Source organism: Aotus nancymaae, unplaced genomic scaffold (genome assembly GCF_030222135.1).
Source record: "Aotus nancymaae isolate 86718 unplaced genomic scaffold, 86718_ANA_hifiasm-v0.15.2.pri h1tg000059l, whole genome shotgun sequence".
NCBI classification, from domain to species: Eukaryota; Metazoa; Chordata; class Mammalia; order Primates; family Aotidae; genus Aotus; species Aotus nancymaae.
This window is the reverse complement of record NW_026988473.1, coordinates 75,054,095-75,126,183: the sequence shown is the minus strand read 5'-3', so window position 1 is coordinate 75,126,183 and position 72,089 is coordinate 75,054,095. Positions and strand designations below refer to the sequence as shown.

Below are 72,089 nucleotides of genomic sequence, written 5' to 3'. Positions count from 1 at the left end.
AAGGACATTAGGTAAGAAAGAAAGAAACCTGAATAAAACATAGACGTTAGTTAACGATGCGTCAATATTGGTTCATCAGTTGTGACATTTGTGTCAAAGTAATGCAAGATGGTAACAGTGAGGAAATTAGAGGGTGGGACAATGGGAACCTTTAGTATTCTTGCAACGTTTCTGTAAATCTAAAACTTTGGAAATAGGAGGTTTATTCAATGTTAGGAAATAGTATAAGCTTGCTCCCTGAAACAAAACAGAGACAAGAACTTGACTCAGACGTCACACAGATTTGGCCTGCGAGCCTTAGCTAGCTGTCCCCTGCGCTATATGCTACTCTGTCTCCCCTACCTTATTGAGTCATTCAAAGGAGATCATGTACATAAAAGTACTTTGTAAGATGCAAGCTATTATACACATTACGGCTTTATTCATATGCTTATTTATGTTTATTTATCTAACCAACATATACTGTGTGACTACCATGTACCAGGCACTTTGCTAAAGTTTGATCAGTAAAGGTAAGGACACAAGCCCTGCCTTTGAGGAGCTGGAAATTCACAGGATTTAGGCATTTATGTTACTTGCCACAATGACACTAGACAAAATTAGTCCATATATATGCATGCCAGCTACAAGATATTTGCAAAGGAAAGGGTGATGAACTCTTTCATCATGAGTAGAGAATACCATTTCAGAGAAGGAAGTAATATTTGAACTCAGTCTTAAATGGTAAATATGAGCTAAGTGGGAGTATAAAGGTTGAGACAGAATGGTAGGGGATGAAGGGCTCAGGGGACAATCGAGGCAGAGGGAAGAGCCTGAATAAAGTGCTGGACATATGAGAGAATGTGGCATGTTTTGAAATCTGCATGAGGTTTATTACGCCTGGGGCACTGTGGGATTATGGTACTTACTGAGCACTCGCTCTATACCAAACACAGTGCTAATGCTTTACACAGGCAACCTCTGCAGTCCTTATTGTCTGGGAGGCTCTAAAGTGCATCTCTGTTATAAACTGAATTGTGTCCCCCAAAAATTCATATTAAAGTTCTAACTCCCAGTTCCACAGAATGTGAGAGCGTTTAGAGATGCGTTCTTTAAAGAGGTAATTAAATTAAAATTATGTCATTAGGGAAGGCACTAATTCAGTATTACTGCTGCCCTTCTAAGAGAGGAAATTGGGACACTGACAGATACAGAAGAAACTAACCCTGTCAATACTTTGATCTCAGACTTCTAGCCTCCAGAGTAGTGAGAAAATAATTTTCTGTTGTTTAAGCCACCCAATCTGGAACACTTTGTTATGGGCAGCCCCAGAAGAGGAATGAATTGCCTGATCTATAGAGAGGTTCTATTGGAAGTTGATGAATTCAGCTTTGAATCGACTAAGTCTTGCATCTTCTGGGACACCCCAGACATTTCATCACTGATTTTGGAAGACAGAAGTGAGGTGGAAAAACGTATTTGCAAGTCATCAGTTTTTGGGTGGTGGTAGACACCCTGAGAATGGATGAAATTATTTAAAGAGAGACATAGCATAAGAGAAAGAAGGCCAAGGATGGTATCTGGGGACATGCCACAGATCTGAATAAATGTGCATGTTTGCTCACAGACATGTTTATACATATTAGCTGCAGTTAGTCAGCAGAGAGAACTCATTTACAGAGATACAAATTTTGGAGAGAAAATCATTTGTAAATGAAAAATGCCCTGTAATTATTCTCAAAATGAACAATTTTCTTATTTGAGGCAATTTATCCCTGTGATCCATCTGAAAAACACTTAACTTTAAAAACTGGAGACAACCAGATGCTGTGGCTCACGCCTGTAATCCCAGCACTTCAGGAAGCAGAGGAGGGCAGATCACAAGGTCAGGAGTTTGAGACCAGACTGACCAACACAGTGACACCCCGTCTCTACTCAAAATACAAAAAATTAGCCAGGTGTGGTGGTGCATGCCTGTAATCCAGATATTTAGGAGGCTGGAGCAGGAGAATTGCTTGAACCCAGGAGGCTGGGGGTGTGGTGAGCAGAGATCGCGCCATTGTACTCCAGCCTGGGCAACAAGAGTGAAACTGCAAAAAAAAACTGGATAGAAATAGTTTGAACTATTTCTTTCAAAGGAACTATATAGCTGGCAAAATATAGCTCTTGTTGAAGTGTAAGGTGAACTGAACATTTAGGCTCCTGAAATCTGAGGTCTTTATGGGCTGAAAGTGCCCTGCTTTGAATATCTCAGAATGCTGTGATTTTCATTGGTAAGCTAAGAAATAGGAATATCTATGAAAAGCTAGTTTGAAGAAAGAATAGAAAGGCTTTAGTGAGAAAGAATAAAATTTTAGTCACATTTGAAATAATAAAATATCACAGGTCATTTTCAAGTTTAAAGTTAGCTCACTGTGTGTGTGTGTGTGTCTCCTGTGGCTCAACCTGAGGCTACCAGGTGATACCATATTTAACACCCACAGAACTGCTTTCTGAGGGTAATCGGTAGTATGATGTAAGCTTTGTAAGCATCATCAGCACATTGAGGAAATTCCTGCAACGTCGCCATGTAGAACAACTCCTACAAATGTTCTGGCATAACAAAAAAAAAAGAAAGCTTGCATTCAATTTGTATTTTCTCCTAGGTTTCTCTCTCTCCCTCTTATGTTTTCCCATCCCTTATTGTGCTGAAACTGCCTTTGCAAAAATCATAACTGAGAAAATTATGATAGTGAGAGAAATCTGATCTGAAAGATTCCATCTTGCTTCTGATCTCCCTCCAAGCTGACCTTATTCATTCCCGGGCACAGGCTGAACTAACTTTGGGAGGACCCTAGTTTATAGTTTAACTTTGAAGCAAAGAGGATAATACCCCTTTCCCCAAACAAACCCCCTTTTTGCCTGGGGACCAGATTTCCTTTGTAGGACTAATAAATTAGCCATGAAGAATAGAAGTTATGTCTTAGGTGTTATGCAGCTAGAGGCCACAAAATTTAAAACCTCCCCAATTGCTCATGGAGATATCATCACTACTGTAAAACCTAAGATTGCTGCTTGACAGATTTTTCAGACCCTGAATTCAATGGATGAGTTGATGTCATCCAGATGGATAAACTGGCTCATCTGATCTTGTGACACCCACCCAGTAAATGACTCAGTGCAAGAGGACAGCTTCTACACCCTGTGATTTCATCCTGACCTGACCAATCAACGCTCCCCACTCCCTGGATCCTACCCGCCAAATCATCCTCAAAAAAACTCAGTTTCTGAGTTTGTTCTTCTCATTTGTTCTTCCTGGACTGCCTGTTTTTCAACTTCTCCAGAGAGAACTGGCTTGCGCAAAAAAAAAAAAAAAACCTTAATTTTATCCAGAAAGCTTTGCTGAAATGCTGTCACCTTTATTTATTCCTCTGTGGAGCTTTCATGAGTTCTGCTCTATTGAATTTTCTGATATCTTTTGTCTGTTACCTCCTCCACTCTAATATAGTACTGTTCCATCTATATTAGAGATCTACCTGAGAAATAACTCTGTCTCCAGTGTGGCGTGGCCGGCCTTGCATCAATTAAACTCTTTCTTTACTGTGGTCTTTGTGCAGCTTGCGGGAAGAACCTGTCACGTGGTTACAGTAGTTTGCCTCATCTCCTTATCTTCCCACTGGCAGTAGAGCCTCTTTCCTTTGCCCCTGGATTCTCTATTTCTTTGCTAACTAACCCTCAGCTGTGGGCCACAATACACTGATAGCTTGAAGGAACTTTAGAGCTGTATTAAACAAATTTCTTCATTTTACGTCTGATGAGTTTTGTGAGAGGCCATATAACCATTTAAGATGTGACCTGGAACAAACGTCCAGGCTTTTTTCTTCTCTAAGCCGCCCTCATACAGATGTTCTCTCATTCCACCCACATTACCTACCCTGCAACCCATAAATGTGTATACTCTCTGAGCTCAAAGTTTCTCTGCTTCTTCCGTAATTATATCTATCTTGCTTCCCAGCTGTAATTTTCCCAATGTGGCCAATTCTACCTAACTTTACTCAGTTCCTATCTCTCAGCTTGGGCTTGGTGCAAAAGTAGTATAGTGTAACAATAATGAAATAACATTTACTGAGTAATCACAAGGTGTCCTCCATTAGATATTTTATATCCATAACCTCCTTTAATTTTCACATAGCTGCATAAAAGGTAGATACTATTGTTTTCCTTCTTTTATAAATGAGGTTTAGAGAAGTACTCTGTCTTAAGTCATATTGTTAGTAATTAATGGAAATATGATTGAATGCGGTCCATCTGATTCCAAAGTTTCAGGTTTTATCTGCAATTGCCTGCCATACTGATGTTTCCACATCTTGAACCATAGTATCATGTGGCTGACAATTTGTCCAGTCTAAAGGCTAAGAAAGTCTAAATGGCAAATGAAATGTTTGCCTTCATATAAGGACTCAAATAAGTTATTCTCTGCTTTCATCTCATCTTTGCAATTCTAGTCTTAATTGGAGTACTCAGCTCGGAATGTTAATTTCAACCTCAGTGCTGAAATTGGTGAAGGAAAGAAAGGAACCATATGGCAGACTGTAGTGAAAAAAATAGATGAATAGGGAACAAGGATAATTGGGATGTGGGAATCCAGAGTACAGGTGAGAAGTAGAATGACTGTAAAAAGAAACAAAAATTTGAACCTGACTTTCCTAGCATTTGTGACCCAACTGACTCTCTTTGTGCCACATCACCCTTTTGCTTGTGTTTTCCATTTTCTTACTACTCCGGGATCTTGGTAATATAATAAAATAAAATCCACTTGTCCAACGTAAAATATAGCTTACGTTTGGGGAAAAAGATCTGGGTCATCATAAAACCTCACCAGATCCCCGTAACAGATATTGCAGGCGGCTGGCAGGCAAGACAGAAAGACCCTGAAATGCAACTAAGTTCAGGCCAATAGGAAGTATTTGTAGTTTGAACTCACGATTTACATAAAGAGAAAATATACTGGCTATAAGCAGCAGAAGCATGTAATAACCCAGTCCCAATACATTCAAAGTTGCTTTTATTGAACTCCAGTCATCTGTAATATGCTCTCCAGGGCATTCTCAGACAGTGATATATATATATATATATATGTGTGTGTGTGTATGTGTATATATGTATATATGTGTGTATATATATTTTTTGAAAAGTTGACTATTTTCAACAGTTTAGACTTAATTTTTTTCTCATTCTATTAGGTATATTAAGTCATGGTATTTTAAGATATAATAGACAAATGCTTTCAGTAGATAAATTAAAAATAGAATATTTAATGACTGCAACAGCGTAACTAAAAGCAGAGATGGAACAGTACTATATTAGAGTGGAGGAGGTAACAGACAAAAGATATCAGAAAATTCAATAGAGCAGAACTCATGAAAGCTCCACAGAGGAATAAATAAAGGTGACAGCATTTCAGCAAAGCTTTCTGGATAAAATTAAGGTTTTTTTTTTTTTTTTTGCGCAAGCCAGTTCTCTCTGGAGAAGTTGAAAAACAGGCAGTCCAGGAAGAACAAATGAGAAATGAAATGTCTTCACCCACGTTCCTTCTCCCACTTTGCTCTTGGGTGGAGACCACTTTCTTAGGATGCTCTGCTGTAGCAGTTTTGTAGAGTTGGGTAGAGCAGGGTGCTGTACTTCCCAGGCTTCAAGAAGAAGTAGTGGATACCTGTGGTGATGAGAACTTTCTCGAAGCTCTCCCACTTGTGTGACCTTGGTCAAGTTATCCAACTACTTGAAGCTCAGTGTCTTCATTCATAAAAATAAGGATAATATTAACACTTATCTCTAGATCTGTACACAAAGCCAATCCAATACTTACCCTAGGGTACAAAAATGTAAATAATGATATACAAAAGATTATCACTTTAAAATTAGGTTTACATGCTCATAGCACATTTACCCATTCACAGGACAGCTGGGTCTACCACCTAGTCGTCAAGAATAATCTCTAAGAGTACGGTGTCACCGGAGGGCAAACAGTATTATGAATATATGTCTGTGAGCCGTATCATCTGTTAGAAAATTGGCCTTATGGCATATTTCACGTGTGTTGTTTGCTTGGAATACCTACATAGTTTCAGCTTTGCCTCCTTTGCTAAGTTTAAATGAAAGGAGAATTTCTTTTTCAGAGCAACAGAATATAATTCTAAAAAATTTAGTAACATTAAAAAAAAGACTTGCTTCAACCCATGAAATTGATTTTAAGCTTCACTAATGGTTCATGACCCACTGTTCAAAAACCTTGATACTGGTAATAATATCCAATTACTCAAGGAAAACTCAGTCTCTGTGCACGCGACAGTTTCTGTACTTGCCTTCCTGGTATAAAAAGACTTTGATAATTCTGGACAGAACATGGTGATCCAGTAGAGGATTTAGTTGATGCGGCTGTTCTGCGTGTGCTTTCTGCTCATAAAAGGACACTGGTCTTTCAAGTGCGCTGGCTTTAGTGACCTCCTGTGGGACTGACCCCTCAGGAAGGGGAATGGCTAGCTACTTTACAAAGGATAAGCAGGGAAATGGAAGTGGTTTGGGCACTGCTTTCTTTCTCCTTTTGCTGGAATTCTGGCCTAGATGAGGGAGTGGGGGATGGAGGGTGGGTGGAGAGAAATCATGGAGAACGGCTGGAACCATTGGAAGGTAAATTAAGAGAGCTTCAAGGCCCAGTTACTCCAATTATTTGTAGTTAAAACATCGTTATGAGCAGTTAATGAGCAGCCATATGGCACATTTCTAAAAGTCTAAGCAAAGCAATAACTAGATATTATTCAGTAAGGCTACTCTCTCCACATCCAGGTGGTTGTAAGCAATACAGTCCCACCTGGATGACATTAAAAAGTGAAAACAACAAAATGCAAAGCAACCACTTTCCCCACAACACACACACACACACACACACACACACACAGCCTCCCCTCAACAATGACATGGATGATTTCACTTATTATATAGAGTTATGAGACTGATAATTCAAGATACAACCCTTATTTCCATTAAGATCCGTGATACAAACCACATATGCTAATTCTGGCTCATTTGAACAACAAAAGTGTCATTAAAAGGCTATGAAGGTAGCTGCTGACTAAAGAAAAGGCTTAAAATAACAGTTGTCCGAAAGAGTAGCTTCCGGAGTAGCTCTGAGGGATCCCTCTGTATGAAAAACTCCAATTCTGTGTGTGTGTATGTGCTCTGTTAAAATTATGTATTTGTATCTGGATTGAATAACAGTGGTAACAATACTAATTCAATTAAACTTCTATTTAACTGAGTGACCATTTATTTTGCCAGGAAGTGTTCTAGGGGCTTGAGATACATCAGTAAATAAAATGAACAAAGTTCTCTGCTCTTATGGGCTTATATTCAGTATTTTCATAACCCATCCTAAAGTATAGTCCTAAGCAATGCCAACTAAAATGGTCAACTTTTTTCAATAATATTTTTTTGATAAATTTACTTACCTAAAATTTAAGATTATCTACAAATATTTTATACAGAGGTATGTATTTTTTCACTTTTAGAATGTGAGAAAGGTTACTAAAGTGTCCTAATTATTGAAAAATACACAATAAACATATACCAGTACTTATATTTTGCTAGATGTTACACAAAATAACTCAATAAACTGTAATCCTACCAACAGCATATTTATGACTTAAGGTTGAGATGTTACATAATGAATTCAGTTTACATAAAACTTCTCTCTCTTCTCTCTCTCAAACATTAAACAAACCAAAGCAACTCCCCAGAGTAAATGCTTAGGACAAGAATAGCCAGAGTATACTTCAATGTCTAATTATCACAATAACCTGGACACAGGATCTTTTATAAGTACTTTGGGAAGCTAAAAAAAAAAAAGTATGATTAACTTCAACTGCAAAAGTTATCTTAAGAGAGATAATTGCAATTTAAAGGATAGCTTTTATGTAGAAACTCATCTTCATTAAAACCAAAAAGAAGGATATAGCAAGGTAACAGAAATTGACATAAGGCAGCTTGTGAATTCACAGTAAGTAGTTCCGGTAAGACAAAATGGTATTACAAATACTGAATTTAATTTAAATAAAAGAATACACTTTCTTCCAGTGAATCATCAAAGACGTTAATTTGCAGGACAATTGTATTTTGAAAAGTTAATTTTGTGTCTTCCTCTTTCCCACTTGCCCCTGTGAAGAGCTGAATATAGGAAAACAAGACAGTGTCCTACATTTGGAAGCCTGTTCTCTTTCCTTTCTTTCTTTAGAATAAAAAAGAAGGATTCCCTGTTTATTTCTTCATCATGCATCACACATGGCTGTGCACAGGGTATGGCGGTACACCACTGTTACCGTTAATGCCACAGTGCCCACTCCTGCTGTTTAGCTGCCAGAAGAGCTCTTTAACGAACCCAAGAAAGCCAGAGCCCATGCTGTTTTTAGCTAGTCCAAAGGCATTGTTTAATATAACCTTGGGATTTCATTGCCTTCAACTAAATCTTTTTCTTAGTCAAAGGCAAATAATGATGAATGTTATAATTAAACGTTGAAGTAGGTCACAGTGTGCTTTTTGATAAATAACCTGGTTATTTTTTGTTTTAATTACATAGGATGATAAGGAAATACCTCTTTAGAAGTAGAAATATACTTCCTAGCCACCTTGATTTTGTGAGTGTCATATCTTTGCTGCCTAATAAGAAACTTTGGTCAAGTGGAATACATGCTGTGAATTACTGGAAAGCCTGCACAGCCCCAAGGACGTCCAGTGACTCCATCTATCTCATGGACCATGGAAGTCAACCCATGAGTTCAGAACAGACATATATCTCTACAAAGGGAAAGAGGAGGAGTATATTTTATATTGTTGCAATTTTTCTACCACTTCCAAACCATGTCCTTAGACTGTAAATTTCCCCTCAGGGAGTGGCAGTTCTTTCTGCCTGTTTGCTGCAGGAGGAATAGGCCCAAATAGTAAGCCCAACTCCCTCTCACTCTTGTATAAGTAATACTTTGACATTGACCATTTTTCTCATGAAAGATGATTTGAGACAAGGTCACAAAAGTCTCAAAGGGCCTGAGTCAGGATTTTTAGCTAGAGGAACCCGTACTTACCAGCTGCCATTGACCAAGTCACTTCACTTTGATACATACACACCCAAGAGAATACCTCATTTGGCACTTTGCAACCACACTGGGGAAATTCATTTGTGTGGAATTTTTTGAGTTAAGAATTTTGAACCAGCTGTGCTTCCTGAAGCTAAGAAAGTAAAACGGATGGGGCAAGCCTGGTAGCAATAGCCTGGGATCAGTAGTCAGAAGCCTGAATCTGACCCTAGACTTACATGCTGAGAAATAATCTTGGAAATTACTCAGAGATTGATTTTCTTGTACATAACAATACTGAACTTAGAGTTTTCAGTGCATTGCGATTCAAAACATGGTGCTTATATTAGAGCTGCATTTTCTGAAAATTATTACCTGTGTGGCTAGTTACCTACCCTCTTTAAACTTTATTTTCTTCTAAGGAAAAATGATACTTACCATTAGGAATTTTTGAATTAATAAGTGAGATAATCCAAATAAAATTTTAAGATAATGTTCTACACATTGCCATTGTTGTCGTTGCTGTTTTCATTATGATTATTATGTGAAAGTTAAATGAAATAATGGATGAAAAATGTCCTGTAAAGGGTAGAGTTCTATATGTACTGTAATTATTGCAAAACAATTTCATAGTAATAAAGCAATCTAATCCATTGTCATTTCAGCCTCATAGCAACTTGCTAGGAATATAAAATTTAAATTTCTAATGAATGGGCTCCCACACTGCGTTCCTTGGTATATATTTTACTTACCGTCTCTGCGGAGCTTATTACTAGTAAGATCGCCTTTTATAAATGTTTGGTTTGTGCCTAGGGAAATCTTATTATTTTCAAAATAATACCCAAACAGAATTTTGCCAAGGTATAAGCAATCAATCATTATTTTGTTTAATAAAAAAAATAAGTTACAATTCATAAATTTAGTCACCCAAATCAGATACTGTGACACTTTATTATGTGGAATTTTGGATCATAGAAGTGAAGCTTTTATTTTCAATTGTTTTTGAAAGAACTCTTTATACATTGTATAATTACTTGCTTTCTTAAAAATGTGGATGTAATGTGCCACTTTCTCAGTGACTCCAAAGAGCATGATGGCAATTGCATTAAGTTCTATTCCGGTAGGTTTTCTTTTTCTCTTTTTCATTGTCCACCCGTCAACTATCCCTTCCAGCGTTCATGCACTTGCTTCTTATGGCCATCTGTCTCCAAATTTATTGTTTCTAATCAGCTGAGCTATGAGAATTCAGGCGACTCAGAGATTTATTCTTGTGTGTAAATGAAGAGACTATTTTCTTGTTCCACAAAATATGAAACTTTTAGTACAAGGGAATTGAGCAGTTATTTTAGGAGTTAAGGGCTTTTCTTTCCTTTATTTCTGGGTTCTCAACTGTTCTGGCAGTAATTAAAATTTCCAGAAAAAAAATCACTTCTGGGAACAGAAAGAACCAGAATGCAAAGGATTCGGGGGTACCCGCATGCTTCGTTAATATGGTCTGACTCTGAGTCCCCACACAAATCTCATTTCAAATTGTGATCCCCACATGTCAAGGGAGGGACCTGGTGGGAGGCGATTGGATCATGGGGGTGGTTTTCCCCATGCTGTTCTCATGATAGTGAGGGAATTTATTAGGGAGAATTGACTCACATGATCACAAGATGAAATCCCATGATAGGCCCTCTTCAAGCTGAGGAGAAAGGAAGACATTAGTGGCTCAGTTCCAGTCTCAAAGCCTCAAAAATAGGGAAGCTGATAGTGCAGCCTACAGTCTGTGGCCAAAGGCCCTAGAGCCCCTGGCAAACCACCAGTTTAAGTCCAAGAGTCCAAAGGCTGAAGAACCTGGAGTCTGATGTGCAAAGGCAGGAAGCATCTAGCATGGGAGAGAGATGAAAGCCAGAAGATTTAGCAAGCCAGTTTATCCCACCTTCTTCCACCTGCTTTTCCTAGCCACGCTTGCAGCAGATTGGATGGTGCCTACCCACACTGAGGATGGGTCTTCCTTTCCCAGTCTGCTGACTCAAGTGTTTATGTCCTCTGGCAATGCCCTTACAGACACACCTAGAAACAACACTTAGAATCCTTTAATCCAATCAAATTGACACTTAATATTAACTATCGCAGAAGATAATTGTATATTTCCTGATGACCTATAGTTGATAATATTTCCCAAATTTTCTAATGTAATAATAGTAACATTGTTGAATGGTTAATGTATGCCATTTTAAAACTTTACATAGTTTGTTTGCTTATTTATCTTATTTAACAAATTCTGATGTAGTGCTTATATACATACCAGATACTCCACTAAGCCATATACAAATATTAACTTATTAAATGACATAAATTTTTACCTGTAAGTACTTGCTTCTTAAAAGTCTCATTATTCTTGCTTTATACATGGGGAAACTGAGCTTCTGAGAAGTCCTATAGTGTTCTCAAGGTCTCAGAGCTATTGACTGGAACGGCCAGTACCAAAGACAGGATCCTATGTTTCTAAGAATATGATCTTACACCATAACACCCCAGCAGACAGCTAACCATGACAATAGAAGCATTCATTCTGAGAATCTGAATCCAGTAGTATTTAATGGTTCAGGAAAAAAGTGAGATAATTATCAAACTGGCAAAAAACAGATGGGGTAACCGACCATTTAAGATGAAGGAGAAGCAGGTTTGGGAGTTATTGTTAGGAACGTAAAGCATCCACTTTCCCCCTCTGATTTGTCTTCATCCAATTCCTAACCTAGACTATGGAGGACACGATGCATCAGTTCTCCCCTTATTTCATTACTTACGTGGATCAAGAGCACAGGCTCTGAATTCAGGTTACTTGGTTCAAATACAGATACTGCTATTTGAGTGTGGGGAATTTACAGTTCCTGAGAGGTTTCCTCATTTGTGAATTGGTGCTAGAATAGTATCTGCCTCATAAGGTTATTCTGAAAGTCAACTAAAAGTTCTTAGCAGAGAGCATAGCATATATTATATGCTTGTTTTTAATATCATTTTGAAAATGTGTTCCATAGAAAGCTGTTACAACAAGCAGCTCACTGAAAAAAGACTACCTCTATTAATGAATTTGGGAAATGTCACTTTCTTTAGTTTCTTCATAGAGTCACAATGTAAATTGTCATAGTAAACGTGCTTTAAAAATAAGTGATAGGAAAAGTGTTAACTTTATTTAGCTCAGTATCTCTCAAAGTTGTTTGTCCAAGGAACCTACGTATGTGTGGCATTTGCGTACATGTGTATGTAAGCCATTCAGTCCATAAAACTAGTTTTTCATGGAACACGTTGCTGGGAAATTCTGTCCCTCGCTAAAATATCCGAAATTGGAGTGATGAGAAATGTGTGGAGTGGTGACTAATATGATAATTCCAAATCTGGATCATATCAGTAAGCTTCAAATATTAGCATGTCTATTCATGGGACTAAAGCACTTGCAACTTAGATTTTCTGAAGGTAACTTCACGGGTTTCTAGGAGAAACTTGGTTTGGCCCTCTGAATTTTAATCATTACTGCCACCATCGTCGTCATTGTATCATCGTCATCCCTGCCTGCATGTATTTAGTGGTTGAATATATGCCAAGAACAGTGCCAAGTGTTTTATTTGCATTAGTTCTAATGGCCCCCCTGTGAGGTGGGCATTCAACTCTAATTTTTATATAGTGGGACACGGGCCTAAAGAGGTTATGTGCCCAAGATAAAAGGGTTAAATATAGATTACTCTCTTGTGTATCTAACTCTCCTGAAAAGTGGCTTGACATATTACTGGTGAGAATAATTTCTAATGAAAAAGTTGTAACAGTAGCTCACCTGGGGGTGTGCTAGTATCTGTGACTGGGCATTTCAGAAGTGTGCCCTCTTAGGAGGCAAGTTTCCTCAAAAGCTCTACCATCGCTGTGTGTGTCAGACAAATGTGCCCTCAAAGCCCCAGACTATAGAAAGCCTAAAAGTAGCGAAGCAGCAGGAGGGAGTGTGGCCTATTTAGTGTTGGGAATGAGTGTGCTTCATCACAGAACAGTCTCTTTCTTTTTAATTTTGGAATAGTGAAGCTGAACGCCATCATGCTGCTCGCATTAAGGTCTGTTACAGGTTTTCATGGTGTGGTGAAACAGTCAGGCTTATACCTGGAGACCGTCACTTAGTACCTATAGATGATAGGAACAGAATTATGTAGGACACGGGTCGGCAAACTATGCCTGTACAGCCTATCTGGCTTGTCCCCTACTTTTGCATGTTTGTGAGCTGGGAGTGGTTTAAACATTTTAAAATGATTGCACAGTATCTACGCAATATCCTCAGTTGTGTTTCTTGGCTCAAAGCTGAAAGTATTTACCAACTGGCCTTTAAAAAAAAAATTTGCTGATCCCCAATTCAGTATATTAATTTCATGAACTGTCCAGTGTTCATGGTTAAAAAATAAATAAATACATAAATAAAAATCAAGCACCAACTTAGTTTAACCATTTCTCTTAAGAGAGAGGTTAACATTTGCTGCAGAAGGAATCCCAGAGAATGGTCAATTAGTGTTTTACTGCAGATTTAATTTATATTTTAATAAATATAGATATAATATAAATATTTCAAAAGCTGGTAGCCATAATGGTTATACCTCTTCTTGCCTTTCCTTCACCATAGTTGATAGAAGCTGGGGGTGAACACTCAACAAGTTATGTCAATCAGACTCTTTTTCCTGATGGACCAGGAAATAGGATTACAGTTAGCATCTGAGTGTGGGTTGATTTTAGGCACAGTTAGATACTCTTGCTGTGTGAGTTAGCCATTTTAAGCATACCCACAGAGATCAGAGAAAGTTGGTTTACAAAGGAATAAGAATATGAGTAGGGAGCAGAAGAGAATTAGGCAGAGAAACGGCTATCTGATTACAGACAGCTTTCTAGTTTTTGGTTTCAGGAAGCTCCAGAGCTGCTTTCCAACATGGTAGTCACCTGTGGTTACTGAGCCCTTGAAATGTGGCCAGTCCATGTTAAGTTGTCTGTACATGTAAAATATACATTAGATTTCAGAAACTTGGTGCAAAAAATAATTTTAAAATGTACTAACATTTTATGCTTATTCCAAGTTGAAATGACAATATTTTGGATATATTGGGTTAATATCAATTTAACTTTATCCTCTTTTACTTTAAATTTTAAAGTGGCTACTAGGAAATCTAACCTTATTAGTATGTTTCCTATTATGCTTCTATTAGATAGTGGTGCTCTAGAGATTCAGCGACTTTGATCCTAAGAAATAATGCTACCTATAAATTGCACTCCTCTATTCTATCTTATTTTACTTTTGCTGAACCTAGATCAAGTTGGTTTTAGTTAATGCAAAAAGACTTTTGATAAAACAATGAGCCTTTTCAACATGCCTAACAAAGTATATCATGCACTGGAAAATATTTGCTCAGTATGACAATTTGCCAGAGCTAAAGACCTTACCCTTCAGACTTTTGATTCTAAAATGGCAGTGTAGAAGAAAGTTGGCTTCATTCCTACCTCAAAGAAAATCAAAAACAAATATATAGTGCTGAGGTTATCATGAGCAATATCCAATAAGTCAAATATGAGAATGAGATAGTTTCTAGGGCCACAGAGAAGTGAAGCACATCTGATCAGCTGGTAAGAGAATTGGATTTTCATATTTGTGGATTTTCATATTTGTGGTGGCCCTTTTCCCAGTATGTCTGGCACAGAATGCACAGAAATCTTCCCCCTGACTAATAGTTTCCAAACTGGAAAAAATGAGATCAAGGTGGACAGGCAGTTTCCTACTATCTAGAATTTCTTGCCAGTGGACCAGTCCCTACTTCAACCCACAGGAAGCATTGTGAGTGACTAAAGGGAGAAATATCCCTGAGCATAGCCAGAGACAAAGTGGGAAGTAGATGTACCATCCAGAGACCTGGAAATTCTGCCCTGTAACTAGGCCGTAACCAAATCCGAGTGGCTCTTTGGCAGCACTGTACTATAAGATGTTTTATCCACAGTTCCCACGGACAGAAACCTCAAGCCAGCCTTCCACACTATCAAGATACCTCCTTTGGGACCTCTCCCATTTGGGATGGGCAGCCCTCTGTTTACTAAAACTAAGGCCAATGTGGGCTTAAGGTGCCAGTGCCATCTAGTGGTCAAAAGGAGGCAGAAACCTAGCAGGAAAAAAAAAATGGAAAGAAAACCAACAGGTAAATTACAAAGACTCTCTAAGCAAAGCTATTCAATAAAAGGTAAAACAGGTCCGATAGAGAAAAGTAGAACAAATAACTCATCCTGTAATACAAAGAAACAGATATACATCCCCAAAAATCAATAGCAAACAGGGACCATGACCTTCTCAGATAAACAAAGCAGGGAACCAGTAACTGGCTCCAATGAGAGAGCAATGTGTGGACTTTCTGACCAAGAGTTCAAAACAGCAGTTTTAAGAAAATTCATTGTTCTTCAAAATTACACAGAAAACAATTCAGAAATTTATCAGAGAAATTTAACAGATATTAAAATAATTTTAAAAATCAAACAAATCTTGCAACTGAGAAATGCATTTGCTGAACTTAAAAATTTGTAAGAAGACATCAATAGCAGGATGAATCAAGCAGAAGTAATCTGTGAGCTTGAAGATAGGCTACTTGAATATAAACATTCAGAAAAGAAAAAAGAGTAAAAAGTAATGAAGATCACATACAAGATAGAGGGTTACTTTAAAGACTGAATCTAAGAATCTTGGTGTTCAAGAGGTAGTTAAGCAGAAGCAAAGAGTAGAAAGCATATTCAAAGAAATAATAGCATAAAACTTTCTAAAATTTGAGAAAGAGACAAACATCCAGGTACAGGAATATCAGAGAACACCAAACAGATTCAAAAGAAATAGGACAACCCCAAGACTATAACAATCAAATTCTCAAAGGGCAAGGACAAAGGGAGGATTCTAAAAGCAGGAGCACCAGAACAAAAGAAGCAAATAACACATAAAGGAGCTCCAATTATCAGGCAACAGCATTCTCAGTGGAAACTACAGGGGCCAGGAGGGAGTGAAACAACATTTCAAAGTGCTCAAAGAAAAAAACCTGACATCTAAGAATAGTGTATCCAACAAAGCTATCCAAATATAAAGGTGAGAAAAGGTTTTTTTTAGACAAAACCTGAGAGAATTCGCCACCACCAGACTTGTCTTATAAGAAATGCCAAAGGGAGTTCTTAAATTTGAAGGAAAAATTACCAATGTGCCAAAAGAAAACATTTGAAGTTACAAAACCCACACTAGTAAAATTAAGTACATGAGCAGATGCAAAATGTTGTAATACCATAATTGAGATGTGTAATCCACTCATAACTCTAGTGTGGAACCCAAAAGACAAATGTATCCAAAAAGTAAAAATAAGACTTACAACAACCTGTTAAAAAATAAGTAATATAGAAATATGTAAACTAAGACAAAATAAAGTCAAAATGGGGGTGATGGAGTTAAACTATGGAAGGTTTTTCTTTATGTTTATTTTGTTTTTATTCTTTTCTTTGTGATCTAAGTTGTCACCTTTTAAAAATAACTTGTTATATTCATAAGATGTGTTTTGAAACCTCACAGTAACCACAATATAAAAAAAAAACGTATAATAGACTCATTAAAAATAAAAAGTGCTGAATTCTAGTGTTATACCAGAGGAAACTGCTTACACAAAGGAAGGAAGTGTCAAAGGAAGGAAGAAAGAAAAGATTACAAGCCACCAGTAAACAAACAACAAAATGTCAGTAGTAAATCTCTACTCATCAATAACACTGAATGTAAATGGATTGAATTCTCCAATTAAAAAGTCTACAGGAAACCCACTTTACCTATAAAGACACATAGAGACTGGAAGTGAAAGAGGTGAAAAAGATATTCCATGCAACTGGAAACCAAAAGAGAGCAGGAGTAACTATACTTATATCAGATAAAATAGACTATAAATCAAATACTGTAAGAAGAGACAAGTTTACTATATAATGAAAAAGAGGTCACCTCAACAAAAGGATATAACAATTATAAATATCTCTGCACCCAACACCAGTGTTCTCAAGTATATAAAGCAAACTTTAATAGATCGAAAGAGAGAGAGAGACTGAAATAAAATAATAGTAGGGTACTTTAACTCCTCATGCTTGATAATAGACATCATCCAGACAGAAAACCAACAAAGAAATATAGGTGTTCACTACTCAGTAGACCAAATAGTTCTAAGTGACATTTATAGAATGTTACCTCCAACTGCTGTGGAAGACACACTCTTTTCATCAGCAATTGGAACATTCTCCAGAACAGACCACATCTTAGGCCACAGAACAAGTCTTAAGAAATTTGAAAGAGTAGAAATCATATAAAGTATCTTTTCTGACCCCAGTGGAATAAAATTAGAAATCAGTAACAAGAGGAACCTCAAAAAATACCCCAACACAGGAAACTTAAACAGCATGCTCCTAAATGACCAAGTGGTCAGTGAAGAAATTACAAAGGAAATCAACTTCTTAAATGAAAACGGCAATACAACATATCAAATCTATGAGATCCGATAAAAGCACTACTAAGAGGGAAGTTTAAAGAAAGAAACAGCAGAAAGACTTCAAATAAATTACATAAGGATGTATCTCAGGGAGCAAAAAAGAAAAGAAGAAGAAGAAACAAAACCAAATCCCCAAATTAGTAGAAGAAGGAAATAATGAAGAACAGAGCAGAAACAAATAAAATTGAGACTAGAAAAACAATACAGAAGATGAATTAAACAAAAAGTTGGCTTTTTGAGAAAAGAAACAGAATCAACAAACCTTTAGCTAGACTAAAAAAAAAACAAAAAAAAAACCAAATAAGTAAAATCAGAAGTGAAAAAAGAGACAAGACAACTGAGACCACAGAAGTACGAAGAATCATTAGAGACTATTATTAATATAAACAAATGCCAACAAATTCGAAAACCTAGAATAAATACATAAATTCCTGGACACATACAATCTATACCAAGATAGAACCTTGAAAAATAGAAAGTCTTAGCAAGTCAATAATAAGCAATAAAACTGAAGCTGTAATAAAAAGTCTCCCCCCAAAGAAAAGCCTAGGACCTGATTTTTTCACTACTGTATTCTACCAAACATTTAAAAAATGCTAATACTAGTCCTAATTAAACTCTTCAAAAAAATTGAAGAGGAAGAAATACTTCCAAACTCATTCTACAAGTTGAGCATTATCGTAATTCCAAACCAGACAAGAGCAGAACAGCAACAATAAAAAACTACAAGTTAATATCCCTGATTAACAAAGATGCAAAATCCCCAATAAAATACTAGCAAACTGAATTCAACAACACATTAAAGAAATTATTCACCGTGACTGATTGAGATTTACCCCAGGAATGCAGAAATGATTCAACATATGTAAATAAATAAGCATGATACATAACATTAACAGAACCAAGAACAAAAAAAATACGATAATTTCAATAGATGGCGAAAGAACATTTGATGATAAAATTCAACAGCCTTTCATAATAACATTTTCTTATCAAACTGCATGTAAAAGGAACTGATCTCAACAAAATAAAGACCATATATGACAATCTCACAGCTATCACTGTACTAAATCGGGAAAAACTTAATGCCTTTCTTCTAAGATTTAGAACAAAACAAGGAAAGACACTTTCAGTGCTTTTATTCCACATAATACTGGAAGTCCTGGCCTAAGTAATTAGACAAGAGAAAGAAATAAAGGAAGTGCAAACAGCCTTGATGGCTTATTCCACTAATCCCAGCACTTAGGGAGGCCCAGGCAGGTTGATCTGTTGAGGTCAGGAGTTTGAGACCAGCATCACCAACATTGTGAAACTTCATGTCTACTAAAAATACAAAATTAGCCCGGCGTGGTAGTGCACACCTGTAATTCCAGCTACTTGGGAGGCTGAGGCAGGAGAATCGCTTGAACCTGGGAGGCCGAGGTTGCAGTAAGCTGACATTGCATCATTGGATTCCAATGGGCAACAAAAGCAAAACTCTTTCTGGAAAAAAAAAAAAGCAAATTGGAAAGAAAGAAGTCAAATTAGGTTTGCTGGCAGACAACATGATCTTATATTTTGAAAACCTAAAGATTCCGTCAAATAGAACCAACAAACAAATTCAGTGAATATCCGGGATAAAAAAACTACATACAAAAATTAGTAGCTTTTATATATATACACAACAAACAATATGAAAATGAAATCAAGAAAGCAATCTTAGTTACAATATCTACAAAGAATATAAAATACTTAGCAATCAATTTGACCACAAAAATTAAAGATTTGTACAATTTATACAAAGAAATTAAAGATTTATAACAAGGAAAACTATAAAGCACTAATGAAAGAAATTGAAGAGGATACTAATAGCTGGAAAGATATATCATGTTGATGAATTGGAAGAATCAATATTGTAAACATAGCAATTCTACTTAAAGCAATTTACAGATTCAGTTTAATACTTATCAAAATACCAATAGCATTCCTCGTAGAAATAAAGAAAAATTCTAAAATTTATATGGAACCACAAAAGACCTCAAATAGCCAAAGTAATCCTGAGTAAAAAGAACAAAGCAGAAGGCATCACACTATGAGACTTTAAAGCACACTGTAAAGCTGTAGAAACTTAAATCAGCATAATAGTGGCATAAAAATAGACACATAGGTAACCCAGATATAAATCTGTGTATCTAGAGCCAACTCATTTTTGATAAAGTTTCCAAGAACATACAGTGGGAAAAGGACAGTGTCTTCAATAAATGGCACTAGGGAAACTAGATAACCGTATGCAAAAGAATGAAACTAGACTCCTATTTTTTACCATATACGAAAATCAAATCACAGTGTGTTAACAACTTAAATCGAATACCCGAGACTTTGAAACTACTAGAAGAAAACTTTGGGGAGACCCTCTAGGACATTGGTCTAGGCAAACATTCTTTTGTGTGTAAGACCTCAAAAGCACAGGCAACCAAAGCAGAGATGACAAAGGGGATTGCAACATGCTAAAAAGCTTTATACAGCAAAGAAAACAATCAACAAAGTGAAGAAGCAACACACAGACTCGGAGAAAATATTTGCTAGCTGTCTGACTAGGGACTAACAACCAGCATATATAAGGAACTCAAACAGCACAATAGAAAAAATCTGATTTAAAATGGAGAAAATATCTGAATAGATATTTCTCCAAAGAAAACATAAACACAGCCAACAGGTCTATGAAACATCACTAATCATCAGGAAAATGCAAATTAAAACCACAATAAATGTCATCTCACCCCAGATGAAATGGCTTTTATCAACAAAACAGGCATAACAGATGCTGGTGAGGATGTGGAGAAAGAGGAACCCTCCTACACTGTTGATGGGAATATAACTTAGTATACCCACTCTGGAAAACTGTATGGAGCTTCTTCAGAAAAGTAAAAACATAACCAGCATATGATCCAGCAATTCTGCTACCGGTTATACATCCACAAGAAAGGAAATCAGTAAACAGAAAAGATATCTGCACTCTCATGTTTATTGCAGCCCTGAATTCACAACAGCCAAAATATGGACTCAGTCTAAGTGGAACTCGAGGTCGTTATGTTAAGTGAAATAAGCCAAACACACACAGATGAATATCACATGGTTTCACTCATGTGTGGTAGCTAGAAAAGGTGGATCTCATGAAGAGAGTGATTAGAATGATGGTTATCAAAGGCCAGAAAGGTTAGAGGCGGGAGGATGAAGAGAGGTTGATTAATGAGTACAATACGGTTTGATAGAAGTAGTGCTTGTTAGATGGTAGGCTGAGTACAGTTTATGATAAAATAGCTAGCAAATGTGTCTAGCGTAAAGAAAAAACAAATATTTAAGGGAATGGATATCCTGTAATTGGGATATCCATTTAATCTTTACAAATTACGTGACTGTATCACCTTATCAGTGCACCCCCAAATATGTACACCTATTATGTATCAATAGAAACAAAAACATTAAAAAGAACATATCGTTCCATAGCACACCATTAAATAATATTAAAAGCTATCATTTATTGGGCATTTACATTGTGTCATTGAGGCTGTTATGTGATTTGCCCAAGGTGACATGTGACATTGCTAATAAGTGTTGGTGTGGGTTTGATAGAAATCCTCTGCTCTTGAACTTTAGATTTTTTTCTGTTATGAATTGACGGCATTTGTGCCAGGGATAAAGTTGTGATAAGATTTGTGTTGACTTGGTTTGCATGTATAAAGAATATAGTGGGCATCGGGGGTCATGAAAATCCCTAGTGGAACTAAGGGAAGCGAAATGCTGGCTGAAAAAAAAAATAAAGAAACCACTCGTTTCCCTCTCCCCTACTGTGTGCTCAGGTAACATGCCAAAAACTTAAGTAGATTATCAAGTACCTGATGTTTCTGCTGTGCCATTTATGGGAAAACTCGTCTTTCTGCAATCTCTGCAGGATGTATTGGAGTAATCCAGCTCATCAGGAGGCCCAGACAGATTGCAATACTTGAGGAATGTTCACTAAGTCAGAGGAGGAGCTTCTGTGAGCTTCAGGAGACAGATTCCTTTTGTTTAAAGAATGGCCTCACAATCTTCTGCTTCCTGGTTGCAGCCTCTGCTGCTGCATTCACATTAGAATAAACTCCCCAGAGATGATGTCTTCTCAGAGCTTGGAACAGAACCCTGTTCTCCAGGAAAAGTTAATTCACATCATATGGAGGAACAAATTATTCCCAGATAGGAGATTATTTTCTTTGTCTTTTCATAGGATACGATTCAATAATAAAAATCTTAATAATGATGATAATGATGCTATAGAAATGCAAAATCTTTGGTTTGTTATTCTTGCACAAAACCACTTAAGAATCCTAATTTTACTGCCTACTTATATTGGCCAGGCAATTGTTTAGTTTTCCTTCATCATATTCTTTTGTCGCTGATGTATTGAGTTTCCAGATGCTTATTGTACTCTGTGACTAATTATCGAAACAATTACATTAACTACTCTATCACTTGAAAAATAATTTTAAAAGTTTAAAAAGAAGAGTGATAAGATTATACTGAGTGCCATTTCCAAATTTTTTGGAAACGCATATTGAAATTATTAGAGAATAAACTGAATGTATTATACACAAAAAAGAAAAAAGTATAGTGAAGTCACCTAACTTGGTATTGTATGAAAGATTCTATGAAAGACACAAACAACTCTTATGTTAACCTTTTTAATCCAACCCATAATAATGACATTAAAGTGAGGGGGGGAGAAAACTACCTGAAATCAGGGCAGAATTTGTAGAAAATGCCTCTAGAGCCTTGCATGCATGTGTTACATCTGCAGTGCACACACATTAGCAGAATACAATCCAAGAAGATGCTCTGCAACCCTAAGGAATGCCCTTTTATTCTCTGGTGCAGACTTGTCCTTCCAGAAACCATCCACCACTTTCTTTGGATTGTTCATAGTCCACTTTCTTAGAAGAAACACGAGACAGGTTTCTGGTTTATACACCCATACCTTTCTCCTCCAGTTCTGCAGCCAGAACCATGTATATTTCACACCCTAAGTGGGATCAGATTTCTGAATTCCAAATGAACTTTTCATGAGTCCAAAGTGCAGTTTGCAAATATTCTCTTCTTCCATACATCTGCATTCTTTCTAAGGCAGGTGTGAGGTAGGTGAGTTTAATCACTTTGTAGTGCATAAGGGATTAAAGGTTTATAGGTTTTTCCTGGGCTGGAGTTCCATAGTCTCCTGTTTTCTTCTCCTTCTCTCCTCCCTCCCCCATTGCCTCTGCTTCTCCAACCCCCTTGCCCAGTCCAGGGCCTTTGGGGCAACTCTGTTGCTTTCTGATAGGATTTTCTTCTGGCAAATGAGTTACAGTGTTAGTGGAGACCGGCTTTTTATTTTCTCTCTTAAAAGTAAAATCAAAATGCAAAATCAGCCCACAGGAAGAAGTAATTTCAAAAGCCATGGCTCACGTTCTACAAGCCTCTTGAACTCTCTCATCTGCCCCCTTAACAATGCACCCTTAGGGCCCATCGAAGTCAGGCTTTCCGGAAAGCCCCAGTGGAAGTGGCAAGCGGCTCCTGAGGTGCTCTCCTGTCAGAAACCAGGGGTTCTGGTCACTTGTCTTGGCTGTACAGGCACTTTGAGAGTCTGTTTGGAAGCTTTTGGCCTCTACTGCCAGAAGAGACAGCGCTGAACCGTTGGTGTGGCTGGACAGTGAAATGGTGACTCAGTGAGAGGAAAAGTCAAGGAATTTAACTGTGCTCATCTCTCTTCTCTTTACAAAAAAAGGAGATTTTCTAGCTTTAAGTTTCAACCCATATCAATGAAGTTGAGAACCGTGGGTAATACAAACGAAACAATTTCTTTGTGTGTGTGTGTGTGTGTGTGTGTGTGTGTGTGTGTGTGTGTGTGTGTTTTCGGCTCCCTCGGTATATGTTGGGTGTGGCTAGAGTCTTAAAGACTGGATTGCCTCTCCTGTTCTTAATGTCTCTGCTGACTTGTAACAAGGGTGTGATTTTCAGCCTGAGATACAAGGAGTATGTTTCCTACAGTGTTACAAGGAGTATGACTTTCAGACTGATTCAGAAAACTCAAAAAGCAAGGTTTTGAGCTACATTTTTTGTGGCAGTGTTACAAGGCGTATGATACATAAGTGTCTTGTGATTGAGGTATGTGCAGATTGTTAAAACAATTTCCTATGAGCTTTAGGTACATTCAATTAAAGGAATAATACATGAACGTTCTGAAATGGAAGAAAATAAAAACAAGCTATGCATTGCAGTGTGTGCGTGTGTGTGTTTGTATAAGATACCTTACATTGTGATTCTAAGATGTATTTTTTTCCAGTTTTAAAATTTCAGATATTGGGATACATCATACAGTCACTGTTCTCTAAAGGAACTGTGTCAGAATAATCAGCAGTGTTTTTTCCTCTCTTAGGGTCACACAAAATATCGGGTGAGTCTTTCAATTGATCAGAGTAGAAAATCCAGGGAGAGGGTGATAGTCGTGGAGAGGGTGGCACAGCTGGGGCTTAGAGAGAAGAAGACCTATAAAGGAGAAATTCTTGTTACCTCAGGCTTCTGGCACTGTGCTTCTCAGTTGCTAAATCTGATCTACCCTCACACTATGGCAGGTTACGTTATTGACACACACAAAATTTTCTCTCCCCTTTAGTCATAATGTAAGGCTGTCTTGGGGAAGTGACAACCCAAGAGGAGACCGTCCTTCCCAGAGTTGTCCTCCAACACTGTTGGCCTCCTTGTATCCAGAGGTGATCATGTGACTGATTTTTTTTTTCCTTAGAATGTGAACACAAGTGATGAGTATCTAGAAAAGAGTTTTTAAGTAACAAGTATTTCTTCTCCACACTCCTCTTTTTCCTTTCATCCTTTGGATGCAGGCAACGATAATGAAACCTTGGGGAATCAGAAGGCCAAGGGGTGTGAACCTCCTAGCTGTCCGCAACACCAAGTCAAAAAGAGCTGCCTGCCAGTAACAGGAGTGATAAACAACCTTCTATCTTTTTTAGGACATGATACATGTTTGAATCCATTTGTTACAGTTGATATTACTCCTACTCATCTATTCACATTACTTTAAGATATGAAATGCAAGGCAGGGAATTAAAAGTTGGATGTTCTAGAACGTGAGGAGGAGGCTTATTTTTTTTTAGAATATCCAGCCAAGAGAAAGAAAAAGGAATATTTAGGAGGTCCAGATATATCTAAAAGCACTTGAAAAGCAATTCTAAAGTAGAAAGGATGAAAATTTATTTGCGTCCACATGGCTTATCTATGAATAATGAGTGAAAGTTAGAGAGGATAGTTTCAGCTTAATTTAATAAACACATTCTAATTAATTACTGTATTCCAAATGGCCTTGCCAAATAGCACTCCCTGGCACTAATCTTGGATGAACATCTAAGGACATTCATGCTTTAGACAGAGTGCAGAAAAGATGAAGTCTGAGTCAGCATTCCTCTCTGAGTGTCTAGTATGTATGTATAAGTAGCATTTTGTTGTGGTGGAAGGGGTGTTAAATGTAATGCAGTCTTGATGACAAAGACCGAAATCTTCTATATGGAAATATTCTGCTAGACAAGTAAAGGGAATGAATAGTTTCACATTTTCTTGACTAGATGGGTAAATTTCAAAGTCAGGAAAATGTCATAGGATTCTTCAGGTGTTGCTCCACCAGCTGGAAACCTTTGTGGCTGGTGGTGTCTCTGCTTGAGTTTCGCTCGCACCCACTGGGCTCGTTTTACCCACTTGGCCCAGCAGGCTGTGCTTGGCTCATGCTACCGGCCCAGATCCCATGCCTGCCAAGGGTGAGCCAGGCACGGAGTAGTCAGGGGTGTGTGAGTGAGTGAGCACAGGGTCTGGCCTCTGTGCACAGCCAGGCATGCCAGCTGCTGTGGTGGGGCACACAACTCCAGGTGCTGGCACAGGCACTGGCTCCATACAAAGCTGTGGCTGGACCAGCATCGCAAGCAACTTCCACTGCGGGCACCAGGATCTGGATGAGGGGAATGCAGTGATGCCTGAAAGTTTGGAGATGCCGGGATCCGCAGAGTCACAAAGAGGATGTGACAACATTACAACATGTCACAGTCTGGCTCAGGGAGTCTCGAGGTCTCGGTTCCCAGAAGGGCCACAGCTCTTCTGTCCTTGCTGCCTGCAGTCCGGGAAGTGAGAGTGGTAGTGGCCTGTGTTGAGGGCATGTTTCAACCCATTTGTGTTATAGCTCTTTCAGTCCCACCACCCCGCTCTGGCCCACCGTTCCTGGGCTGACCTGGACCCACTGCTGCTTTTTGTCACATGGGGAAGCCACCTGTCACTGGCAAAGGGCAGGAGGGCTATAGCGTTACAGCTCCGGCTCAGGGAATCCCGAGGTCTAGGCCCTCAGAAGGTCATTGACATGGTTTAGCTCTGTGTCACCACCCAAATATCATTTGTTGCTCCCGTAATTCCCACACGTTGTGGGCGGGACCTGATGAAAGATGATTGAATTATGGGGTTGGGCCTTTCCTGTGCTCTTCTCATGATAGTGAATGGGTCTCACAAAAGCTGATGGTTTTAAAAACAGGAGTTTCCCTGCAACTCCAGACCCACCTCACATGCAACGATACATAAAGACTCAAAACAAAAGGATGGAGGAAGATTTACCAACCAAACGGAGAGCAAAAATAAATAAATAAATAAAAGGCAGGAGTTGCAATTCTTGCCTCTGAAAAAGCAACAAAGATCAAAAGCGGCAAAGAAGGACATTACTTAATGGTAAAAGGCTCAATGCAACAAGAAGAGCTAACGATCCTAAATATATACGCACCCAATACAGGAGCACCCAGATACATAAGACAAGTTCTTAATGACTTATAAAGAGACTTAGACTCCTACACAATAATAGTGGGAGACTGTAACATCACATTGTCAATACTAGACAGATCAACGAGATAGAAAATTAACAAGGATATCCAGGACTTGAACTCAGACCCGCAACAAGTAAACTTAATAAACATTTATAGAAATCTCCACTTCAAATACACAAAACATACATTCTTATCAGTACCATATCACACCTATTCCAAAAGTGACTACATAATTGCAAGTAAATCACTCCTCAATAATTGCATAGCATTTCACAGGTTTAAATGAAATATCGGTTGGCTGCTTGTTATTTTCTCCCCTTATTCCTTCCTGTCTCCATTGTTAAGCACAACTATTGGCATAAAAGAGGTTTTCAATTCCCATTTTAGACTGCATTCTAGCCTGGGCAATAAAGCAATACTCCTGTTCTCTCTCCCTCTTTCTCTTCCTTTTTCTTCCTCTCCTTCATTCTTTTTTTTTTTCTTTCTCCAAAAAAAAAAAAAAAAAAAAAAAACAGGAGTTGCCCTGCACAAGCTCTCTCTTTGCCTGCTGCCATCCACATAAGATGTGACTTGCTTCTCCTTGCCTTCCACCATGATCATGAGGCCTCCATAGCCATGTGAAACTCTAAGTTCAATAAACCTCTTTCTTTTGTAAATTGCCCAGTCTTGGGTATGTCTTTATCAGAAGAATGAAAATGGGCTAATACAGTAAATACTCATCACTCCTGCAGTCTACCTATAGCTTGGCAAGTCAGCCAGGAAGATGTTGCAACTCCTTTTGCTCCTGCCATTTGATGGGTCTTGAGTTCTTGTCCCACATCCTAGAAAAAAGAAGTTAAGCAGACAATTGGAGGGTGAGCAAGGCAGAGAAGAGCTTTATTGGGTGGCCAAAGAGCTCTCAGTGGAGAGGAGGCCTGAGGTGGGTAGGTCCTATCCACAGGCAGGTAGTCCCAACCAGTGTCTGAGTCTGGCTGAGTTGAGGGTTTTTCGGGCTCAGAATGGAGGAAGGGCCTGCTGATTGGTCACATAAGCAGGAGAAAGTGCATGCTGATTGGTCCATGGCTGTGCCCAGAAAGAGCACCACTTGATTGGCCGGAAAACATCAAGAAAGTTCTCACTTCAGGTTGCAGACTTCACCTGGAAAGGGCAGCCCAGCCCCCAGGCTTCAGGCTGTCCCTGGCTGGAAGGTTGGTTTTTACTGGGGACCTGCACATTCCCACCTAGGAACCTCTCTGCCTGCCACCACCATCAAGATGCCATCTACAGTGCCCAGGCTGTCTGTGCTGAGGGCTGCCTGCAGGCCCCTCTGAGCCCCCCTCAGTCCTTCCCATCCCCTGCCATATCCTCACTCTCATGCTAGTTGGTCCCCAAAGTTTTAGCCTCAGAAGCAGTTACTGGAGGGAGCTGAGCCAGTGGGGAATCTGGCATGTCAGTGCTGCCCCAACCACATGCACACCCAGCCAGATCACGACAGTGCCCAGGCTCAGCTATTGGGACATGTCCACAACTTTGCTTCACTGTGAGGCAGGGGCTGGGAGTAGGGAGAGGCCAGGGGGTGGGAGCAATCACTTCCAAGCCTGTGGGGACAGGGTGCTTTCCAGGCTCCTGAGAGTACAGGGAGGCTTGGGTTTGGAGCTATGGCTAGGTGGTTGCAGCCACTTTTGAGAGCAGAGGCTTCTGCCCCCTCTAACTTGCTAGGATGCAGGGATCCTGCTGGGATTACCTGTTTCCAGCCCTGCTGGCTTTGCAGAGTGTGCCTACCCCTCTGCAGCTGATGTCCTGCACAGTGACCACTCCAGACAGACCACCATGGCCATCAGAAAGACAATGAAAAATTATTGTTAATAGGAAACTCTTTAGTCAATAAACATTTACTAAGCACTTAGGATGTAGATGACACCATCTTATGCAAGTACAGGGCATGGCTCCTGTTCTCAAGGATGTTACGATCTATTGGGGAAGACAGAATTTGTTCACTTTTGAATATTTATTATTATCCATTGTAAGATCACCAGGGCAAGTGGAACATATCAAGAAGGCAGCATACTAGAGGGAAATAAGCCCCTATTTGGAGTCAAAAGAGCGAAATTCGGTGTTTGTTTCTGCCTCCAACTGGTTATGAGGTTTTTAGCAACTCATTAATATTTTGATACTCAATTAAAAATTTTATTTTTATTATAAACATAATGCATACTTATATTTTAAAATTTGGAAAGATTCACAGCTTTATAACATTTAGTGAACATCAACCATTATTTCCAAACTCAGAGAGCGATTTAATAATTTTTGGTGGTCTCTTCCAAAAAATATTAGGCAGATATAAAAATAGACATTTTATTATGTACAGATTTGAAGTTATGAGTATTCTTATGCCAGAGATAAAGCTTATATGGCAGACACATGTGAAAGTAAGGTGATTATAGATAGAGATCACAGAGAGGATTCCCAAGCAGGTCATCCTGAACCTCCAAGCAGTGCCAAGAGAAGTACACTTGGTGGAGAGAGGAGGAGGCAGTGCCTTGACTCTTTGTATTTAAAAAAATGAAAGAAGGAAAGGATGAATAAACTTTTCAATGCGTCCTAAAAATCCAGAATGAGAAAGAGGAAGAAAATTCCAACCCAACATTTTGTGTCTTTTCCTACCACATACCATTTTACTCTCACAATGGTTCTGTATGGGTGAGTACTGTGTTATTGTCCCATAATACAGAAAAGCATATGAAGAAACAGAGCTCATGTGACGTTCTGGAGGCTGAATTTGAAACTACTCTGTATGCGTCCCAAATCCTTGTTTTTCCCTCCAGCATGACTCACAGAAATATCCTAGAACAGAGGGAAGTGTCTTCCACTGACTGCCTTCATTTCATCATGAAGAAAAAAGGGTATAAAGAAATTAATTAACTGTTTGTTTCTGTTACAAGCCTCTCTGTTAACAAGCGTTTGCTTAGCAAATTGTGTATTTTGGCATTGGGTTGAAATGTTTAATCACCTTTCCGTTCTCTCCTCCCACTTAAACAAGAGTTAAGCGGAAGGCAGGAAAAAAGCTTAGTCAGGCAAAGGAGGCAACTGGTACTTTCTTAACATTAAAGAAATGATTTCCTTCTGTACCTGGAAGAGGAACATAGCAGAAAAGGTAAAGTGGGCTATTTGTCCAGGACCTCCATGTCTGAATAAATCATTTATTTTCTCTTCACTGGGAAATTTATGTAGGGAGACAGATAATTCTTTCTCATAAATTGATTGTAACTAAGGTTGTCTGAGTTAGCAAATAAACATTCAACAACATGGATGAAACTGGAAGACATTATGCTAAGTGTGAGTATGCCTCATGTAAGTGAAGTATTTGGTCTTCTGTGACTGGCTGAATGGCTACAGTGAGCTGTAATTGCACAATTGCAATCATGGTGAAATATCTAAAATAGTTCAACTAGGCCAGGTGTGGTGGGTCATGCCTGTAATCCCAGTGCTTTGGGAGGCTGAGCTGGGAGGATCACTTGAAGACAGAAGTTTAATATCAGCCTGAGCAACATAGTAAGACCTTATCTCTACAAAAATAAAAAGAAAATTAGACAGGCATGATGGCGTATGCCTGCAGTCCCAGCTACTTGGAAGGTTGAGGCAGGAGGATCACTTGAGCTCAGGGGTTTGAGGCTGCAGTGAGCCATGATTGCACGATTGTACTCCAGCCTGGGTGACAAAGTGAGACCCTGTCTCATACTCAAAATAAATAAATAAATAAATAAATAAATAAAATATTCCAATTCACAGAAACAGAGTATAATGATGGTTGCGAGCCTGGGAGGGAGGGGAATGGGGAGTTGTTCAATAGGTTTGAAGTTTAAGTGTTTTAAGATGAACAAGTCCCAGAGATCTACTCGACAATACAGTGCCCTTAGTTGACAGTTTAGTATTGTACATATAAAAATTTAATAGGATCTCATGGTAAGTGTTTTTACCCCAAAATGCAAAATAACAAAAAAAAAAAAAGAAAGAAAGGAAAAAGAAAGAAGAAACTTTTATAGGTGATGGATGTATTTATTACCTTGATTTTGATGATGGTTTCACAGATGTATGTGTATCTCCAAACTCATCAAATTGTACAAGCTGAATGGGTCTAGTTATCTGGCATATCAATTATACCTCAGTAAAGCTGTTTAAAAATAAATACAAAGGGCCTAGTTATATTTGAATTTCAGATAAACTATTTTTTAGTATGTCCTACGTTTTTAGTGTATGTGCCAAATTATACTAAATGATTATTTGTTGTTTATCTGAAATTCAGTTTAACTTGACCCCCTGTATTTTATCTGGCAACCCTAGTTGTAGCTGATAGCCATTCATCATGGCTAGCTACTGCTAAAATTCAAAGGAAAAAACAAAGAGTGAAGAACCTCAAAATCTCAGTGCTGCCCAGGCCTCACACTTATCTCTGCTGGAATGTGAGCTGGAAGCATGACCTAAAACTCTATGCACAGGTCCATCTCAATTTCTGGCTAGTTGATCTTCTGGGCTGTTCAGCCCAGGCATCGTAATTTAAAGTGCTTTCTGTGGTTATAGTTGGAGGAAAAAATTGTGCTTATAACTCAGTGTAAATAATAAAATCAGTCCCTTAATTGTGCTCTCTGAAATAAATTTGCAGTTTCCATCTCTGTGTATTTTATGTTTATTCATAATTTATTACTAACGTATTGATAATGTAGGAGTTAGCAGATTAGATGACATAATAGTTGTACTTATCTCTGAGATGATGAAAACAAAACATCTTGTTAATTAATCATCCTGCTAGATATTTAGCCAGATTCTCTCCTAAGAGGATCTCTCCAGAGCCAGGTCATTACTAAAAGAGAAAGTAAAAACAAACCAAAAAAGGGCTTGTTATACATGGACTCCCATTTGTGGTTCTCCCAAGGTCACAGCCATTTGCTAGTGAATGAAGTTTCAGGACTTACTCCTTCAACCTCCTTCTGCTCACTGTTAAATTACTGAAGTACTGATCAGTGAGTAAATGTCTTAACCAGATATTTGCAGAGTCAGTTTCATTCTTTTTATTGATTTACCCTTCATCTTAAAGAGGATAGATTTTGCAACGCCTTAGGTATAACTGGAATGCCATCTGGGAAAATAAGTAGTCTTGAGGCTGCAGAATTAGTAAAGACTTCTACACTAAAACTTGGGCTATGAGAGGTTCCAGAAATTATTTTACAATTATACTTTCTAATTCGCTCAGATTGTTTATATTGCTTGGTCCTCAACCAAATGGCCACACCTAGAGGAAAGCTCAAAGGGGCCAAATTTTATTTAAGTTGAGTTTAAATAAGATAAATACTATCAAACTAACAATTTAATAGGTCTTTACAGTTTACAAATAATTTCACTTTGACATCGTCATAATTAATCTTTTATGTGCTCCCCAACCCTCCCCTCTGTTCTTGTTAAATATAAAAAGGGTGAGATTTTGCTGGGCTAAGGTTACACAATGAACACATTGCTCCAGGCACCACACTTAAATAACTTTATGTAACAAAGACAACAAAGAAGTCTGTAATGATGCATGTAACAGTAAGATGCACAATTAACAATTACCAAGCAGTTACTGAGGCAGGAGAATAGGGTCCGGAGGCAGGGAATCTAAGGCTGATTCACGATGACTTCCTAGAACTGAATCAAAAGCAAAGCCCCACTTCTCCACACCCAAGTAACAAAAGGCTCAGTTACCTTTGCCCCAGGTTGCAAATGAAAAATGGAAGGTATCTCTGATTGGTCCCCACCTGCAACCAGTCAGACTGGTCGAGGGCCAATTCTTCTTGTGTAACTTTGTAACTTCACTTCAGCCTCTTATTGGTTGTCTCCTGCACACAATATGATGTGGTGGACCACTCCTTCATTTATAGAGGGTGTAACCAAGTACCCAGTGGGAAACCTCTAAAGGGTATTTAAACCCCAGAAAATTTTGTAACCACCAAGAAGCTGGATGGCCCTAGTCAGGACACTACACTGGTAACGTTGCTATATCCTTGGCCCTATTGTAAGGATTGGAGTGTGTACTGTAATTCACAGAAGCAGAAATGGGTTCAGAGTCATGAAGAAATTTTCTCACATTTTCAGAGCTGGAAAGAAGTAGAACTTGGATTTAAACACAGGTACTTCCAGAGTCTCAAGTTCTACTATGATTATTATTAGAACATTAAACCATCGCAACACAAGGAAGTGATACATGTTTGAGGTGATGGATATGTTAATTACTCTGATTTAATCATTATGCAATGTATATATGTATTGAAATATCACACTGTATTCTATACATGTGTACAATTATTATATGTCAACTAAAAATAATAATAAAAGAGAAAAAAAGAAATCCACCATAAGGCTTCCAGATCCTATCTCAGAATCCTATCCAAGAATGTCAGACCCCTTCTAACTGAAACCAGGCCCCTTCACTATCCTAAGGACCATCATTTGAGCAAGGTGAGCAAGGTATTTGTTGGCATTTGTTACATCTGCCCTTTCTGATTGCTAAAGATACTAACACTCATGTTTCTGGCACATTTTTTTTTCTATTTGTGATTTGCACCCTAATTTTGCTGTGGTTCTTGAGGCATACAAGTTTTTTTTGTTTTCAGTATGTAGCTAAAAAGCAAAACAAAACATTTGGTGGAAGGAAATATCTTTTCCATGCCACTACAGTATTTGTTTGGTAAAACAGTTTCCAGAAACATTTCCCTATATACTCATGCCTTCCTTAAACAGATGTTTGCCCAGGGCCTCCTCTCTGAGACTCTGGGGACACAGAGATGAACGGAATCTCTAGGATGAAGCATGCTGGAGCCGGGGAGCTGACGAGGCAGCAGATCATTTCAGTGCAGCCCAGGGACACTGTAGTGAAATAAGAGGACACCCAGGGGACAGAGCCATCTCTCTGGGGAGACTTGGGTGAGGCAGGAACTGGGGAATGATTAGGGAAGGCTTATAAAGGAGGTGACATGAGCCAGGTCTGGAACAAAGGATCAAACAGATAAGTGAGGGTAAGGAGGGTTTGCGCTCAGGAAGCAGCTAGTGTAAGAACTCAACCTAGGACACAACATGGTGCATTTACAATATCACAGCAGCTAAGTGTAACCTGGAGCGAGAAGGGCTAGGGCTGTGATGTAGAGATTTAATGTGTGGGATGAGTCACTGGGCAGGCAGTGGCTTCTGTGGCATGCGTCCACATTCACCTTTTAGACAATTAGGATACGGCGAGATTTTCAGTAGGCAAATGACATGCTTATGTTTGTATTTTGGAAAAAGTATCACCTAAGTATTCAGGAAGGTAAAACTAAAGAAAGAAACCCATTTTTTTAATGTGTAAAATCAGTTAACTTGAGATATCATTCCTCCTTAATTTAAAATGATAGGGATGTCATCAAAACGCCTGATCTAAGGATTATTCTTTTTGTTTGTCTGTTTTTGGTTTTTGTTTAGGGCATTTGCCTGTTTTTTCTGAAACCCTCTTAATTTCCTTTTACTGATTTTTTTTAACCAGTATTGAATACTTATTATTTGTTAGGTATTATGTTGGTGAACACTGTGGTTATCTTTATTTTGAAGGAAAAAAGAGTTGAGATTTAGAGAGGTTAAATTATTTGCCTGAAGGCTCACGGTTAATTAGTGATAAAGTTGAGTTTTAAACTGTGAGATTGTAGAGTTTGCTCTTTACGCTGTTTTTAAACTATATTATCCTGATGCCGCCTGTGGATAAGAACTTGCCTTGCATTTCAATTACACAGTGGAGGCCAGCAGAGCACCCACTTTAAAAAATAATCTGCCTGTAGTTACTACTTGACCGTACTTTATATGTGAAACAGAAGCTACCCTCTGTGTTTTAATGATGATTTTAAAGATACTCAATCTTTTCTTTCTAGGTGCTAGCCAAGGTTGAGCTTCTGGCATTGACCCTATGTTAACAAAGTTGAAAAATATAGAATATAATGCAGATTTCACAGCTGAAAATGTCCTTGGGAACAGTTACTCCAATGTTTTCCAAAGTGAACTCTAAGGTCCCATCACTATGGGATCTTAACAAGTGTTAAGTGATGAAATGTTTCTGTGACCAAATAATGGGGGAAACATTGGATTTAAGCATAGTTGACAGCTTTTCCTCCTTTTTGGGATTTTTGTAGAGAATTTAGTATATAGCTTTTGAATTTAGTATATAGTCTTCGAATAATGTTGTTTTATTCAACATTGTTTTTCAAGAATAAGAAAAAAATAAAGAGATTCTCAGCCAGGGCTACTATGTGGAGCTTGCAAGTTCTCCGTACATCTGCGTAGGTTATCTACGCAGCTTTTCTTCAGATACTCTGGTTTCCTCTGACATCTCAAAGATGTTCGTATGATGTGACATAGACACTAACGTGGTCCTCTTTTGAGCGAATATGTGTGTGCGTGTGAGTGTCCCCTGGCATGGGATGGTCTGCTGCCCAGGGCTGGTTCCTTCCACTCACGCTGAGCTTCCAGGATAGGTTGGAGCATCGCTGCAATTCGTGATCATGAACTGAAAAAATGAGGTTAATAGTTACCCTGCTTGTTTTTTATTAATCTTTTAAAAATGCAGATATATCTCACATTGCAATATTTAATATTAAGAGTGTTTTTGGTCTTTAGAAGTTTGGTGATGTTCTTGTGACAAGAAACATGCTGTAGAAACTTACCTCTTATTTATAGCAATTAGTTTGTGGTAAAATTGGTTTTGTTATACATCATTTCCCTTAAGGTCTTTGTTTCCAAGAACCTATTGATGACATCAAGTGAGGACTTAGAATACAAGACAAGATTGTGAATCCTTAAGATTCAGAGACACAGTGTCTTTCAACCTATTCATCTCCTAAAACCTCTTTTCTCACCTCAGCTTCTTTGAGACATACTGCCTTACCTTTGCCCAACAACTGCAACTCAGAGTAAACAAGTGACAGATGACCCCAGACATTCTCCCGCCCAGGCCGTTCCTCCAAGTCATGCCATGGATACCACGTGCAGGAGAGGACTCCCTGAATCCATCTCAGTCTAGGAATTGCCCCTCCCCTTTGAGATGGTGCAAGAAGAGAAGTGCTACATGGTAACTTGCTAGAAGAAAGCAATTTTCCAAACAGCCACAAAGCAGGAAGGGCAGTATCGCAGGAAGAGTGAGATTAAACTCAGTTTTTATATCCCAAACACATTAACAACCAGGGTACTGGGCCTACAGAAATGTCCTGCTTGCACTTTCTAGTCAAAAGCATCTGGCAGAGGCTGCTTTGGGCAATCCATTTTATTTTAAATATTCACTCTCTTAGTAAATTTAATCTTCATCCCTGGAATTCTCTGTATTTTCTTAGTTATGATGAGAGTGAACAGCTGGGCCATTTTGTTCACTCTGTACCCAGTGTTCATTGCGTCCCCAGCCCCCACTCCCCTTTTTTCCCAGACAGTGCCTGGCTCACTTTGTCTGGCTACTGTCTGACATGTCAGCTCACACTACCTCAGCTCCCAGCTGTTCTTCTCTTTCATACTATGGATTGTTCTTTGCATTAGACTCAAGCATGGTTTTGCACTTCCAGAGGGCTAATCTGTTTCCATGGCAACTTTTAAAATTGAGTAATTTGATGCAAGACCTGTCTAAAACTTTTTTTTGCTAAAAGTTTTTGCATGTGTGCATAAATACACATGTGCACTTCCAAGCTTAGTGCTGCTTTCAGGCAGAAAGTTTATAGAAAACCTGACCATATTTTTGATTAGCAGAAAGGTTCTGCCAGGTTTCTGCTTTTTTTTTTTTTTTTTTTTTTTTTTTACAAATTTTCATTAAGAATTTAAGAAAGTGTATTTTATGAAAAATATTTAGACTAAAAATTTTAAACAGAAAATAACAAACTAGAGACTCTTTCATGTCAGTTTCAATATGACCATATTTAACAGATAAGACCTAAAATCTTTTAACCAGATAGCAATTGAAAATGTGGAATATATAAAAGTTGCATGAGTTAATGTGACTATTTGGTTCTTAACTTGAATACTGCCTGTTCATCTTTAATGTTGGATGGTTTTTCAGCAACGTCATTTTCTGTAGGTAACTTAAGCAAAAATATTAAAGTTAGAAAATGTAGTAATTAAACATTGTATACTTTAGGCTGGGCACCGTGGCTCATACCTGTTATCCAGCACTTTGGGAGGCTGAGAGGGGCGAATTGCTTGAGCCCAGGAGCTCGAGACCAGCCTAAGAAACATGATGAAACCCTGTCTCTACAAAATACAAAATAAATAAATAAACCAGATATGTTGGTGCATACTTGTAGTCCCAGTTACTCAGGAGGCAGAAACAGGAGGATTGGTTGAGCCTAAGGAGGTCGAGGCTACAGTGAGCGATGATAGCGCCACTGTACTCTAGCCTGGGTGACAGAGTGAAACTCACTCTCTCTCTCTCTCTCTCTCTCTCTCTCTCATACACAGACACACACGTATATAAATATATATACATACATATATACACATGTGTGTATATATGTGTATAAATTAAATGTATTTTCCTCCCATCTATGTAATGTGTTTTAATTCAACTTAAACATTTATTTAAGAGAGAGAGAGACATACAGAGAGAGAGAGAGAGTTTCATTCTGTCACCCAGGCTGGATGTATATATGCATACGTATAGTTTATAACAGGTATTAACTATAGAAAATTTTGTTCAATGTATTACACAGCTTGGGATGCAACTGTATCAGGCTCATGAGATTCTAAAAGTAATCATTTTATGATATTTTATGCTCCTTGGTGTCAGGATCTAAAACTTTTCATATTTATATTCCCAGCCACTAGCATAATAGCTGGGACACAGCTAGTACTCCATAAATGTTTGTTTGTTTGTTTTTTAATAGAAATGGAAACTAAATTTTAAAAAATGTCTTTATGGAAGTGGGTGATATAATTATTCACAATTACATCACCCACTTTCTTTGTAGTTGGATACACTTCCTGACTCATTTATTTTGGCTTGGCTATGTGACTGACTTTGGAAATAGAACTTTTGGCTTGGCTATGTGACTGACTTTGGAAATAGAACATGAGAAGCTTTTAGAGACATTGTAAGTTTCTACTAGTACGTTTGCATTTTTGCCTTCTTCCATGAGCCAGCAGGTCCCTCCATATGGGTCCCGGATTAAAGAAACATGGACTAGGTCCACACCCACCTGCAGTCTAGAGCAGAGCTGCAGCCCACTTCTCGCAGCCCTCATGTAAGGTGAGCAAGAAATAAACACTGGTTTTTATGAGTCACTGATATTTTTACAGTTGATTGTTACTGCAGCAAAAACTAACACATAGGCCAAGTACCTTATATATAATATGTATATCACATATATAATATACATATATATTTCATATCTTATATATGATACAGAAAATACTAATATATAAGTATTTTATATATACATATGTATCTTACCTATTAAATATATAGCAATGTGCCATGTAACCACCTTTGGTCGACGATGGGCGATATATAAGACAGTGGTCTTGTAAGTGTGTAATACTGTATGCTTAGTGTATCTTGTCTATGTTAAGATATGGTTAGATACGCAAATACCATTGTGTTACAATCGCCTATAGTATTGAGTACAGTAACATGCTGTACAGGTTTGTAGCTTAGGAGCAAAAGGCTGTATCATATAGGCTAGGCGTGTAGTAGGCTGCACTATCTAAGTTTGTGTAAGTGCTCTCTGTGGTGTTCACACAGTGGCAAAATCACCTAGAACACATTTCTCAGAACATATCTCCCTGTTAAGCTTTGCATGATTGCATTACATGTATATGTGTGTTTGTGTATGTATCTCATATATGTAATACATATAATTTTATATGTAATTTATGATATATGTTACATATATTTCTGATAACTCCATGAAATGATTATGATTTTCTATTTAATAGAAGAAAAAATGATAATTAAAATGTTCGGTATTTTATATAACTTTTTAATAAAGTGGTGGGATTTGAGCCCGTAGTTCTTTGACTTTCTACCTCCATCGTGTTTTCCCTTAATATCAGGCTTACAAAATATATTTAAAATGGAGATTCAGTCAAAGGCCTCTTTGTACTTATATTTGCATTTATTTACATGTAGAACTAAAATGTGTTTTCCTTTCATCTATGTAGTATGTGTGTGGGTTTTTTTGTCTGTTTTGTTTTGTTTTTTTCTTGAGACAGCATTCCACTGTGTCACCCAGGCTGGAGGGCAGTGGTGCGATCTCGGCTCACTGCAACCTCTGCCTCATGGGTCCAAGCAATTGTCTTGTTTCAGCCTTTTGAGTTGCTGGGACTACCGGCGCACACTACCATGCCCAGCTAACTTTTTTGTATTTTTAGTAGTGATGGCGTTTCACCATATTAGTCAGCTGGTCTCGAACTCCTGACCTGTTTAGCCACCTGCCTCCACCTACCAAAGTGCTGGGATTTCAGGTGTAAGCCACCACGCCCGGCCTGTAATGTGTTTTAATTCAACTTAACAAACATTTATTTAATATTTTCTGTGTACCAGCCACTATATGTCAATACTTGGAGGAGTAGTGATAAATCAGATACAATTCTTACCAGGAAGAGTTTGGCTAAATAGCTATTATAGCCACCAAATATTAGACCTAGCTTGACTAAGAACTATTTTAAATAACTGAGCTAAGTGCCATACTTAGGATAATTTCTTCAGGGTTGAGGTTCACTCACCAAGAATTTTAATCTGAATCAATAAAATTGCCTTTGCCTATATTCACATTATTCTACACTAATAGCTGTTTATGAGCACTTGTGTATATACTTGGTCTGGGCTAATTGTTGTGCATATACCCTTAAGAAATTTATATTTGGAAGCTGGATGCCAAAGAAAAAGAGAAATCAGTTTAGTGCTTAAGAGAATTGACTTAGGAGTCAGATAGGACTAGTATGAATCTAGGTTCTGACACTTACATACAGGGGGACTCTGGGCAAATCATTCCCCTTTCATCAGTTTCTTCATGTATAAAATAAATATAATACCAACTTTTCTAGATATCTGTGTGGCATGAATAAGATTTATCTGCAAGGCAGGTAGCATAGTGCCTGGCAGATACTTAGTATTCAAAGATGAGAACCATTATTGTAAATGAAATGCTGAATCGAAGGCACTTAGAGAACAATGTGAACAAAAGATAGATGTGAGGGGGTTAAGCTTAGGACTGATAAATAAGCTCAAATGTGGTTACTTGATTGTGCAGTGACACACCAGTGTTTGGAGGCTGAGTGGTGTGAGAGTCCTTTGGAACCCTGTGAATACTCATGATGTGGTCTCTACCCAGGTGTATCTTCTGCCACCATATTTTCAGTTCCTTGTCTGCTGCATCATCACCAGCAAAGAGCCACATTGTTCTTGTTCCACCTTTGTGAGATTGCTCTGAAAATCAACGGTAATTCAGGGCAGATGGGAAAGGGATTATGGTCCAATTATTTAAGCCAAAAAGAAGACAGAGACCAAATGTGGAAAACCTCAGCCCAGAAGGAGAAATATCATTAAGTGATTAGCGTCAAAAAAGAAAACTTAGAATAAAAAACCATCTTGCCTCCTAAACATACCCTAACTTCTAAAATAGAAACAAAAGCAAATACAGAAGTGACTTCTTGGAGTCTGGTAATCATTGTTCATAGAATCTGACTTGACTTTCCTGGATAAGTACCCACTGAGCCAGCAGGCATCCAAGCAGCCTTCTTTTCTCCCTCCAGTGTCTCTGAGCAGAATGGCTCTGTGTACAAGCGTTGGACTGCCAGAGAATGATTTCCTTACTGTGATTCAAAATTCTGAAAAAAAATAACGTCTTTCTTAGTTAAAATCAAACTCAAACTCTTCAAAGTTGGCACTCAGCCTCTTTCTAGGCAGGGTGAGTATGGGGACATGAGGGCATGGAACTGTTCTCCTTTTTTAACTCAGATCAAACATGAACCAAAGCCATTTCCAGAGATCCCCATAGCCTAACTATTCAAATGAAGGAAACACTGAGTCCTTTTTAAACAAACAAAAAAAGCATATTAGTATGCCTTTAGTAGCCAAGTATTGGAAAACGTCTTATACTAAATTGATAAAAATTTCTGAGACTCTATTAAGACCAGAGGAAGGCAGATCTTTGGCACCACGTGATCAGAAATTCAGTGATGCCATACAGCTTTGACTTCCTCCATCTTTTTGTTTCACCATCCTCTTTATATCTGTGCCACTTAGAGGCACATAATTACTACAGCAACTCCAGGAGTTATTTCCATGCGTGATGATGGTCAGAGGAAGAGGAAGTCAACATTTTCGTGTGTTCCTTTTAAAGAGCAAGAAAGTCTTTCTTAAAACCCCTCAGACATCTTCTTGTGTCTCTTCAGCCAACACTGCCTTATATGTGCACTGATTACCCATAACAGAAATGGTTCTCTGCATGATTACCTTGCCCCAGTCAGCACTCATTTCCTGAGACTCCCCCGAAACACATGGAAATATGACACAAGTATGAGACAAAGTCAGAGTTTTGTTAGGAAAGCAGAATGCATGTGGGAAATTGATTTTCACAGGGAAAGTTAAAATGCAAAAATAAATAAAAATCTCAGAGGTAACGAAAAGCCAATAGATACAGAATGCCAGATATCTAGAGAACATGACATTTCCAAATGTGTTATACTTATTTTCCTGAGCTTGTGGTCTTTGTGCCATCTATATGGAACTCTAGAAAAACATCTCTACATCTCTCCCTTTTTATTCCAGGATAGACTTCACCTAACAAACACTATCTTAAAACTACCCTTTAAGTTACCTTTTCTAATCATTTAGACTAAGAATCACCTTGATTCTTTTCTTAAATGACAATTCTAATAAATAGAAGGTAGTTGCTTAAGTCATTGTGTGGAAAAGAGTATATGCTATGTTAATTGTGTCTGCTAAATGCTGCAAACATTTAAATAAGGAACCATGTTCCAGGGACTTGCCATCCTTGATAAATTTTTGGTCTAAATACAGACCAAAAGAAGTAGAAAATTTAGCATTCCTCATGATTCCTGTTTCCTAGCCAAAGACTCATCACTATCAGGATAACTGACGCTAGGAAATGACCACTCTCTGAAGGAAGTCACACCCATTAATGATAGGGATACAGCCCTGTCCTTGCATCTCTCTGTAATGGAGTAGTCACCCTAGGGTAACTATTCATACAACAAGATACATATTACAAATCAGAGGGCTATCTTTTTATTACAGAGGCATCTGAGGAGGGTATCTTCTGCTCAAAAAATATTTTATTTCCAACCTTATGTACTAAATTCTTCCTAAGGTTGAATTTTCCAAGTATTCTCCTTATGTTTCTCTCCATTAAGGAATGAGCTCAGATAAAGGAATCAGATTGGCTTCATTTAATAACCTGGAAGTAGAGTAAAAAAGTTACTTTCAAAAAATCTTTGCCTCTTTTAAGATCATGAAGATTTTCTCTTAAATTTTCTTATAAAATGTTATTCCACGTTTTAAGTTTAGCTTTGTTATCCACCCTAAATCACTGCTTGGGAATGATGTGTAATCAATGTTGTTTCTTTTTCCACCCATGTACATGTAATTTTTCTAGCTGTGTCCCCACCCAAATCTCATCTTGAATTCCCATGTGTCATGGGAGGGACCTGGTGGGAGGTAATTGAATCATGGCAGCAGGTCTTTCCCATGCTGTTCTTGGGATAGTGAATAAGTGTCACAAGATCTGATAATTTTAAAAAGGGGAGTTTCCCTGCACAAGCTCTCTTCTCTTGTCTGCTGTCATGTGGGAGGTGTCTTTCACCTTCTGCCATGATTGTGAGGCCTCCCCTGCCATGTGGAACTTTAAGTTCATTAAGCCTTTTGTAAATTATCCAGGCTAGGGTATGTCTATCAGCAGCATGGAAATGTACTAATATAGTAAATTGGTATCAGTAGAGTGGGACCTTTCTGAAAAAATACCTGAAAATGTGGAAGCAACTTTGTAACAGGCAAAGGTTGGAACAGTTTGGAAGGCTCAAAGGAAGACAGGAAAATGTGGGAAAGTTTGGAACTTCCTAGAGATTGCTGAAGGGCTTTGCCCAAAATGCTGATAGTGATATGAACAACAAAGACCATGATGAGGTAGTCTCAGATAAAAATGAGGAACTTGTTAGGAACTGAAGCAAAGTTGACTCATTATGTTTTAGCAAAGAGACTGGCAGCATTTTAACACTGCCCTAGAGATTTGTGGAACTTTGAACTTGAGAGAGATGATTTAGGGTATCTGGCAGAAAAAATTTCTAAGAAGCAAAGCATTCAACATGTGACTTGAGTGCTGTTAGATGCATTCAGTTTTATAAGGGAAGGAGACATAAAAGTTAGGAAAATTTGCAGCCTGGCAATGCAATAGAAAATAAAACCCCATTTTCTGAGGAAAAATTCAAGCCAGTTGCATAAATTTGCATAAGTAACAAGGAGCTGAATGTTAATATACAAGACAGTAGGGAAAATGTCCCCAGGATAAGTCAGATGTCTTCACAGCACTCCCTCCCATCACAGGCCCAGAGGCCTAGGAGGAAAAAGTGGTTTTGTGGACTGGGCCTAGGGTCCCTGTGCTGTGGTCAGTGTGGGGACTTCGTGCCCTGCATCCCAGCCACTCCAGCCTTGGCTGAAAGGGGTCAACATAGAGCTCAGGCTGTGGCTTCAGAGGGTGCAAGCCCTAAGCCTTGGCAACTCCCACATGGTGTTGAGCCTATAAGGACATAGACATCAAGAATTGGGGTTTGGGAACCTCAGCCTAGATTTCAGAGTCTATATGAAAATACACGGATGCCCAGGCCAAAGGTTGCTACAGGGGCAGGGCACTTATGGACAACCTCTGCTAGGGCAGTGTGGAAGATAAATATGTGGTCAGAGCCCCTGTACAGAGTCCCTACTGGGGGCACCGCCTAGTGGAGCTGTGAGAAGAGAGGGCCACCATCCTCTGGACCCCAAAATGGTAGATCCACCAACAGCTTGCACCATTCACCTGGAAAAGCTGCAGACACTCAACACCAGCTTTTGAAAGCAGCTGGGAGAGAGGCTGTATGTACCCTGCACAGCCACAGGGGCAGGGCTGCCTGAGACCATGCACCATCTCTCATATCAGTGTAACCTGGATATGAGGCATGGAGTCAGAGGAGATCTTTTTGGACCATTAAGATTTTTCTGCCCTGCTGGATTTTAGACTTGCATAGGGCCTGTAGCCCCTTTGTTTTGGCCAATTTCTCCCATTTAATGGCCATATTTATGCAATGCCTGGACCCCCATTATGTCTAGGAAGTAATTAGCTTGCTTTTGATTTTTACAGGCTCATAGGCAGAAGGATCTTGCCTTGTCTTGGATGAGACTTTGGATTATGAACTTTTGGGTTAAGGCTGAAATGAGTTAAGACTTTAGGGGACTTTTGGGAAAGCACGATTTGTTTTGAAATATGAGGACATGAGATTTGGGAGAGGCCAGGAGCAAGATGATACGGTTTGGCTGGGTCCCCACCCATATCTCATCTTGAATTGCCATGTGTCATGGGAAGGACCTGGTGGGAGGTAGTTGAATTATGGGAGCAGGCCTTTCTCCTGATGGTTTTGTGATAATGAATAAGTCTCATGAGATGTGATGGTTTTAAAAAGGGGAGTTTTCCTGTACAAGCTCTCTTCTCTTGTCTGTCGCCATATGAGATGTGCCTTTCACCTTCTGTTATGACTGTGAGGCCTCCCCAGCCATGTGGAACTGTAAGTTCATTAAATCTCCTTCTTTTGTAAATTGCCCAGTTTCAGGTATGTCTTTATGAGCAGCATGAAAATGGACTAATGCATCAAAATCCTTTTTATTTTTTTACTTGACTAAATTAATTAACTGTAATGAAATGAATTAACCATATTCAAGTGGGTCTAAATACAGAAAATGTATTATGTTCCATGATCTGTTTTCTACTCTAATACAAATATCATCCTTAATTCCTGAGATTTTTTTCACAAATTTTGAAATAAGGTAGTATAGTTAATTTAAGTAGTTATCTTTTTAAATATATTGATCTAATGTTTACAAATATATGACATTTTATTATGCAATTTTGGAATTAGCTTGTCAATTTCTTTAAAACCCCAATGGTATGTTGCACTGAAGTTGCATTGAACCTATAGAGCTGTCTGGAAAGAACTGACATCTTAACAACGTTTAGTCTTCCAATTCATGAAGAGGGTGTATCTTTCTATTTAGGTCTTCACAAAAAGATCTAACAGTAACAGAAAAGAAAAGCCTTGTAAATTAGGTAATATCAAAATTATAAATATTTACTCACCAAAATACACCATTAGGGAAATAAATAGGCAAGTCAGCCTTGCGAAAACATTTGCAGCATAGGTATTTGACAAAAATCTCGTACTGAAAATATGTAAAGAATTCCTATAAATTTACTATCACAGTGCAAATACCCCATTCAAAATGGGAAAAAACCCAGGGACTACACAACAGATGACATTTGAATGACTCCTAAGCACATGAAAATTTTTTGACATCATCAGTCACAGAGAAACTTGAATTATAATCACAGTTTAATCTCCTTTCACACACACTAACATGGCTAAATTGAAAAAGATGGACAGCACTAAATGTTGATGAGGGGTGAAGTAACTGACTTTCATATATTTCTCATGAGGATAAAAATGTTATGACCACTTCAGGTACCTTTTTAGTGACATCTAATAAGATGAAAAAAGCACGTATCTACAGCCCAGAAATTCCTCACCTTTGTTTTTACTGAGAGAAATAAAAACATTTATCTACAGAAGCACTTGTATAAGAATGCACACAGCAGCCTTATTCTTAGTAACTCCAAACTGGAAATACCTCGCTGTCACAAAGTGAGTGGATCAATTCATTGTGGTATGTTTGTATAGTGGAGTATACTCTACAATTAATAAAAAACAAACTGCTGATACATGTAATAAAAAGAATGAGTCTCAAAACCATATGTTGAGTAAAAATACTAAGACTCATAAAAAAAATGCACACCATATGATCCCACTGATGTAAAGTTCATATACAGGCAAAACAATTCTGTGGATAGAAGTGAGGCCAGTGATAGCCTCTTATGAATGGGTGTGAGACAGTTGAAAGACAGTGACCTGAGGGAACTTTACATTTATGATAGAAATAGTCCAGAACTGCTTTTGGAAGATAGATTGCATTGATATATTTAATAGTCAAATTTTATATAATAGAACATGTAACATATGTACAGTTGACTGTATGCTTATTGGATTATAATGTAATAAAAATAATGATTTTAAAAGTTCAGGCATGATAGACAATGATTAGTAAGGCTAAGCAAAATTTTTCTCTTGTAATTTTTTAAAAATGCTATTGAATATTGTCTATATACTGCTAAAATATTAGACTTAGGGTTGTTTGGGTAAGGAGAGAGGAAGAAGAAGGAATGATATTAATAAGGTGCAAAAGCCTAGAAAGCTCAGTTGTACATGGAGCATCACACTGTAGGAGGAGGTGTAAGTTATAAACCAGGGGTAACTAAAACCCCAGACCATGGACTGCTTAGCGGTCCGTGGCCTGTTTTGAAAACCTAGCTGCAGAGCGGGAGGTGAGCAGTAGGCAAGCAAGCATTACTGCCTGAGCTCTGCCTCCTTTCAGATCAATGATGGCATTAGATTCTTACAGTAGCACTAACAGTATTGTGAGCTGTGCATGCAAAGGATCTAGAGAGCGCACTCCTCATGAAAATCTAGTGCCTAATGATCTGTCACTGTCTCCCATCACCCCCAGAGAGAACCATCTAGCTGCAGGAAAACAAGCTCATGGCTCCCACTGACTCTATATGATGATGGGTACATAATAATAATAGAAACAAAATGCACAATAAATGCAATGTGCTTGAATTATTCTGAAACCACCTGTCCCATCCCTCTGATCCCTTTTCTTCTGTGACACTGGTTGCTGGTGCCAAAAAGGTTGGGAACTACTAGAATAAACAATTTAGGAATTACTATTATTTTCATATTTAAAAAGAAACAAAATATAAAAATCTTTTGTAATAGGAATAGGGACAATTATTATTATTCTGTCCCTATTGTATACTAAGGAAAGTATGTCCAGATCGTCCAGATCAAGAACTTTTTTTTTTTTTTAACACTTGGCTACTTACTCTTTCAACAAATATTTATTGAGTATCTACAAAGTACCAGATACTATTTTAAATATTTGTAACATATCAGTGTAAAAGACAAACAAATAAATAGGGCAGATTAAAATCTCTCCTCTCATGTAACTCATATTCCATCTGTGGTAAGGAAGACTTAATCAAATAAAAAGTAATAAGTAAACACATCACACATTATGGCAGAAGGTGATAAATGCTATGGAAAATAATTAGAATAGGGTGGGGTGGATTGGGAATGCTAAGTGCATGTTTGTGTGTGTGTATGCACATCTGCATGCCAGTTTTTAGTATTAAATCATATGTTTAGTGTAAGTGAGATTTAAGCAAAGATACAGGTCTTTTTGTGTCTTCATGTGTGTCTAGGAAGAGGGGACAGTTGCTGCAAAGGCCCTAGGACAGGAGGGTGCTGGGTGTTTATGAACATCCAGGAAGCTGGCATGGCCATACAGCTGGAGAAGAAGGACCGACAAAGAAAGGAGAAAAAGAGGTGGTCAGAGGAGTATTAAGAAATGTAGAGTTTTTAGGCCTTTGTAAATGGTTTTTACTTTGAGTAACATTGAGGTTTTGAGCAGAGTGGTAACATGGTGTCACATTTTAAAATAGTCACTCTGGCTACTAAATAGAAAATAGATTTAAGTGGGTCCAGGGTAGAAGTAGGGAAACATGCTAAGTGGATATTGCAGGAATCCAGGCAGCATGGTTGTGGTTCAGAGCAGGAGAGTAGCAATGAATGGTGTGAGAGGCCTTCTTATTTTGGATGCACTATGAATGAATGTAGAGCGGGGAAACTTTTCTGATAGATTAGTTGTTGAGTGTGAGGAGAAGAGAAGCTGAAGATGACTTCAAGGTTCATGGCCTGTGACCTAGAAGAATGGTATTATCATCCGTGAGACTTGGAAGGCTGTGGATAGAGCAGGGGTTGGAGTAACAGCCAGGGTGTATGAGGGTGCAGAAGTCTGTTAACTAATCTAGGAAAAATGTTGAGTAGAAAGTTGGATATGAGGATCTGGACTTTGGAGTAAGTTTGGGCTGAGAAAAAAATTCCAGGAGTTGCTATACACACATTTAGGCTGTGGGCCTGGATGAGATCTCTAAAGAAAATACATAACGGCTGGTTCCTAGAAGGTACACCCTTAGAAGCCAGGGAAAAGTGAAACCACCAAGTGAGAATGACAGGAAGCAGAGAATTGAGTGGAAGGAAAACCACAAACATGTACTATATAGGAGGCTGAGTGAACAAAAGTTTTAAGGAATGACTGATTAATGGTCACATGCTTTGTCCAAAATTTATTGAAGGCTGTAGTTGTTTGGAAGTTATTTGGGTCCTGATGAGGGTAATTTTTGGTGGAGTAATGGTGTAATTGGAGTATGTCAAAGATCTAGTGGAAGGAAAGAAATTGCAGACAGTGATTATACACACCTTTCCTGAGGGTATGCTAATTTAGATATGGAGATATCTTTTTCAGATATAAAGGAAGAAAGAGAGATCACAGCTGGGGAAGGTCTTAGAATGGAAAAGCCAAAGGGAAGTGTGCCTGGCCATGAGGGAGAGAATGATGACATGCTCTCATGGGCAGTAGGTCTACAGAGACTTAACAGAAGTGATGTGTCAAATACACAAAAATTAAGAAATGTAGTATGGAGTGTGGCATGTAAATCTTCTTTTCTGTAAAATATTTATAAAATCTATATTACTAGCATATTTACTGCAAATAATTTTTCTAGGGAAGTGAAAGAATACTGAGCTTATATACTAGTGTATGTTGCACCAAGATAGAGCCAGTCAATGTTGGTGACTTTTGTTGAATGTTTTCTCTATTGACTGTGCAGCACACCAAGGTAGAGACAGTCAATAGGGAAAACATTCAACAAAATCTTACACATCACTGTCTTCTGAAGCATATTCTAGTGAAGAAAATGTGTGCACAGAAAGGGCTGAAGATGAACAAATTGTACCACGCACCCTCATGGAACTTAATAGTCAGAGGAGATACACATGTACAAAAATTCCCATATGAAAGAGCATGCTTCATGTCAAAAACTAATGTAAAGTGCTGTGGATATTCTCAAGAGAGAGCTTACTTAAAATTAGGGAATCAAGGCAATTGATCATTTGATCTGGACCTTGAAGGATAAGCAGGCTTGCGTATGTGGAGAAAAGGGACATTTGGGAAAAAGGGGCAACCAGAGCATATGCAGGAAAAGAAAGCACAGAGCATATCTGGAGAACATTGAGGGGATTAACTAGCAAAGAGTTAATGGGCATAATGGATGAATAATGGGCAATAATGAACGTACAATGGGCAATAGCATAACTCAAAGGTGCTGGATAAATGGCATGAACAGAAAAGGAGGGGAAGGGATTGAGAGACCCAGTAAGATGGGCAATGTTTCAACATTTTTTCAGAACTCTTTTTAGGGCTCCATGCTCATATATAGCTTTCAACTGGTGTGCCAGGCATTGGACCAGCAACTAGATGGGATTGGCTTCCTTCCCATTGAACCAGGGCCACTTGTTGCATTGGGGACAACAAAAGCCAGTTTCTCAGCTGGAAAGAAGTGCTGTAATTGAGCTATAAACATGGTACAATGAAGGAACAAAAACAATGTATTGATTATTCAAGTCCTTATGGAATATAGATATTCATAGAAAATAACTGGAAGCAAAAATTTAAGATTTGTTATAATTGCTTCTAATTATTCTTAGTACCATGGAAAGAGCCACATACGCACAGGGGAAAGGAAGTAAATTTGGGCTAAAACATAGATGTTAATATACATTTAGTGTTTTTCACAGTGTTGAAATAGTTTTTCCATAAAATATTAAATTCTATGTGTTTTCCATACAATATAAAATATGCAAAATGCACTAGAGGAGAAAAAGTGTTCTGTGGTCAAATAAGTTTGGCAAAATGTTGCATATCATGTCCCCGCCTTGGAGATTCACCATATCTGTTGGCATTTAAAAATCTGTGAGAAGTTCTTCCATAGATAAAACTGTTTAATTTTGTTTAACTATGTGCATCCTAAACTAATTTGACCACAAACCCATTTTTACCTAACACATGAAATTTCACAAAATATATATTTCCGGGTACTCACTTTGGATCATGTTGATTACATTATTAGTAGAAACTCTTGATAGAAGAAAGGCCACAGAAGTGGTAGAAGCCAGTTGATTATTGTGGAAGAGGCCTTCCAGTTGAGAAGATATCACAGTGGATGGTCTCATCTCGTGAAGGAAGTAAGCCAACCAACAACTCTGTAATAAAGTGTACTATACGTGTAGCACCTAAATCAGGAACAGCACTGTTCATTGGAACTCAGTGCTGCCTTAATGCAGTGGAAAGCAACACCAATCAGAACTCAGCCAGTGCCCACGGAAGGAGCATTTAGACCAGCCCTAGGAAGCACTCTCCTACAGTTGTGGCCTCAGAGAACATAATCCACTCAAAGTTTTTTCTTTTAAAATCTATTAAAAATAAGACAAGAGCACTGATAACAATACCAAAAAAAAAAGCTTTTCAGTATATTGATGTGGTCCTGGTTTAGAAGCTGATTGTTAATTACCTTTTGTTGCTCCCAGTGGTTCTTTCCAATACACAATTCACTAGTTAGAATTAAGAATTAGTTTATGCCAGGAGCCATGGTGGCTCAGGCCTATTGTCCTGATGCTTGAGGAGGCAAATGATTAGTTTAATCTTCCCAACCTGGAATTCTCAGACCTTCTATGTTCCCTTTAAGTGCTACTTGAAAACCAGAAATACATATATATGTGTGTGTGTGTGTGTGTGTGTGTGTGTGTATATATACACACATATTTCTGAGCTCATCACTTTCTTTTTAAACAGTTTGTATCTCGCCCTCATGAAGTTTATAGTCAGATAGGAGAAACAGCATATATGACTAACTCATTCTTGCAGGCCTTGTGTTTTTCAAGTTATTTGCTTAATGCCCAAAATGCATTACATACAATATTTAATTCAAACTTATCACAGGTGATAGTTTTACCAGATATTAAGAAAAGCACCTCAATCCTTAGAGGCTTATCAAAACATACTTCTTTCTGGCTCACATTCATGCCCATGACAGGCCTTCAGCTTTGCTCCACATCTTCTTCATCCTGGAACCCAGGCTGAAAGAGCAGCTCCTGTTTTGGACTTGTTAATCACATGGAAAAGGGTAATGGATAGGGCACATTCATAGTCTTAAGCTTCTCATCATTTTTCTTCCAGTTACTTTTCATTGACTAAAGTAAATCCCATGGCCAAGTCAATCTGTCATGCAAAAGTGAATATAACCTACCCACAGGAAAGCACCATAGGGAAGAGGTTGCCAGGAGAAATAGCACATATTTGTGAACAAATATACAATCTACTATGCCTGAGATAACAAGCACATAAAAGATTTAGGCATTTAACCTTGAAAAAACCTTAGAAGTCATTTAATCGAATGCTTCTTTTCTATAGATGAGAAAACTGAGACTCAGAAATGATTTTTAACATATCAAATTTCAAATAGAATACTAGTTTCCAAATTCAAACCATTTATTAGATTTTTAAGTTTTTTCTCCTATAGCTTTATGGAAATATAATTAATGTACTACATATATTTAAATTTCAGAGAGTTATGACATATGTATTAACTGTGAAATAATTTCCACATGAAGATAATGAACATAGGAGAGGGGGCAGAGCAAGATGGTTGACTAGAAGCCTCCACCAATCATCCCCCCTTAGGAAAACCAAATGTAACAGCTATCTACACAAAAAAGGCACCTTTATTAAATCCTAATATTAGGTGAGTGATTACAGCACCTAGTTTTAAACTCATATCAGTGAAAGAGTCACTGTAGCGGGTCGGGAAAACAGTCTGGAATTGTTAACACTACCCCCATGCCCTGTCCTGTGGTACTGAGAGAGTATTTGTGTGTTTGAGAGAGGGAGAGCACAGTGATTTCTGTGGCTTTTCTTTGGAACTCAGTGCTCCCCTAATGCAGTGGAAAGCAACACCAGTCAGAACTGAACCAGTACCCATGGAGGGAGCATTTAGACCAGCCCTAGCCAGAGGGAAGTCACCCATCCCTTGGGTTTTGGCAAGCCTTGTCACCACAGGCTGAAGTGCTCTGGGGGTTCTAAATTAACTTCAAAGGCAGTCTAGACCACAAGGAATGCAACTCCTAGGCGAGTCCTGGTGCTGTGCTGGGCACAAGACCTAGTGAGACACTGGCTGGGCAGCCAGGGGAGTGCTTGCACCATCCTTCACCCAGCCTCAGTCAGCACAGCTTGCAGCACGAAGGAGACCCATTCTTTCTGCTTAACAAGAGGACAGTGAAGAGTACAGAGGACTTTGTCTTACAACTTGGATACCAGCTTAGTCATAGTGGGATAGGGCACCCGGCAGAGTAGCGAGGCGCTAGCTCCTGCATGACATTTCTAGACTCACCTTTGGCCAGAAGGAATCCCCCTGCCTGAAGGGAAGGACCTAGTCCTAGCAAGATACATCACCTTCTGGCTAAGGAGCCCTTGAGCCATGAATAGTCAACAGCAGTAATCCGGTACTAACTGCCATGGGCCTTGGGTGACACTCTGAGATGTGCTGGCTTTAGGTGTGACATAGCACATTAGCAGTTGTGGTGGCTAATATGAGAGACTCTTTTTGTTTGAAAATAGTGGAGGGAAAAATAAAGAGGACATTATCTTGCAGTTGAGGTACCAGCTCAGCCACAGTGGGGTAAAGCAACAAGCATGCTTTTGGGGTTTCCAATTCCAAGTGTTGGTTTTTGGTCAGTATTTTTGGATATACCCTGGACCAAAGGGGAGCCTACTGCCCTAAAGGCTGAGTTCTAGGCCTACCAGCATTTACCACAAGCAGATTGAAGAGGCCTTGGGCCTAAAGTGAACATAGTGGTAACTTGACAGTAGTCTTTATAAGCTTGGGGTGCAATTGGACACACAGAGAGACACCTTTATCTGGAAAAAAGGGAGGGAAGAGTGAGAAGAATTTGCCTTGTGGTTTGGGTGCCAGCTCAGCTGTACTATGATAGAGTAGCAGGTAGATTTCTAAGGTTTCTGACTCCAGGCCCTGGTTCCCTGATAGCATCTCTAGACCCAGCAGTTCCCAGGGGAACTCCCAGCCCCTAACTAAAAGACACAAGCCTAGCTGGCTTTGCCACCTGCTGATTGTAGAGCTCTGGGGCCTTGAGTGAACATAGACAATAGCCAGGTAGTGGTCGAAGTGGTCCTTAGATGAGACCTAGTATTGTGCTTGCTTCAGGTCTAATCCAATACAGTCCCAGCCGTGGTGGCCACAAGGGTGCTAGTGTCATCCCTCCTGCAGCTCTAGGAAGCTCAGCACAAAAAGAGAGACTCCATTTGTTTGATAGAAAATAAGGAAAGAGAACAAGAGTCTCTGCCTGGTAATCCAGAAAATTCTTCCAGATCTTATCCAAGACCACCGATGTGGTACCTCTATGAGCATCCAAGAAGCACAGGTTACTGGGCTTGGAGTTCTCCCTAATGCATATTCGGCTGCAGTGATCAAAAGTGTAGATCACAACACTCAAATCCCTTTGAATAAATGGAAAGCCTTACTAAGAAGGTTGAGTACAAACAAACCCAGACTGCCAAGACTACAATAAATACCAAAATCTTGAATGCCCAGACACTGGAAGACATCAAGACCATACAGAAAAACATGAGCTGATCAAAAAAGTGAAATAAGCCACAAAGGACAAAGCCCAGAGAGAGAGACATATGTGACATTTCAGACAAAGAATTCAAAAGCTGTTTTGAGAAAGCTCAAAAAGAGATTCAAGATAACACAGAAAAGGAATTTAGAATTCTATCTGATAAATTTAACAGAGATTGAAATAACTAAAAAGAATTAAGCAGCAATTCTAGAGCTGAAAAATGCAATGGACATACTGAAGAATGCATCAGAGTCTTTTAATAGCAGAATAGATGGGACAGAATAAATAATTAGTGAGGTTGAAGACAGGCTATTTAAAAATACACGGTCAGACGAGACAAAAGAAAAAAATAATAAAAAAGAATAAAGCATGTCTATAAGATTTAGAAAATAGCCTCAAAAAGGCAAATCTAAGAGTTAATGGGCTTGGCCTTAAAGTGGAAAGAGACACAGAGAGACAGATAGACAGACACACACACACACACACACACACACACACACACACACACACACACAGAGAGAGAGAGAGAGAGAGAGACAGAGACAGAGAAAGAGAGAGAGAAGTTTATTCAAAGGGATAATAACAGAGAATTTCCCAAACCCGAAAAATATATCAACCTTCAAGCACAAGAAAATTATAGAACACAAAGCAGACTTAACCCAAAGTAGACTACCTCAAGTCATTTAATAATTAAATTCCTAAAGGTGAAAAATAAAGAAGGGATCTTAAAAGCAGCAAGATAAAAAAAAAAATAACATACAATGAAACTCCAATATGTCTGGCAGTAGACTTTTCAGTGGAAACCTCACAGAACAAGAGAGAGTGGCATAACATATTTAAAGTGCTGAAGGAAAAAAAAGCTTTTCCCTAGAATAGTATATCCAGCAAAATATGCTTCAAACATGAAGGAGAAATACTTTCCCAGACAAACAAAAGCTGAGGCTTTTCATCACCACTGGACCTGTCCTACAAAAATGCTAAGGTAGTTCTTCATCCTGAAGTAAAATAAAGGGATGGAAAAAGATATATTTCATTCCAATGGAAACCAAAAAAGAGCAGAAGTATCTACACATACATCAGACAAAATAGATTTCAAGACAAAATTTATATACAGAAAAAAAGAAGGTTATTATGTAATGATGAAAAAGTCAATTCAGAAAGAGAATATAACAATTGTTAATATATATGCACCCAACACTGGAACAACCAGACATATAAAGCAAACATTATTAGAACTAAGGAGAGAGATAGATCCCAATACAATAATAGCTGGAGACTTTAAAACTCCCCTTTCAACATTGAACAAATCTCCCTGACAGAAAATCCATAAAGAAACATTAGATTTAATCTGTACTATACACCAAATGAACCATCCGGTGACTGCAGAATACATATTCTTCTCCTCAGCACATGGATTATTCCCAAGAACAGATATGGTGGACCACAAAACAATTCTTAAAATATTCAAATAATTCAAATAATGTCAAGTATTTTCTCTGACCACAATGGAAGTAAAATAAAAGTCACTAACAAGAGGATTTTTTGAAACTATATAAACACATGGAAATTAAACAGTATGCTCTCAAATGACCAGTTGGTCAATGAAGATGTTAAGAAAGAAACTGAAAAAAATTTTTTGAAACATACGATATAACACAACATATCAAAACCTATAGGATACAGCAAAAGCAGTAGTAAGAGGGAGTTTATTGCCATAGGCACCTACATTAAAAGAGTAGAAAAACTTAAACAATAATAACAGAACATATCAAAACCTATAGGATACAGCAAAAGCAGTAGTAAGAGGGAGTTTATTGCCATAGGCACCTACATTAAAAGAGTAGAAAAACTTAAACAATCTAACAATGCATCTTAAGAAGCTAGAAAAGCAATAGGAAAGCAAACCCAAAGTTAGTAGAAAAATGCATGATAAAGATCAGAGCAAAAATACATCAAACTAAAACAAAAGTTGATTTTTGAAAAGCTAAAATAAACTAAAAAGAGAGAGAAGAGGCAAATAAATAAAATCAGAGATAAAAAAGGATACATTACAACATTTTCATATCTTATTTTTAGTTATTTCAAGTGGTAAGTCTGGCCCTTCTTGCTCCCTTGTGGTTAAAAACAGAAGTTGAATTTTTAAATTTCTTAATTGTTTTTCTGTTTTATTATTATAGATATAATTTGCTGAAACTATGGTTTTAGCAGACTTGTTAATGTCAAGAACTTAGGCATACCTGATTTGCAAAGTTGAATAAGGCTGTTAAGAGCCTTAGGATAGAGATTCACTGTTAACAACTGATGGAAACTGGTTGGTACAGATTAATCATGAGAAGAGCAATGATAATATTAAAATCAGAATTAAGTTGTTGCTTATTAGAATTTATTTTTTTTAATTAAAACGGTATGAATTTTACTGTCAATGTAGTTATAAATAGTTGCGTCAGAGAGGGTGATGTTAAGTCACACAGCAAATTGAACATTCATCACCCCAATTTTCCAGAACAAGAGTCTTAAAGTAATTGTTTAATGAAAAGAATCAGAAATATTTTTTTAATTTTCCCAAATCTAAGGATTTAGAAAGCTTTAATATAGATACAATGCTTTTTCAGGCTTAAGAGCAAGAAACTCTCTTGTGGTTAACACTTTGTGGGGGTAAAATTGTTGGTCACTGTTGTGGATTAATTATCATGAAAGCTCCAATGTGTTCACACATTCCTGTTTCCATGCCTTTCAATAGTGCCCTCTTAAACTAACTCTGGCCTTGGCCATGTGGCTTCATTGGGTCAATGGGATGTTTGCAAATGTAATATAAGTAAGGACTTAAAAAGCACTTGCACATTGGGTCTTGCTTTTCTCCTCTTGTTGGAACCATACTGTCACTCTTTACATAAACTTGGGCTTAACTACTGGGTATTGATAGACCTTACTAAGGAGAAAATAGGAACCCCAGTTGACCTGGCAGCTGACTGACCATGGTTGATTCCTGGCTGAAATCTGCTCTCCAGGCCCAGATTACCTGAGCCTAGCCCAAACTGCCTACTGATGGAATGTTGAGTTAAATTCTTTTGTTGAAATTTAAAACACTACATTTTGGGGTGGTTTGTCATGCAGCAAAACCAACTAATAAACTCTCTTAGCTGTTGTGAGTCTAGGTGAGATAGAAAAAATTGCTCTACTTCCTGTGTTTTGCAGAAATGGTACTGGAATTAGTTGGGTACTCCTGGTTGAGTTTCAGCTTTTATTCTAGTAAAAAGTTATTCAATTTGTAGGATATCCTGTGTTTTGGTGCCTTCTCTAAAAAAATGAGAAAATAGAGTTAGACAATGTGTTTGTAATTTCTTGTAACTCTGTTTATTTTAATATGTTCTTGGGAGGTGGTAGCCTATTAAGCTCACCACATGACTGTTTAACACATTCCTCTGTAGTTTCCACTGTTCTATCTGTATAAAAGCTATTTTCTACAGAATGAAAAAAAAAATTTAGAAGTATTTAATGCAGAGTATTTAGGAGTCCTAAATGTTTGCTCCTTTTCGTGTATATTCTATCTTAATCCATGGCAGAAACATCTATGCATACACAGAAGCTAGAAAATTCAGAGCCATTGTCCTTATAATATCCTCTCTTATTTCTATCCAGTCATCAAATCTTATTGTTTTGCTTTAAAAATCCCCTTTATATCTAACCATTCCACATTGATACCAGTTAAAAACCTAAATTGGATTTTGCTGTTTCCCTACAGAAAACCTCTTTGAATGCAAAATTTCATTGGTCATTATCGTAGATATTTGCTTCTTGTCTCGGTAGCATCCATTCTTAATTTTTGCCTTTTGAATAGTACCCTGAATTTTTCAGTGATGAGATTTGGGAGGCAACAACCTTTTGCTTGGCTCTGAGAATGAGATTTGATTGGCTTAAGCAAAAGCAAATGAGCCTGTCCACAAATCCCTGCCACACTGATTGGTTTAAGAACGGGCATGCTTGCCAAGTCAAGGCATGGCCAAAAAGCCTCAATTCTTTGACTTTAGTTGAGTTGTTAGAGAATAAATTTTTCTTTTAGTGTCCACTAAGCATAATAAATAGGCATGTAACCTTGAAGCAAGGCCATTGAAAGAAACCAACCTGTAAAAACATGGTTCAGAAAAGATAAAGGGAAACTGAACATTGTCACATTGTTTGAACTCCACATTCAGTCTCATCTGAAATTACAATCACTCTGGACTATTCCCTCAGGTGAATCAGTTAGATTCTCACTCCCTTCCTCCCTTTTTCCATCCCTCTTTTCCTTCCTTTCTTCCTCTTCTTTTTTCCAATTAAGTGTTTTAGAACGAAGGATTCCAAATAATTAAGTTTTTCATGGTTTAGCTGAGAAAATTTTTTTTTAATTTTAGTGACATCTGTTTATTCATTTCCTCTAATCAGTCTACAGTAAACAAATAATATAAATGATAATTTAATTATGTTTGTACAGCTGGAATAAATACTATGAAGGAAAAGTGGAAGATTCCAGTAAAAATCTATAGTAGGGAAAACCAAATCCTCTTTGGGTGTCAAGGAAAGCTTCAAGGAAGAGTCACTTCAGTTCAGACCTGAAGGCCTAGGGACACCCTCGCTCTTGCTAGTTTTCTGGAAGTCACGGCTTTCCTTGTATCTCTCAAGCCTAAAAGTCGAGGAGTTGTTTTATTAGTGTGAATACTGAGTATCCAAGTAGGTACAGTTCACACAGGGAATATTCTTAGAAAGGGACATGATAGTCATATGTAGATCCTATCCTGAGTGACACTTTTTTTTCTCTCTGCTTATGCTTTTGAAACACCTTTAAGAAAAATACCTTCTTTTTCACATTTCTTTTTAGATGTCAGCTGCTATTTGGAGTTGCTGGAGCAAACATAACCAGTTTTCAGTTGCAAGTTGAAGACGCTGTGTTCCTTTTCTTCTCTGGTAGCTTCTTTTTACCATCACAGTTTCTCCCTGTTGGGGATAATTCTTCACCACCTGCATATGCAACTGATGGTTTCCAGGTCTCCACAGAACACCTTCATTAAACACACTGATGGAAAGTTTGGTTCTATCATGAAGGAAACATCTGTCAGCTACTTCCAGAAAGTGAGGGTTGCCCTTCCCTCAACTGTGGCAGGGAACTGAGGACACAACATCACAGACTAACTATTCTAACAAAGAATCTTGGGTTTAAAATAGAAATTTCAGCAAACTACATCACTTTTAGCAAGTAGCAGTCAGGATCATCTAGCACTGAATACAAATATGACTTCTCTTAGTGAGAGCCTGTGAATGTATCAGATTTAGAGGGTATCTGTGTAAATGATATTCTAAATTTAAATGTTCTGGGAGCATAGATTGAACTAACTGTCCGGAGGGATTTGTCTCAGAGATAGCTAAATCTTTGTGGAAGACTTCCACTCTGTCAAATGTGGCCAAGAGATTTCATATTCTAATCCATTTGGGTGGTGGCTTTTTATTTCAAAATCATTTTGGCTTTCAAAGCATGTTTGTAATTTTTGTAACTTCTTTTCAGCCATTCAATAAAATAACTCCAAAAGACAGGAAGATGCATTGACTACTCTGACTCCTATCAATAGTGGAGAAATCAGTGGTGAACTTTCTGAATTTTATAAGAAGTTTCTTTCATTGCTATTTTGATTCTCTAGAAAACTGGACCTTGTTTGCCTTTAGATGCATTCTTGCTAGATACGCAGCATCTGCTTAGTGACATTTAAGATAACCTTTAGGAGTTGTTTATTTGTATGGTGACATGCATGCAAGAATTGTTCATGGATATGAACTCTTTCTTAGAACCACTCAGCAATAAGAAAGACTGAATTTCCATGGGCCATTTGCATATAAGAACAGATTTATTAATCTGATAGAATGTGATAGAGCAAAATTAATTTTGTGCTTAATGATAATGCATTAGACAAATAGGAAATACATTTATGCTCTTATTTCATTTCTATTTTGGATATTATTCGTTCAGATAAATAAGGAATGCTTTCTCTTCACTTGCTCTTTGAGTAGACATTGTGAAGCAATTTTGCTCTCCTGATTGTTTAAAGTGGATTAAGGTTTTAGAAGAATGAGATGGTTCAAAGAGTTTTCAAATTATTTGGAGGAAGTTTTGTTATCCAGGTATCTCTGGAAATTCTTTCTCAGGTACAGGGGAAAAATTTTTCTCTCTCATGTGTTAAATTTCAAACATGTTTTAAATCTTCTAGTGGTCCAACGTGGGCCAAACCATTCCATAATATCCAGTTTGACAGAAATGTTATGGAGCTAGTTAATTTTGGAAATAATAGTGAAACAACATGCAAAACAAAATTTAGAAGAAACTACCTGTGATTCTATAAAGTTCAAAGTTTATTGTAAAATTCTCATTACCTTGGGAAAAAAGTTATTTTTGTTTAATGGTGGAACAGGACTTTGATTGTTAGACTCACTGAAGAGGGAAAAATTTGAGGCCACTGTTTCTTGTAGGAGTTTTTGAATGAAGCCATTAAGTGACTGCTTATTTCTTGATCGAGTCAGGCCAATTAATTTATACTCATTGTGATAAAATTTTAAAACACCTTGTATGTACAAATACATGAATAGATGAGTTAAAGAATGAATAGCAAAAGTGTATATCTAATTAGTGAAAAGTGAATTATGGAAGATTTCGGTATAATTGTTTTGTTATAGCAGTATGAAAAATCTTAATAGAATTTTCTGCCAGCTGAAGGCTTTTTATATCTGCTTTAAAAAATAACTTAGAAAAATTTATATTTAGTATATGTTTCACACTTAAAGTTTGGTTTTTAAAGAAGTACTATTGAAATACTTGAAAAACGTTTTTTCTCTTTAGAAGGTCAAAGAGTTGCATACAATTTACTTAGCTTGTATACATATTTATACCTATAAATAGTACAAAGCTTTGCCTTTTTGTAATAGTTACAGATCACGTAGATGAATTTTAATGTTTGGAAAACTGTTACCACATGTGAAAGAATAGTAAAGATGGTAGGGCGGAAATGGTTATTTTTAAGGAAGTCAGAAGACACATGGAAATGCAGACATCCCCAAGGGCCTCTGATTCAGCCACACTTGAGTGAAGTCTGGAGTCCACACCTTGTGTGTATAAGCATGATAAACACTTATTGTTATTTCCATTCTAATACAACTGCCTTTACTTTTTTCTGTTAACGTCATCTTTCTTTGGAAAACTACTCCTTACATCCTTCCATGTGGTTCCATAATGGATCCTAAGCCCTTTCCATCCCCTCCAAACTAGCAGGTGGACCATTTGCAGCACTTCGCCAGCCCGTTGCTGGGTCCCATTGTTGCATCAGAATCCTTCCCCAGAATATTTCAGTCTTGAGTGTTGGTTATGTTGAGGCTATGTCCTTTTCACTTTAGTGGTAAAGACAGGGAATCTGACCTGTTCATAGCCTTATTCCCTGCTCATGGAGACTGTTACTGTGCAAGAGGAAAGGATGCAAGGTTGTAACATAAGAGAATTTCTGGTTTTATTTTCTGCTCTCTTTCCTGATTTGTGGTGTTGTTTTGTTCTTCCTTTAATTTTGTGACTACTCCTTGTTTTCTTCAGATAAATGAATTCTTCTTTCCCAGTGACATAATAATTAAGTATTAAACTGGCTCAATTCCTATCTACATCCACGATTTACCAGTTCTGTTGGTGTGGACAAGTCTCTTGAGTTCGCTGAGCCACATTTTCTCATCTGTCAAAAATAAGACAAAGAGATTAACTACCTCATGTGTGAGAAATACTTAGCTAAATGCTTGGAACACAGTAAGTTTTCAGTGAATGTTAGTTGTTGCTCTAAATGTTATAGTTTAAGGTATCTTCCATTGAAATTTTGTCACTTCCACTCAAAGGAGTCGTGACACACAGTATAGTAGAAAATATTTGCAGACTACCCATCTGACACAGGATCAACAACCGGAATATGGAAAGAACTCAAACAACTCTATAGGAAAAAAATCTAATGATCCAATCAAAAATGGGCAAAAGATCTGAATAGACATTTCTCACAAGAAGACACAGAAATGGAAAACAGGCATATGGAAAGGTGCTCAACATCATTGATCATAAGAGCAATGCAAAATAAAACTACAATGAGATATCATTTCACCCCAGTTAAAATGGTTTTTACCCAAAAGACAGGCAATAACATGCTGGCAAGGATGTGGAGAAAAGAGAACCCTTGTACACTGTTGATGGGAATATAAATTAGTACAACCACTCTGGAGAAGAGTTGGGAGATTCATCAAAAAACTAAAAGTAGAGCTACCATTTGATCCAGCAACTCTATTCCTAGCTATATCCATAAAAGAAATATAATAAAAATACATAGAGATATCTGCACTCCCATGTTTACTACAGCACTATTGACAATAGCAAAGATTTGGAAACAACCTAAACATCTATCAGTAGATGAATGGAATAAGAAAATGTGGTACATACACACAGCGGAGTACTATTCAGTCGTAACAAACAATGAGATCCTGTCATTTGCAACAACATGGATGGAGCTAAATGTGGTACATACACACAGTGGAGTACTATTCAGTCATAACAAACAATGAGATCCTGTCATTTGCAACAACATGGATGGAGCTGGAGGGCACTGTAAGTGAAGTAAGCCAGGCACAGAAAGGCAAACTTCTCATGTCCTCGCTCATTTGTGGAAGCTAAATATTAAAATACCTAATTTTACGAAGATAGAAAGTAGAAGGATGGTTACCAGAGGCTGAGAATGGTATTTGGAGTGGTAGGCAGAGAAGTGGGAATGGTTAATGGGTACAAAACATTAGTTAGATCAAATGAATAAAATCTAGTATTTGATAGCACAACAAGGTGACTGTAGTCAGTAATACTTTAATTGTACATTTTAAAGCAACTCAAAGTGTATAATTATATTGTTTGTAACACAAAGGATAAATAATCGAGGTGGTGGATACCCTTTTTACCCTGTTGTGATTATTACATATTATATGACTTCATCAGAATATTCCATATATCCCATAAATATACAAACCTACCTTGCATCCTCAGAATTGAAAATTTAAAAAGTTCTGTTAGTCATTGACTTTAATCAAATATTTGCTATCCCTGTTGCCTTCCATATGAATGCTAGCTTCATAGAATCTCATTTAATAAAGTATTCTTGTACTGTATTTAATGTTGTAGAAATTAACTTCCAATATATCCAAAATGGAAATTTCACCCCAAAGTACTAAATGACTATTCTATAACTTCAAATATAATCCTAGCAATTATAAAGAAGGCATAATAGGCTAATCTGTGATCTAATTGGGACATTGGAAATTCAGGAAACATAAAGCAGTACACATAATTTATCCAGTAGGCAGAATGGGCGCTGAGCACCTAGGGCTTTCTTTTTATAAAGTCTCTAGATGATATACTGCAATGGAATTTTATCACACTCGATGGATGTCTTTACCGCGGATGAACTGTAAAGTTGTCAATGCAGACATTGTGTTTATGTGAGTTTTCCCTTTAGGTCCACAGACACATGACATGCATATCACCAAAAGAGGAGGAAAGAGAAATGATGGGAACGTAAAACATTGAGCAGAGCTACAAAGAGAATGAGACTTCTCTTTGACACATATTGTATGACATTTGCAAAGTATTGGGAATACTTTTGGTATATTTAACTGGTAAAATATTTTTTAAAACCCTGTAACTCTTTGCTTCTTTTCTTTATCAGTGACAATACGTGTCTGGGCTGACAGTACTCTGCACAACCATAGCTTTAATTACGTATCTAATATGTCTCCCTGAGCCTGCTTACACCATCCTGTTTTCATGCTGGCTTCTAAAAATCTTTAAAAAATATTAAAAGATGACATTTTAAGTCCTATTTTGGTTCCTGGAGTTAGGAATTTTATACACTGAAATTTATCAAGGCAAAACACTTTTTTACTTTACATTGATATCACCCTCTCACATCTTTCTCTAACTGTAAATTTGCAACACAGATTAAAGATGGGTCAAAGGATCAGGTTTGACAAGGAAGATTTATGCTGAAGTTTAGTTAAGCTTTAGAACAGATACGGTAACTTTTTATGAAAGACTAACGTACACTGACATATAGAGAGCCAGAAAAAAAATTAACGGTATAGAAAAAACAGGGCTACAAAAATGAAGTATGTTAATAACACACTATTGGCTTTGCTTGAGGAGATGAGAAGGTGTAAAAGGATGTGTTTGTGTGTGTGTATTTGAGTGTGAATGTGTCTGTGAAATAATGTGTGTTGAGAAAGGAAGCAGAAAATTTTCAAGCAGTTTTATTTTTTTCCTTTAAGAACATTTTAGATTCACAGAATCTCATTTCATGTGATATTCTTGTACTGCTCTTAATCTTGTAGAAATAAACTTCCAACATTTCCCAAACAGGAATGTCACGCAAGGGCAGTGAACGCTGCTGCTTCTGTTTCTACCAACTTGAATAATCTATTAATAGACTTTTGTCATGTAATCTACTTAGACTAGTTGATTTACTAACTTACATATGAAGAGGCAATTATTTGCCTGTAGAAATCATGAGTATCTGAAATTGTAAAAGTCTATTATGTTTAAAACAAATGTAAAGATTCTGGTGTAATTCCAAATTGATATTATTACTTTCTCTTTCTTTAGGAAATAGAAAGTGAAGTAGTCTATTGAATACTCTCTCATTAATGTAACCCATATTATTTTATAAATTCTAGTGAGGGATTTGAAGATTTAAAGTTTTACCACAAACTAGCTTTGTGACCTTGCACAAACTACTTACTTTGTTATTCTCTGTGATTTTCAGTTCCCCTTATCAAGCAAATGGAATAATAATATCACTCACTTCATGGGGTTTTAAAATAAAGACCAAATAATATATTACGTGTGATTTGCCCACGTTTTTTTTTTTTTTTTTTTTTTTTGACACAGAGTAAGTGCTCAGTATAAGAAACTGGAAGTTCTGGGAAAGGTTGGATTACGTCATTTTCGGAAACAGAATTTCTCTTGTCTTACCTTAACATGACCTTTTTTTGAAGTGGTTCTCCCCATGGAAACCTCCAGCCCTGGTCCAAGAAGTCAGAATCTGCAGCATTTGTTTAGAATGTTTAGGGAAATAAATCTCTCCTGCCTCCTGCTTCTTTTTTCCTGTGCTGTTCCCTGAGGAGGGCTACTTAATGGTCTTTCTTTCTTTTGTTCTAACTTCCATTTGGCTACTAGTGCCCAGAGTCAACTGGAGCCTGCTTCCTTTTCTGAGCACCCAATAACCACTGTGATTCCAGATGTACTTAACATGGTAAAGACTTTAAAAGGTCCTGGTGGCTTACAACTCGTCAAGTGTGCATTTTTAACAGATGGTTCCTATATTTCCATTTTGTCAACTCCGCATCAGCCATCCTCATCAGGACTCTGCTCCTTGTTTTTTTTATGTTTTTATCCCTTGGGCTCTATATGGAAGCTATCTCTTTGGGTTTCTGCTTGTACATACTTGCAAAAGGTTTGGTTAATTACCATATTACAACTCTCAATTGTAGAGTCCTGGTTAGAATTTAGAGCTCTGTTAATAATAGAAAGAAGGTGAGAATTAGTTGGTTCCCAGATTATTTTAGAGGCCTTTGAAGGCCTTAGCACTAGATTGAGTTCTGAGTTCTAAGAACTATAGGCCATTTTGTGCAAAAAGAATGAAAGTGTAGAAGGCAGGGATGACTACTACGTTTTTGATATAATGTGAGTTGTGGAGAACATATTAATTACCTGGTCAAATATTTTCTTAGCATCATCCTACCTCCCACTCTGTTTTTCTCCTCTTCTAGTGCCTTTCTTTCCTGAAACCTTATGTCTTCTTTCACTTAAATATTACCTCTTCATTCTATAGCACTCCAGGATTTTTTTCCCTCTCTTCTATTAGAATTTTCATTGCCTCAGTTATTTTTTTTAATTAGAGAGTTGATAAAAGAGTGATACCAGAAAACTAATTCATAGTACTACCATTAATAACACTTCATATGTGCCAGGCATTTTTCTAAGCAGTTACCATAGAGTAAATCACTTTAAAATTTCACAGATATCCAATGAGATAAATTCTGTTTTTATTATCATTTTGCAGGTGAGTAAATTAATACAGAGTGATTTAGAATTATTTGTTTGCTGCATAGCTTACATAGTAGAGCTGAGATTGAGCTTGTCTTACTCTAGGGTCAATGTATTTAACCATCATTTTATCCTGCTCTGTTTCAGAGTAGGGCTGATTTTCTTGAAGAAATAATCATTTTATACATTTCAAGCATATTGGAGAAAGCATTTTGGGGAATGTGGGCTAAAATGTTAGGTTCAGCCTGGATCTAGACCTCAGGGTCAACTGCCTTTTGGTATTCCTGTTTTTATATCTTCCCTTTTCACTTCTAAACTCAAAGAACTCTACTTTCCAAAGCTTCAGTGATGAACTGATAGGAACTCTGAGGTGAGGTAACCAAATCCTTTTTAAAGTATTTTGTGTGAGATGAATGTTTATAAATTGGAAATCCCCCTGTTTGACTTTGAACCCAACTTCGATGTCCTAAATCTCAAATAGAGTAATTATTATATTCCTAAATCTACTTATACTTTTAGAGCCTTCTTAACAGTTGTAGAGGGTGTGTTTAATAATAGGACAACCTAATTTACTTGGATAAAAATGAAACTCTATGGACAGAGGCTTTTGCAGTCAAACCCTATTACTGCAACAAAATGGGAAGGAGTGATGAGAAACTGCTGCAAAAATAAATCCCCCAGTCTTTCCTCTTTAAATTTCTAATGCTTATATTCGGTGTTAACTATGTTTAGTTTATGATTTTTAATTTCCTTTGAATGGTTAAAGGAGAAATCACTTATAAAAGAGACAAAACTTAATAGAAAATCTTTTATGCATCTGTGAGTTTTTCCGATCTTCTTTGAAAGAAACGTTACTCTTTAGGTAGCTCCATGAATCCTGATTGCAGAAAATTAATATCGAACTGTAGAAATTCAGACAATTTTTCAATCATTATTCCAGTCTTCACAATATAAAGATGTACTAATTAGAGATCAAAGCCAGTGACTTGAGAGAATGCATCACTGACTAAAATAATAATAAAACTCAGACCCCCAGTTCCATGTGTGACAGTCAACTGTTACCCACCAGTAAAACAGTAATGAATTCTTATAGGTAAAATTTCTCAGATATTCCCATGTAATCCTCTATTGAATGTTTACCATGCTCTATAATACTGCTTGAGTCTAATTAGTTACAAGATGTATGCTATTGAACAATAGCTATTTCCTCTGAGTTTTCATTGAACTCAAATGTGTATATATACATATACAGCCATATTTCAGTATTCTTGGTATTCATGAGGGATTGGTTTCAGGACCCCCCTACCCCACCTTGGATACCAAAATCTAAGGATACTGAAGACTTTTATGTAAAATGGTATAGTACTTACAAATAGCCTATACACCACACATCCTTCTGTATACTTTAAATAATCTCTAGATTACTGATAATTCCTGAAACAATGTAAGTCCTATGTAAAGAATTGTTATGCTATATTGTTTAGGGGCTAATGACAAAAAGTTATGACTTTTCAGCACAGATGCAACCATCCATCTTAAAAAATATTTTTGATCTGAGATTGGTTGAATCCATGAATGCAGAACCTACAGATAGCTATGGAGGGTCAACTCTATGTATGTCAAATTAAAACCATGGATAGGAAAAGTAGAAATTAAACTCAACTCCAAACTCAAACATATTTCTGGTTCTTAAGTGATAAAAAATACATTCAAGGAATAGTATATTCTTAGGTTAGATAGATAATAAAATCATGCAACTTGTTAATTTATTTTACATTGCACATATACATATTGCATAATAATACTGATTATGGAATTCGAGATGTTGGTGATTAAAAAAACTGGCACAAAAAAGTACTACAAATTGAGAATTTGAAATAAACGAGGTTTGTGATAAAAACTGGTTTCCTGGTTTTTTTTTTTTTTTTTTTTTCTTTTTTTTGAGAAAGAGAGGAAAATAGGAAGGAGGAAAAAGGAAGAGAAAGAGAGAGACAGAATGGGGAGGAGGGAGAAGGAAAAGAAAGAGGGAGAGAGAATGGGAGTATTGATTTCTTGCCCAGGCTAGAATGCAATTTAGTAATGGGTATTGAAAACCTCTTTTATACTGATAATTATACTTAATGATATAGTCAGGAAGGAATAAGGGAAGAAGATAACAAACAAACAGCCAACCAATATTTAGTTTAAACCTATGAAATGCTATGCGATTACTGAGGAGTGATTTACTTCCAATTATATAGTCACCTTTGGAATAGGTGTGAGGTGGTAATGTATGTTTTGTGTATTTGAAGTGGAGAGTTCTATAAATGTTTATTAAGTTTACTTGTTCCGGGTCTGAGTTCAAGTTCTGAATATCCTTGTTAATTTTCTATCTCGTTGATCTATAGAATCGTTAGCTCTTCTTGTTGCATTGATCCTTTTGCCATTATGTAATGTCATTCCTCGCCTCTTTTGATCTTTGTTGCTTTAAAGTCTACTTTATCAGAGGCGAGAATTGCATCTCCTGCTTTTTGTTTATTGGTTTATTTTTACTCTCTGTTTGATTGGTAAATCTTCCTCCTTCTCTCTGAGTCTTTGTGTATTGTTGCATGTAAGATGGGCCCGGATGTAGCATACCGATGGGTTTTGGCTTTTTATCCAATTAAAATATATATAAGTTTAATACCGGCGTTTGATGCTAGCTGGCTGTTTTGCCCATTAGTTGATGTAAATTTTTTATTGTGTTAAAGTTCTTTGCTTTTTGATATATTTTTGGAAAGGCTGATATTGGTTGTTCCTTTATATGTATAGTGCTTCTTTCAGAAGCTCTTGTAGAGCAGGCCTGGTGGTGGTGAACTCTCTAAGTACTTGTTTGTTCGCAAAAGATTTAATTTTTCCTTCACTCATAAAGCTTAGTTTGGCTGGATAAGAAATTCTGGGTTGAAAGTTCTTTTCTTTAAGGATGTTAAATATTGGTCCCCACTCTTTTCTGGCTTGTAGGGTTTCTGCTGAGAGATCTGCTGTAAGTCTGATAGGTTTCCCTTTATGGGTAACCTGACCTTTCTCTCTGGCTGCCCTTAGTATTTTCTCCTTCATTTCAACCCTAATAAATCTGGCGATTATGTGCCTTGGGGTTGGTCTTCTTGAAGAATATCTTTGTGGTGTTCTCTGTATTACCTGGAGTTGAATATTACCCTGCCTTGCCAGGTTGGGAAAATTTTCCTGAATGATATCCTGAAGAGTATTTTCCAACTTGGATTCATTCTCTTCATCACATTCAGGTACACCTATCAAACGTAAATTAGGTCTTTTCACATAGTCCCATATTTCCTGGAGACTTTGCTCATTCCTTTTCATCCTTTTTTCTGCATTCTTGTCTTCTCGTTTCATTTCACTGAGCTGGTCCTCGACTTCTGATATCTTTCCTTCTGCTTGATCAATTCGACTGTTTAAACTTGTGCATGCTTCGCGAAGTTCTCATGTTGTGTTTTTCAGCTCCATCAATTCACTTATATTCTTCTCTAAATTGTCCATTCTCGTTAACATTTCGTCAAACCTTTTTTCAAGGTTCTTAGTTTCTTTGCATTGGGTTAGAACAAGTTCTTTTAATTCACAGAAGTTTCTTATCACCCACGTTTTGAAACCTGCTTCTGTTATTGGAACACACGTGTAATCTATTAAGCCTTGTTCCGTTACTGATGAGGAATTGCAATCCCCTGTAGAGGGAGAGGCATTCCGATTTTGAGTATTCTCTACCTTTTTACGCTGGTTTCTTCCCTTCATTATATATTTGTCCGTCTGTCGTCTTTATAATTACCGACTTTCTAACTGGGTCTCTGACGTCCAACTTGTTGATTCCCTGCGCCGAAATCTGAGCAATCCACTGAGCCGGCCAAAACAGCGGTGTTAAGATTGATGGTGCTTTTCTGCCCGGGAATCTCCGGACTCTGCACCAAGAACTGGCGTGCTAAGGCACCAGCAAAACTGCCACGCCGGCCACAAGAGTCGCCCTGGCGACCCGTGGAGCTCTTCCACTGGGAATCTCCTGGTCCGTGAGCAACTAATATTCGTCTGAAAGTGTGGCGTCCTCTCGTTCTTTGCGCTTTCACTGGGAGGTACGTGCCCGAGCTGCTAATCATCAGCCATCTTGGATCTCTCCTCCTGGTTTTTTAAAAAAAGCAAGGTATGTTAAATTCTAACATTGCTAAAATACATAAACAGAATTCTATTTATTATATGCCACTAATTAGACATATATAAAACTATTGTATTAGTCATTATATATGACTAGTCACACATAAACCCATTGGCTATATACATGATTGCTCTTATTTAAATGAGATTGTAAAACAATAATTTCACCAATTGTTTAAAAACAACAAGAAAACAAGCAAACTTAATAATTATAGGTCACAATAAATGCTAAGAAGAAAACAGAAGCATGATGTGATTGGAAATGACAAATGGAGTATGGATATTTAGGGTGGGAGATTTTAGTTAGGAAAATGACATTTAAATTACAACCTGCCTTCAAGGAATGCATAGTTTGTTGTAGGACACAGAAAACAATAATACATAATTCAATTTGACATGTATTACGACAAATCTATGAGCGTAGTGATGAGGGAACAAAGAGTTAGGAACAACTAACTTTGCCCTGGAAAATCTCCAGAGACCTCATAAATATTTGGACTGGGACATGAAGAATCAATAGGAGTTTGTTAACATTTGAATTCTGGGTTCTTTATTCTTAGTTAACCAAAGGGTTCATGGAACAGACACATAATAGGCTTCTTACTTGATGTTGTAGTGTATCACTTAGAGATAGTGAACACCACGCAAATGAGTTGCTTTTCTGTAAACCCCCTCACTGAAGAGAGCCTGTATCCAATAACAGGTCAATTGGAGAGGATGGGCCGGAGGAAGGTACAAAAGGTCCAGTTCCCTTGCCTCCATATGAAGGTTTCTCCAGTTTCGGAGCAAGCTGTACAAGGTATTGTCAGTTAAAGCCTTTGTCGTGACTTCATCGCAATTCAACTTCTTCCTCTGTCCAATCCTATTTACTTCATTCCCACACACGTGTTGATCTTCAGTACATTCCTGCATGTAAAGATCCATCTTAGTGTTTGTTTCCAGGGAACCTGACTTAACAACCAATTCTCGTAAATACTTATTGATTTATTGCCTAATTGAGATTTATTCAGGAATAAAGAGAGCAATATACTATACATTGATAATTATTATGGATGGCTGCAAATATCAGAGGTAGCATTGTTATGATGAGGATTCATATGCCTCAGTAGCGTTTATTTGTGTAACGTGCTCTGTTGTGCATTTTCTAACTGTTTTAAGGAAAGTTAGCTCCTCCCTTACATGTAATTATACACATAGGTCTTGATGTTTAAGAATAATAAATCTAACTATTCCCATCCTGTCTAGCCTCCATCCCACATTCTTGAAGCAAGTTTCAGAAGCAGCAAATTACAGACTCTTCTCTGATGGAAAATTTGCTTTCATGTATTATGAAGCATTTCCATGAGGTGTGGTGGAATTTACACTAGAGGAACCATTGTGGTTCTCAGTGAACTGAAAACTACCAAAACCCAAAAGTGGATGATCATGTAAGTGTAGCCAGATACAGTAAAAGATTAACTTTAGCATTTGGTCACCTTTCTTCTAAGTCTGTATTTTTCTAGGAACAGTATCCCTTGTCATGATATTGGGATGTCAAATATTTTGAATATATGAAAGAGGAATTTCAGCTTGTTTAAATCATTGATATCCCACAGCAGTTTCTTATTCTACTGCGTTTCTGACTGGAAATGTTAGCACTGATACTTTTGATTGCATAATTAGAGATGCCTCCCCAAAGCATTGTTACTTGACTTTCCTTCCAGCTTTCTGCAGATTATGAGAGATGTCTGGCTTCCCCTAGGTGTGTCTATCAAACTCTGTTGATTGTTATTCAGTGTGAGACTGAGATGACTGATAAAATAAATGAGTAGAATAAACAGCAGAATTAGTTTTTAATTTCCTTTTTCTCTTGATTGCTCACAGTGTGTGTTTGCAAAGGCATGAAATTATGGCTCTTCTTTTGTATCAGAAATGCCAGGAGCTTGCTTAGTTTGCAGTGCTAAAAATGATTTTTCAAGTCCCATCACAATGAAGGGAAAATGAAAGTAAAGCATTTTAAGGGGCAGAATGAAAATAAAATGACTTGTGTTTTGCACTTTTTAAGCTCTATTCTATACAATCGTCTTTTTTTTTTTTTTTCTAATGGACATTTGTAATGATAGATGAGATGTAAGTTTTCCAAAGGTTTAAAAGGTTTCTTCTTTGCTTTTCTCATCTTCTTCCTCCTTCTTCTCTTCCTCCCCTTTCTTTTGAGGTGGTATTTTCAAACCTGCCATTAATCTGTATTAGTGATCAAGGAGATTGTCAAAACGTAACTTGCAGGAAAGACTATTAATTTTCCTTTCTCTTAGTTCATATTCAGATTACATTATCCCTAATATGTTAATGTTAACATTGAGACTAGTGTGGACTCTTTGCTAGATTTTCTGATTCCTTGATTTGGGCTTTTTTTTTTTTTTTT

General features: G+C 37.6%; 1 long non-coding RNA gene across 1 annotated transcript; it reads right to left on the bottom strand.

Annotated features, from left to right (window-relative positions):
• Positions 1–25,085: 25,085 nt before the first annotated feature.
• On the bottom strand, positions 25,086–32,294 carry LOC135270223 (uncharacterized). Its single transcript, XR_010338417.1, has 4 exons — positions 32,194–32,294; positions 31,212–31,315; positions 30,521–30,628; positions 25,086–25,625 (listed from the first exon to the last, which is right to left on the bottom strand). It is a non-coding gene; the product is annotated as an uncharacterized LOC135270223 (long non-coding RNA).
• Between the last annotated feature and the right edge of the window lie 39,795 nt (positions 32,295–72,089).